This window comes from Pan troglodytes, chromosome 7, assembly GCF_028858775.2.
Source record: "Pan troglodytes isolate AG18354 chromosome 7, NHGRI_mPanTro3-v2.0_pri, whole genome shotgun sequence".
NCBI lineage: Eukaryota > Metazoa > Chordata > Mammalia > Primates > Hominidae > Pan > Pan troglodytes.
Window position 1 is genome coordinate 50,982,840 of NC_072405.2, and position 72,089 is coordinate 51,054,928.

The 72,089-nt window shown below is 45.4% G+C and overlaps 1 protein-coding gene, 1 long non-coding RNA gene and 1 pseudogene across 2 annotated transcripts; 1 reads left to right on the forward strand and 2 right to left on the reverse strand.

The window, feature by feature from the left end:
- Nucleotides 1-20,953: 20,953 nt before the first annotated feature.
- CHRNB3 (cholinergic receptor nicotinic beta 3 subunit) lies at nt 20,954-59,235 on the forward strand. Its single transcript, NM_001033933.1, is given in 6 exon segments — nt 20,954-21,005; nt 32,140-32,291; nt 33,816-33,860; nt 53,561-53,670; nt 54,290-55,172; nt 59,101-59,235. Coding segments are annotated over 6 exon segments (1,377 nt in total).
- Nucleotides 25,044-38,663, reverse strand: LOC134810856 (uncharacterized). Its single transcript, XR_010159504.1, has 3 exons — nt 38,313-38,663; nt 26,439-29,424; nt 25,044-25,695 (listed from the first exon to the last, which is right to left on the reverse strand). It is a non-coding gene; the product is annotated as an uncharacterized LOC134810856 (long non-coding RNA).
- On the reverse strand, nt 48,475-49,220 carry LOC107976191 (ribosomal protein uL30-like; annotated as a pseudogene).
- Nucleotides 59,236-72,089: the final 12,854 nt, after the last annotated feature.

Sequence of the window (72,089 nt, forward strand, 5' to 3'; positions counted from 1 at the left end):
TACAGGCATGCACCACCACGCCTGGCTAATTTTTGTATTTTTAATAGAGATGGGGTTTCACCATGTTAATTAGGATGGTCTCGAACTCTTGACCTCAGGTGATCTGCCCGCCTCAGCCTCCCAAAGTGCTGGGATTACAGGCGTGAGCCACCGACCCCTGCCTGGTATCATTTTTAACACCTATGTTAGTATTTAGTTTACAACTAATAAATGCATATATACATACATAATTGTGTCAATAGGTGGCATGTGGAATTGAAAACTCATTCCATGCTCCTCAAATTCCAGGTTTTGAATGTTCCTCACATCACTCATAAGGACCAAAAAGTGTGTGGGGGTGGAGAGGGGTCTCTATGGTGGCTTCCTCATCTGCTCAGGGCTCCTGAGGTGGCTGCCCTAGGCCGATCCTTCTCTCCACTGTCGAGATCTTTGCCTCTAGCCCTTTAGGGATAGAAAACTCGACATTCCCAGTCATTGATTGGGTCCTCTGAATAACTAAAATCCATAACTCAAAAAACCCTGTCTTACCAGTGAGGAAAAGGACAACCTGGATCCCCTTTCTTTGGGGCCACCACGTTTGTTTTTGTGATGTTCACAGCTCACCCTCTCCATGTTCAGTATCTGCATCCCACGTATCTGCTGGCCGCAGGTGATCTCCTGTGCTGCTGCATCAACCTATCAACCTGTCTCCCAGCAACAGAGGCCAGGACCCACAACTCCAAAGCTGTCTGCTGTTCAGGCATTTATCATACCTTGATCACTTACCCTACTATCCCAATCAATGAAATGGTGTGTTTAATCAATACCACTTATTTGTCATGGATCCGTGCTGAATCTCAGTGGTAACCTTCATTTGTCTAGTAAGACTGTCTAGATTTTGTTAGGGATTGATATCCATGTGTAAGTCTCTAGTTTCTAGACTGTGTCTGCCTTTCCTTATTCAAATATTTCAGTTCAGGCCAGGCACTGTGGTTCACGCCTGTAATCCCAGCACTTTGGGAGGCTGAGGCGGGCAGATCACCTGAGGTCAGGAGTTCAAGACCAGTCTGGCCAACATAGTAAAACCCTGTCTCTACTAAAAATACAAAAATTAGCCAGGCATGGTGGCAGGCGCCTCTAATCCCAGCCACTTGGGAGGCTGAGGCAGGAGAATCACTTGAACTCGGGAGGCCGAGGTTGCAATGAGCCGAGATTGTGCCATTGCATTCCAGCCTGGGCAACAAGGGCAAAACTCTGTCTCAAAAAAAAAAAAAAAAAAAAAAAAAAAAATCAGTTCAGAACTGTTGGCCAGGACCCATCACCCCCAGAAACTGGAGTAAGGTAACAAATTGGCTGAAAGATTCTTTCCTTGATTTTCAATGAAATTTCTGTGGTTCTAGTCATGGCCAAAGAGAAGTAGCAGGTGGGAACATACTTGGTTATTCCTACTTCATGTTTTCTAAGAAAAATCCCTTTACTCAACCACTACACGTGAAGTTTTATACTTGCCAACTTAGTATTGCTTCAGGTAAGAACTCACAAAAATGAACTCAAACTAAAGCTTAGCACAAGCTGAAACAACAGAGAAAGGAAGTGAGTTCCTTACTTTCTGATGTTTGACACTTTCCCCAGAGAATTGAAAATCATCTCTAATAGGTCTGATGAGCTGTTTCAAAGAACACACCTCCCTGCCACTTATAAAACCTGAAAGCTACTTTCCTTAATACAGAGAGTTAACTGAGAGCCAGAGGGAAGAGCAGGGCAAAAAGTCCTGCCGGGTCATCAGCAACCCTCTCAGAATTTGTCTGTTTCCTTCCAGGATCAAATCCAGCATGCAGGTGACTACAATCCCATCCCCCAGCGTTATCTCACAGTGGTACAGAAGGTCTGTGAGCTGCTGGAGACCCCATGAGCTGGGACAAAGGAGCTGAGGGGCAGCAAAGGCTGCTTCCCCAGCCCCACCCTCACTTCCACTCCAGTTCCCCTAGGCAGAAAAGTGAAGCCACCGGAGCCTGCTTTGTAATTCCCTACTCACTAAAGAAGCAAAAGGAAATGAAAAGTCCACAATTATCTTTCTGTCTCCCTCTATCAGCCCATAAACTTGGGTAAGGGGCACATTGTTCTTGGAATGGACTCAGAACAGAATAGTTATAATATCAGAATGACTTTCTTTTAGGTAACCCTTAGCAATAAAGAGATACCCACACACCTTAAAAAGGTGACTAAAATCCTAAGTAGATGTATAGCAGGCTTAGATTTGCCTCATTCTCATTCAACAAAAGTTTTAAGAGATTTTCAATCCAGGTGCAGTGGCTTATGCCTGTAATCCCAGCACTTTGGGAGGCTGAGGCAGGAGGATCACTTGAGCTCAGGAGTTTGAGACCAGCCTGGCCAACAGAGTGAGACCCCCATCTCTATAAAAAAATTTAAAAATTAGCAGGTGTTGTGGTGCACACTTGTAGTCTCACCTACTAAGGAGACTGAGGTGGGAGGACTGCTTGAACCTGGGATGTCAAGGCTGCGGTGTGCTAAGCCCTGTCTGAAATAAAATAATAAAATTCTATGATTTACAGAACTGTGCTAAGGGTAGGCTCATGCACCTCACTAACTAGAAGCTTAATTTGTGCAGCTTATAGGCCCCTGCCAGGTTAGGGGTGTAATGACCAAACAAAAGAGGGCTGAAGTTTATGCTAGCAGCAAATGAACACTTAAAACACAAAAACAAAGAAAAAACTTTTATGTCAGAAAAAAACTTTATGTCATAATTGCATCCAAACAACGTAATTGCACTCAAACAACAGCTATTTGGGGTTTTGTCTTTGTTTTTGTTTTTTGAGACAGAATCTCCCTCTGTCACTCTGGCTGGAGTGCCGTGGTGCAATCTTGGCTCACTGCAAACTCTGCCTCCTGGGTTCAAGCGATTTTCCTGCCTCAGCCTCCTGAGTAGCTGGGATTACAGGCATGCACCACCATGCCAGGCTAATTTTTTGTATTTTCAGTAGAGATGGGGTTTCACCATGTTGACTAGGCCGGTCTTGAACTCTTGACCTCAAGTGATCCACCTGCCTCGGCCTCCCAAAGTGCTGGGATTACAGGTGTGAACTACCGTGCCCAGCCTCAAACAACAGCTATTTGGATAAAACAAAGTATTCCAATAGTCCTCAGCAGTTGCAAAAACAAAAACAAAAACCCAACACTTTGGATTCCCATATTATTATGCCTTATTGCTCCTTGACATCATTTGGATATTTGTCCCCACCCAGTTTTCATGTTGTGGGGCCTGCTGGGAGGTAATTGGATTATGGGGGTGGATTTCTCATGAATGGTTTAGCACCATCCCCTTGGTGCTGTCCTTGCAATAGTGAGTGAGTTCCTGTGAGATCTGGTTGTTTAAAAGTGTGTGGCCCCTGGCTCATGCCTGTAATCCCAGCACTCTGGGAGGCTGAGGCAGGCAGATCACGAGGTCAGGAGTTCAAGACCAGCCTGGCTAACATTGTGAAACCCTGTCTCTACTAAAAATACAAAAATTAGCCGGGCATGGTGGCGCGAGCCTGTAATCCCAGTTACTTAGGAGGCTGAGGTAGACAACTGCTTGAATCCAAGAGGCAGAGGTTGCAGTGAGCCGAGATCATGCTGCTGCACTCCAGCCTGGGCAACAGAGTGAGACTCCATCTCAAAAAAAATAAAAAGTGCGTGGCCTCTCCCCACTCGCTCTCTTGCCCCCCTTCTGCCATGTGGGATACCAGCTCCTGCTTCACCTCCTTCTTGGAGTAAAAGCCCCCTGAGGCCTTATAGGAAGCTGAACAGATGCTGGAGCCATGCTTGTACAACCCGCAGAACCGTGAGCAAATTAAACCTCTTTTCTCTATAAATCACCCAGTCTCGGGTATTTCTTTATAGCATCTCAACAGTGGCTTTACACATTCCTTCAACCAAGGTACATTTACTCTGTCATTTTGGAAAATGATGGGTGAGATTTCAGAAGCACCCAAGAACTCACCTAGAGGTCTACCCTTAAAACCTGATTGAGAATTTAGTTCATTCTGGTTCTTGGCTCAAGAAAGATCCTGGTAGTTTTAAGAAGGAAACAGCTTGCCACATGGGTAAGATGATTGTTCTATATGATGGAGGATTGGATAAGAGCAAACGAGGAAGGCACAGATATGTGAGCTGAATAAAAGAAGAAAAAGTAAAAAAGGAGAATGCAGAAAAGCTGGAGGGTGAAAGAAATCTCCTCAAAGCATAGGTCAGGTTTCTGTTTACAAGTGCATTTTTCTCCTCTCCCCCACTCAGCTCCCATTAAAAGAGTTTTATTTATTTATTTATTATTTATTTATTTTTTTGAGATGGAGTTTCACTCTGTCGCCCAGGCTGCAGTGCAATGGGAATGGCATGATCTCGACTCACTGCAAGCTCTGCCTCCCAGGTTCAAGCGATTCTCCTGTCTCAGTCTCCTAAGTAGCTAGGATTACAGGCGCCTGCCACCACACCTGGCTAATTTTTGTATTTTTAGTAGAGACAGGGTTTCACCATGTTGGTCAGGCTGGTCTGGAACTCGACCTCAGGTGATCCGCCCGCCTCGGCCTCCCAAAGTGCTGGGATTACAGGCATGAGCCACCGCACCTGGCCAAGAGAGTTTTAAAAACTGCATTTGCACAAATTTCCTTAATCATACAGCTTAAAAGCCCCATGGCCTAGGAAGGCTACTGTCAAAATAATAATAATAATAATAATAATGTGTTGGTGAGGATGTGGAGAAACTGGAACTCTTGTGTGCCTCTGGTGGATATGTGAAATGGTGCGGCCACTGTGGAAAACATTATGGTGGTTCCTGAAAACATTAAGAATAGAATTACTATGGGATATGGTCCAGCCGTTCCCCTTCTGAATATAGAAAATAATCAAAAGAGGTTTTATGTGTCCATCGTCAGTCTGTTTTGTATTGCTATAAGGGAATGCTGAGACTGGGTAATTTATGAAAAAAAATGTATTTGGCTCACAGTTCTGTGGGCTGTACAGGAAGCACAGTGCCCCATCTGCTTCTGGGGCAGCTTCAGGAAGCTTCCAATCAGGGAGGAAAGGGAAGAAGGGGCAGCGTCTCTCATGGTGAGAGAGGGAGCTAGGGAGAAGGAGGAGGTGCCAGCGCTTTTAAATTACCAGATTTTGTCTGAATTCGTAGAGCGTGAACTCACTCATTACTGTGAGGACAGCACCAAGCCATTCACGAGGGACCTGCCTCCGTGTCCCAAATACCTCCCACCAAGCCCCACCTTCAACACTGGAGGTCACTTTTCAACATGAGATTTGGAGGGGACAGAACATCCAAACCAAGTCACCCATTGCAGCATTATTCAATAGCCAAAAGATGGAAGCAACCCACATGTCCATCTACAGATAAATGGATAAACAAAATGTGGCCTGCACATTCAACGGAATAGTATTCAGGTGGCTCACGCCTATAATCCAGCACTTTGGGAGGCCGAGGTGGGTAGATCATGAGGTCAGGAGTTCAAGACCAGCCTGGCCAAGATGGTGAAACCTCGTCTCTACTAAAAATACAAAAAATTAGCTGGACATGGTGGTGGGCACCTGTAATCCCAGCTACTCAGGAGGCTGAGGCAGAGAACTGCTTGAACCTGGGAGGTGGAGGTTGCAGTGAGCCGAGATCACACCCTGCACTCCAGCCTGGGTAACAGAGCAAGACTCCATCTAAAAAAAAAAAAAAAAAAAGGAAGGAGGTTCTGGCACAGGCTGGCAAGTGCCTGTAATCCCAGCTACTTGGGAGGCTGAGGCTGGGTGCGGTGGCCCATGCCTGTAATCCCAGCACTCTGGGAGGCCGAGGCGGGCAAATCACCTGAGGTTAGGAGTTCGAGACCAGTCTGGCCAATATGGTGAAACCCTGTCTCTACTAAAAATACAAAAATTAGCCAGACGTGGTGGCAGGTGCCTGTAGTCCCAGCTACTCAGAAGGCTGAGGCAGGAGAATCGCTTGAACCCAGGAAGCAGAGGTTGCAGTGAGCTGAGATCACGCCACTGCACTCCAGCCTAGGGTATGGAGCAGGACTGTATCTCCAAAAAAATAAAAAATGAAAAAAAAATTAAAAACCTGGATGAACCTTAAGGACATTTTGCTAAGTGAAATAAGCCAGTCACAAAAAGAAAAGCAATGTATGGTTCTACTTAGATGAGGTCCCTAGAGTACTCAAATTCACAGAAACAGAAAGTAGAAGGTCTTTGCCAGGGGAAGAGAGAAGGGGAAGGTGGGGAATTATTGATTCATGGGTATAGAGTTTCAGTTTTGCAAGATGAAGAGGTCTGGAGATGGATGGCAGTGAAGGTTGAATAACAATGTGAATATATTTAATACCACCGAACTATACGCTTATAAATGGTTAAGATGGGAAATTTCGTTCTGTTTATTTTACCACAATTGAAAAGGAAGCCCCACAGCCCACAAGACAGGTTCCTCTCCTGGAGTTCGATGTCCCAGCTGCCCTATCTCCATGCATTGCCCTGGAATGTGATGGGTAACACATGAACCTTGCTGGAAACACAGATTATCAGTCCCACCCAGACCTCCTGAATCAGAAACTCGACCCTTGGGCCAGGCGCGGTGGGTCTCACCTGTAATCCCAGCACTTTGAGAGGCCGAGGCGGGTGGATCACCTGAGGTCAGGAGTTTGAGACAAGCCTGGCCAACATGGTGAAACCCTGTCTCTCCTAAAAACACAAAAAATTAGCCAGGCATGGTGACGGGTGCCTGTGATCCCAGCTACTTAAGAGGCGGAGGCAGGAGAATAGCTTAAACCCAGGAAGCAGAGGTTGCAGTGAGCCGAGATGACACCATTGCACTCCAGCCTGGGCAATAAGAGCAACTCCATCAAAAAAAAAAAGAAGGAAGGAAGGAAGAAAGAAAGAAAGAAAAAGAAAGAAAGAAAGAGAAAGAAAGAAAGAGGGAGGGAGGGAGGGAAGGAAGGAAGGAAGAAAGAGAGAGAGAGAAAGAAATTCAGGCCCCAGAAATTAGGATGTTAACACACCCACCAGGCGATTCTGATGTCCCTCAAGACTGAGAAGCACAGCACTTGGGTGATAGAAGTGGAACAGTTAGAAGGGGTATGTTTTGAGAGCCGGGGTATGTTTTGAAGACGGAGAAAATGTGTCTTGGAAGTGGATTGGAAGTGGGGTAGACAATGAAAGAAATCAAGAGATGAGGTTGAACAGATACTTGCTGAATGAATGAATGAATGAATGTCTTTTAAAGCTGTTCTGCTCTTAATTTTTCTTTGTTTTCCTCTTGAGTCAGGAAAAAAAAAAAAAAAAAGCATGCCTTCTCAAGCATCAGGTTGGAGAATGGGAAACAGGCCAGGATGGTTGACATATAATCTTTAGAAATCTGGGAACAAAGATCAAAAGAGACAAAGAAGGCCATTACATAATGGTAAAGGGATCAATTCAACAAGAAGAGATAATTATCCTAAATATATATGCACCCAATACAGGAGCACCCAGATTCATAAAGCAAGTCCTTAAAAACCTACAAAGAGACTTAGACTCCCACACAATAATAATGTGAGATTTTAACACCACACTGTCAATATTAGACAGATCAATGAGACAGAAGGTTAACAAGGATATCCAGGACTTGAACTCAGCTCTGCACCAAGTGGACCTAATAGACATCTACAGAGCTCTCCACCCCAAATCAACAGAATATATATTCTTCTCAGCACCACATCGCACTTATTCCAGAATTGACCACATAGTTGGAAGTAAAGCACTCCCCAGCAAATGTAAAAGAACAAAAATTATAACAAACTGTCTATCAGACCACAGTGCAATCAAACTAGAACTCAGGATTAAGAAACTCACTCAAAACCACACAACTATATGGAAAGTGAACAACCTGCTCCTGAATGACTACTGGGTAAATAACGAAATGAAGGAAGAAACAAAGATGTTCTTTGAAACCAATGAGAACAAAGACACAATGTACCAGAATCTCTGGGACATATTTAAAGCAGTGTGTAGGGGGAAATTTATAGCACTAAATGCCCACAAGAAAAAGCAGGAAGGATCTAAAATCGACACCCTAACATCACAATTAAAAGAACTAGAGAAGTGGCTGGGCGCGGTGGCTCACGCCTGTAATCCCAGCACTTTAGGAGGCTGAGGTGGGCAGATCATGAGATCAAGAGTTCGAGACCAACCTGGCCAACATGGTGAAACCCCATCTCTACTAAAAATACAAAAATTAACCAGGCATGCTGGCAAGTGCCTGTAATCCCAGCTACTCGGGAGGCTGAGGCAGGAGAATCGCTTGAACCTGGGAGGTGGAGGTTGCAGTGAGCTGAGATCATGCCATTGCACTTCAGCCTGGGCAAAGAAGTGAGACTCTGTCTCAAAAAAAAAAAAAAAAAAAAAAAAGGACTAGAGAAGCAAGAGCAAACAAATTCAAAGTTAGCAGAAGGCAAAAAATAAGAAAGATCAGAGCAGCACTGAAGCAGATAGAGACAAAAAAAAACCCTTCAAAAAATCAAGGAATCCAGGAGCTGGTTTTTTGAAAAGATCAACAAAATTGATAGACCGCTAGCAAGACTAATAAAGAAGAAAAGAGAGAAGAATCAAATAGACACAATGAAAAATGATAAAGGGGATATCACCACCGATCCCACAGAGATACAAACTACCATCAGAGAATACTATAAACACCTCTATGCAAATAAACTAGAAAACCTAGAAGAAATGGATAAATTCCTGGACACATACACCCTCCCAAGACTAAACCAGGAAGAAGTTGAATCTCTGAATAGACCAATAACAGGCTCTGAAATTCAGGCAATAATCAATAGCCTATCAACCAAAAAAACTCTAGGACCAGACGGATTCACAGCCAAATGATACAAGAGGTACAAAGAGGAGCTGGTATCATTCCTTCTGAAAATATTCCAATTAATAGAAAAATAGAGAATCCTCCCTAACCCATTTTATGAGGCCAGTATCATCCTGATACCAAAGCCTGGCAGAGACACAACAAAAAAAGAGAATTTTAAACCAACATCCCTGATAAACATTGATGTGAAAATCCTCAATAAAATACTGGCAAACTGAATCCAGCAGGACATCAAAAAGCTTATCCACCACAATTAAGTAGCCTTCATCTCTGGGATGCAAGGCTGGTTCAACATATGCAAATCAATAAACGTAATCCATTATATAAACAGAACCAATGACAAAAACCACATGAATATCTCAATAGATAAAGAAAAGGCCTTCGACAAAATTCAACAGCCCTTCACGCTAAAAACTCTCAATAAACTAGGTATTGATGGAACGTATCTCAAAATAATAAGAGCTATTAGGCCGGGCATGGTGGCTCATGCCTGTAATCCCAGCACTTTGGGAGGCCGAGGCGGGCAGATCACAAGGTCAGGAGATCGAGACCATCCTGGCTAACACGGTGAAACTCCGTCTCTACTAAAAATGCAAAAATTAGCCAGGTGTGGTGGCGCATGCCTGTAATCCCAGCTACTCAGGAGGCTGAGGCAGGAGAATCACTTGAACTCGGGAGGCAGAGGTTGCAGTGAGCCAAGATTGCGTCATTGCACTCCAGCTTGGACAACAAGAGAGAAACTCTGTCTCAAATAATAATAGTAATAATAATAATAATAATGAGCTATTTATGACAAACCCACAGCCAATATCATACTGAATGGGCAAAAACTGGAAGCGTTCCCTTTAAAAACTGGCACAAGACAGGGATGCCATCTCTCACCACTCCTATTCAACATAGTGTTGGAAGTTCTGGCTAGGGCAATCAAGCAAGAGAAAGAAATAAAGGGTATGCAATTAGGAAAAGAGGAAGTCAAATTGTCCCTGTTTGCAGATGACATGATTGTATATTTAGAAAACCCCATCGTCTCAGCCCAAAATCTCCTTAAGCTGACAAGCAACTTCAGCAAAGTCTCAGGATACAAAATCAATGCGCAAAAATCACAAGCATTCCTATACACCAATAACAGACAAATAGCCAAATCATAAGTGAACTCCCATTCACAATTGCTACAAAGAGAATAAAATACGTAGGAATCCAAATTAAAAGGGATGTGAAGGACCTCTTCAAGGAGAACTACAAACCGCTGCCCAACGAAATAAAGGAGGACACAAACAAACATTCCATGCTCATGGATAGGAAGAATCAATATTGTGAAAATGGCCATACTGCCCAAGGTAATTTATAGATTCAATGCCATTCCCATCAAGCTGCCAATTTCTTCACAGAATTGGAAGAAACGACTTTAAAGTTCACATGGAACCAAAAAAGAGCCCGCATTGCCAAGTCAATCCTAAGCCAAAAGAACAAAGCTGGAGGCGACACGCTACCTGACTTCAAACTATACTACAAGGCTACAGTAACCAAAACAGCATGGTACTGGTACCAAAACAGAGAGATAGACCAATGGAACAGAACAGAGGCCTCAGAAATAACACCACACATCTACAACCATCTGATCTTTGATAAACCTGACAAAAACAAGAAATGGGGAAAGGATTCCCTATTTAATAAATGGTGCTGGGAAAACTGGCTAGCCATATGTAGAAAGCTGAAATTGGATCCCTTCCTTACACCTTATACAAAAATTAATTCAAGATGGATTAAAGACTTAAATGTTAGACCTAAAACCATAAAAACCCTAGAAGAAAACCTAGGCAATACCATTTGGGACATAGGCATGGGCAAGGACTTCATGACTAAAACACCAAAAGCAATGGCAACAAAAGCCAAAATTGACAAACGGGATCTAATTAAACTAAAGCTTCTGCACAGCAAAAGAAACTACCATCAGAGCGAAGAGGCAACCTACAGAATGGGAGAAAATTTTTGCAATCTACCCATCTGACAAAGGGCAAATATCCAGAATCTACAAAGAACTTAAACAAATTTACAAGAAAAAAACAAACAACCCCATCAAAAAATGGGCAAAAGATATGAACAGACACTTCTCGAAAGACATTTATGCAGCCAACATACACATTAAAAAATGCTCATCACCATTGGTCATCAGAGAAATGCAAATCAAAACCACAATGAGATGCCATCTCACACCAGTTAGAATGGTGATCATTAAAAAGTCAGGAAACAACAGATGCTGGAGAGGATGTTCAGAAATGGGAACGCTTGTACACTGTTGGTGGGAGTGTAAAGTAGTTCAACCATTGTGGAAAACAGTGTGGCGATTCCTCAAGGATCCAGAACTAGAAATACCATTTGATCCAGTGATCCCATTACTGGGTATATACCCAAAGGATTATAAATCATGCTGCTATAAAGACACATGCACATGTATGTTTATTGTGGCACTATTCACAATAGCAAAAGCTTGGAACCAACCCAAATGTCCATCAATGATAGACTGGATTAAGAAAATGCGGCACATATGCACCATGGAATACTATGAGTTCATGTCCTTTGCAGGGACGTGGATGAAGCTGGAAACCATCATTCTGAGCAAACTATCACAAGAACAGAAAACCAAACACCACATGTTCTCACTCATGGGTGGGAATTGAAAAATGAGAACACTTGGACACAGGGCAGAGAACATCACACATTGGGGCCTGTCGCGGGGTGGGGGGCAGGGGGAGGGATAGCATTAGGAGAAATACCTAACGTAAATGACGAGTTACTGGGTGCAGCAAACCAACATGGCACATGTATACCTATGTAACAAACCTGCACGTTGTGCACATGTACGGGTACCTAGAAGTTAAAGTATAATAAAAAAATAATAATAAAGAAAATAAATAAAAAATAATTAAAAAAAAAAGACATCTGGGCAAGGTAGGTTTCACACAAATGTGTACTTCCAAGACTAGCAGTGTTGAGCAGGTGGGCAGTGGAATCATACATTTGCTTCCTGGTGTCCTGATGGTCACCCACAAAGCCCACACACATGAACACACACCTCAAAGTGTTCTAAGGATGCCTCTTCTTTCTTACATACTGACGTCAGAGGGGGAATGATGTGGAATGTGGCCAGGGACTGAGGGGATTACTGGGACAATGGACTTTCTATTTCAAAACTGGGGAAGTCCTAGGCAAACCAGGAAGCTGGGCCGCCCTACCTGTAACACGGACTTGTGGAATTTTCAAACCTAAAGAGCTCATCTATTCTGTGGGTTCACCACTCTGGCTATGGATGAGAATTACCTGAGGAGCTTAAAAAAACAAAAAGGCCAGGCACAGTGGCTCACGCCTGTAATCCCAGCACTTTGGGATGCTGAGGCAGGCAGATCAGGAGATCAGGAGATCGAGACCATCCTGGCTAACATCGTGAAACCCCGTCTCTACTAAAAATACAAAAAAATTAGCCGGGCGTGGTGGCACCTGTAGTCCCAGCAACTCAGGAGGCTGAGGCAGGAGAATGGCGTGAACCTGGGAGGCAGAGGTTGCAGTGAGCCGAGATCACGCCACTGCACTCCAGCCTGGGCAACAGAGCGAGACTCCATCTCAAAAAAAAAAAAAAAAAAAAAAAAAGAAGTTCCTGGGCCTCTCATCATGAGAGGTGACAGCGTGCTGGCAGTCCTCACAGCCCTGGCTCACTCTGGGCGCCTCCTCTGCCTGGGCTCCCACTTTGGCGGCACTTGAGGAGCCCTTCAGCCTGCTGCTGCACTGTGGGAGCCCATTTCTGTGCTGGCCAAGGCCGGAGTCGGCTCCCTCAGCTTGCTGGGAGGTTTGGAGGGAGAAGCGCGGGCGGGAACCGGGGCTGCCTGCAGTGCTTGTGGGCCAGCGCGAGTTCCGGATGGGCGTGGGCTCGGAGGACACCGCACTCGGAGCGGCCAGCTGGCCCCACTGGCCCCGGGCAGTGAGGGGCTTAGCACCTGGGCCAGCAGCTGCTGTGCTCAATTTCTCGCCGGGCCTTAGCTGCCTTCCCGCTGGGCAGGGCTCGGGAGGTGCAGCCCACCATACCTGAGCCTCCCCCGCCTCCCCCCCGCCCCCCCGCGCCCCCCGCCTCCCCCCGCCTCCCCCCGCCTCCTCCCCGCCCCCCCGCCTCCTCCCCGCCCCCCCGCCTCCGCCTCCGCCTCCGCCCCCCCACCCCCTGCCCCCCGCCTCCCCCCCGCCCCCCCGCCTCCCCCACCACCCCCCCGCCTCCCCCACCGCCTCCCCCCCCCGCCTCCCCCCCACCGCCTCAGTGGGCTCCTGTGCAGCCTGAGCCTCCTCGACCAGCGCTGCCCCCTGCTCCACAGCACCCAGTCCCATAGACCACCCAAGGGCTGATGTGTGCAGGCGCCCGGTGCGGGATTGGCAGGCAGCTCCACCTGCAGCCCTGGTGTGGCATCCACCGGGTGAAGCCAGCTGGGCTCCTGAGTCTGGTGGGGATGTGGAGAACCTTTATGTCTAGCTCAGGGATTGCAAATACACCAATCGGCACTCTGTATCTAGCTCAAGGTTTGTAAACACAGCAGTCAGCTCCCTGTGTCTAGCTCAGGGTTTGTGAATGCACCAATAGACACTCTGTATCTAGCTACTCTGGTGGGGACCTGGAGAACCTTTGTGTCCACACTCTGTATCTAGCTACTCTGGTGGGGACCTGGAGAACCTTTGTGTCCACACTCTGTATCTAGCTACTCTGGTGGGGACCTGGAGAACCTTTGTGTCTAGCTCAGGGATTATAAACGCACCAATCAGCGCCCTGCCAAAACAGACCCCCTGGGCTCTACCAATCAGCAGGATGTGGGTGGGGCCAGATAAGAGAATAAAAGCAGGCTGCCCCAACCAGCAGCGGTAACCCGCTGAGGTCTCCTTCCACACTGTGGAAGCTTTGTTCTTTCCCTCTTTGCAATAAATCTTGCTGCTGCTCACTCTTTGGATCCACACTGCCTTTATGAGCTGTAACACTCACTGTGAAGGTCTGTAGCTTCACTCCTGAAGCCAGCGAGACCACGAACCCACCGGGAGGAATGAACAACTCCAGACGCCCCACCTTAAGAGTTGTAACACTCACCGTGAAGGTCCTCAGCTTCACTCCTGAGCCAGCGAGACCACGAACCCACCAGAAGGAAGAAACTCCAGACGCACCACTTTAAGAGCTGTAACACTCACCGCGAGGGTCCGCGGCTTCGGTCTTGAAGTCAGTGAGACCAAGAACCCACCAATTCCGGACACAATCAGACCAATGAAATCAGTATGTCCAGGTGCAAGGCCCAGACATCAGTACTTTCTAGAAGCTTCCCAAGAGCAGTGAGCAGCCAGGATGAAGAACAGCGGATCTAATCCAGCTTCTCTCCACGATAGGCGAGGAGTCTGATGCCACAAAAGGTTGTCTAAGGTCACACAATTAAGAGGCAAGCTCAGAGTTCCGGATTCTTAGGCCAGTGTCCTTTGCATAGGACACAGTCTTTTTATAGATGTTAATTACTGACTCATTACCTGCAGTCGACCCCAGTGCTGTTAATCAGGGCAAGGCGCCCACACACCACCAGTCTGGCCTTCAATAAAGCAGCGCTTTGAGCTTCCAGCAGGGTTTGTTGGGGGGTGGGGGGATCCCAGGCCTGTCCTTCTCTGCTCCCTCCTGATCTTCCTCCCCACACTGTTCTTAGTTCAGCAGTCCCGAGGCTGATCTTTCAAATTCAGCCCTTACTCCTTGCTCAGGGATCAGATTCAGCCCCTACTCCTTGCCCAGGGATTGCCTTTGCTCTGATTTACAGACGTGGCCCCAGCAGTTTGATGGCAGCCCTCTGTCCCCTCAGCTCTGGGCGTCCATCTGCTGTGGACACTGGGGTGGCTGACCGGGGCCGGAAGCCCAATACACCCGCAGCCTGTTTGGCCCATCCGCACCCAGAGGAGCTGGGACAAAGCTTCTTCAAACCCAAAGCCTATCGTGGTGGAAAAGCAGACTTCAGTGCCTGGCCAGTCTGAGCAGGACACTTCCTGGTCCTCCGACCAGGCTGCAGCCCTGAGGAACGGTGGCGGCGGCGAGGACAAAGTGTGGACGCTCCTGTCGGTCAGACAAGATGAGGGGAAGCCTCAAAAAAGAAACAACGACTGAAGGATGAAAGGAGAGGCGAGGCGCCCCTCTTCAACCAGGGGTCCCGTGCTGCACTCCGCGCCCCTCCCAGTGCCCCCCATATCTCCGGGATCTTCCTGGTCACGGGCACCCTCCTGGCACATGGTGCTTCAGTGCGATCGGGCCCTGCGGCCACTGAGCCTTTCCTCCTGGTCTTTGCGGAGGTTTCACTTGGAAGAGGCGGCCAGCGCGGTCAGGGTCTGGGACCCTGGCTGCTCTCAGAGAGCCCAGGCCCTTTTCCAGACCACCGGATCAGAACTGCAGTGGAAAACAACCAGGAATTCGTCTTTCTTTTTCTCTTTCTTTCTTTCTTTCCTTCTTTCCCTCCCTCCTTTCTTTCTTTCTTCTTTCTTGAGACGTACTCTCGCTCTGTCGCCAGTGGTGCGATCTCGGCTCACTGCAACCTCCGCCTCCCGGGTTCAAGCGATTCTCCTGCCTCGGCCTCCCGAGTAGCTGGGATTACAGGCGCCCACCACCATGCCCGGCTAATTTTCGTATTTTTAGTAGAGACGGGGTTTCGCCATGTCGGCCAGGCTGGTCTCGAACTCCTGACCTTAGGTAATCCGCCTGCCTCGGCCTCCCAAAGTGCTGCGATTACAGGTGTGAGCCACCGCGCCCAGCCGAATTCGTGTTTCTTGAAAGCTCGCCAGATGGTTGGGAAGCACGGGGAGGTTTGGGAAACGCTGCTCATGTGATCCATTTAGACGGTTTCTTTCTGTTGGAAGGCTTCTTCCCGCGCACACCTGGGTTCCCCCGGGCTGCGGCCCAGCGATTGATTCCAGCTGGGTCCCGGGCACCAACTCTCCCCTTTGAGGAACGCGCGGGCCTTCTAGGCTACAGCTCTTCTGGGTTTGCGCTGCCCTCCTGGCAAGCGGTACGTGGAAGGGCAGAGCTGTTAAACCAACAGCCCATTGCCTTCCAGTGCTTAGTTTGTGATTTACTCGGGCTGTTACTACCTTTTTATTTAAAATTTGAGGAGCAAATACCGTCTGAAGCACACACCCTTTAAAGGTTAAAGGCCTGCAGTGTGAGGAGTGAGCCACCAGAGGGCACCCGAGCCCCACAACTCACCCTGGTCTAAGGCCCCGCAAGGCCCAGCCCAGGGAGGCCGTGCAGCGCGTCCAGGAGCCTGCGGCTTCTGAGGTCTGATCCCAGGAAAGAATTGGACACTTATTTAAAAGCCGGGTACGGTAGCTCACGCCTGTAATCCCAGCACTTTGGGAGGGCGAGGTGGAAGGATCTCTTGAGCTCAGGAGTTCAAGACCAGCCTGGGCAACATGGCAAGGCCCTGTCTCTGCCTAAAAAATAAAAGCCATGGTTTTCCCATCTCTACCAATAGTGAGAGGTGTGGCTATTGAAAAAATGTCATTTGTGTGGATAGAGCCCAGGAAGAAAAAGGGTTGGCTGATTGGATTAAAGTGTTATCCTGCCCAGTGGTGGATGTAATAAGATTTAAACCAAAACAATTATCTCTAGAGTGAAATTTTAGGCATCAAGAGATGAGAGGTTATTTAGGAGGGCAGTGAGAATTTCAAATTCAGATACTTTGGATCCTGAATCCAGACCTTCTGAATCCTGTGAACGCTGACAGCATCCCTGCTCCCTCCCACAAAACCTCCCTACTGGTAGTGAGAAGAGGATCGGAGTATTTGAAATGCTGGCTGGCTTAGAGCCAGGCAGGCTACAGCAGGAATGACTGAGGTTAGACATAAGGAAGGCCCCGAGGAAGGGAGCACTGGTAAACCCTGATGGGTGACTGAGGAAGGGGGAGCTCATGGACCTCCAGAAGGCAGGGAGTGTGTTCTCTCCATGATAAACTGGCACACTCTGGTTAGTGGGATTGCTTATTAAGTATCATGGTACAGAGACGGTGAGAGCACCGGGCTGTGGGAGGTGTGGTCCCAGCCCCAATCCCGCCCCCACCTCACTGTGACTTCACCTCCCCAGGTGTTGGTGAGGAGCAGGTAACTCACAAGTAAGCTTTTTATAGAGGAAAGACAGTTCCCTTAGACTTGTTTTTTTTGTTTTTTGTTTTTGTTTTGTTTTGTTTTGAGACAGAGTTTCACTCTTGTCCCCCAGGCTGGAGTGCAAATGGCGCTATCTTGGCTCACTGCAACCTCCACCTCCCAGGTTCAAGCGATTCTCCTGCCTTAGCTTCCCGAGTAGCGTAGCTGGGAATACAGGCACGCGTTGCCACGCCCAGCTAAGTTTTGTATTTGTAATAGAGATAGAGTTTCACCATGTCGGCCAGGCTGGTCTCAAACTCCTGACCTCCTGTGATCTGCCTGCCTCGGCCTCCCAAAGTGCTGGGATTATAGGCGTGAGCCACCGTGCACAGCCAGGCTTCTTTTTTTCTCATCTAAACTCCTTGCTTTTTACTCTTTTCTCATAAGTCTTCCTTTCTAGATCCCAGGTCTCTCGATGTCCCCACAATAAACATATTTAACTTCCTAACTGTGTTGTTCTAAACAAAACAGTGCCCTAAGACAGCTCCAGACAGGCTGGGGTGCTGCTAGGAGTGCCATTCGTAGGGTGACCAAGTGACTGTCAGTATCATGTAGTTGTATTCTTTGCAGTTAAGGCAATTAATTAAATAAATACCTCAATGTGATTTTGTTTTTCTAACTGTAAAAAGATATAGAAATAAAATAATAAAGCAAAAAGACATTTTGTCCCAATTCACATAAATGTGGCCAAGAACTAAGCCAATCTATCTTACCAGCATGGGCCCAGCACCCCACACTTCTGAGGTCGCTGGGTATTGTGATTCTGTCCTGCATGGTAGATAAGCGGGTACGGTTTCACACTGGAAGGGACCTTGGCAATTGGGCTGGCTCTCTTATTTTTGTTATTTGCAAATCCACTAAGTGTATCTTCCATGCCTTCAAGATGTTAAATGTGTTAGATCCACGCAGCCCACCACTAAAGACCCTCTTCCAGGCTTGACATCCATTTGTTAATCCACACCCTTGTTTACAGTTGCTTAATTAGTTCTGAGTCCCCTTACATGTACTACAGAACCAACCACAATGCTCCTTTTTGTCCCCTTAGAGGTCATGAAATAATTTCTCAAAGTTTCTCCTTTTCTCATCATTAATACCAAAATATCCTTTTCTTTAAAAAATCTTTTGTCTTTCCTGCCTTAATAACCTTTTTAATGGTGTTGAGTTTTATACTCTAAAAAGTAAAAGTTATAAAAAGCTCAGTTGAAGGGTGTTAACTCATACATCAACTGGGTGACCACAATGCTATCGTGCATGTTAGTGTGTGTGCTTGTGTGTGTGCACTGGAAGGAAGTAAAGCATTGATGGTGATCGGATTAGAATCATGGACTGTAAGTGGTCTTGAAATGTAGTATTAGGATTACACTGCTTTCATGATTACTAAATGCCAATCAGAACTTACATCTTCAATTGAAAGCACACCTGGCCGGGCTCGCGCAGTGGCTCACACCTGTAATCCCAGCTCTTTGGGAGGATGAGGCAGTTGGATCACTGGAGGTTGGGAGTTCGAGACCAGCCTGGCCAATATGGTGAAACCCTGTTTCTACTAAAAATATAAAAATTACCTGCACGTGCTGGTGGACACCTGTAATCCCAGCTACTCAGGAGGCTGAGGCAGGAGAATTGCTTGAACCTGGGAGGTGAAGGTTGTAGTGAGGCGAGATTGCGCCACTGCACTCCAGCCTGGGCAACAGAGCAAGACAGCCTCTTTTCCTGTGTCTATTTGATGTCCGCTTTTCCCCCCAAAGTCTAAACTCAATGGAGAGATGATTTGAGGTTTCTACAGTGGGATGGTGAAGAGTTGAGTATCTTTGCAGGGAGAAAGGTGGCTGTAAAGGGAGACAGAAAAGAACTTCCCAAGGCATAGGAAGGGGCTGGCAGGTCCTTCTGGCAGCAGGACCGTGCCCTGCTCAGGGTTGCACTCAAGGGGTGCAGTCCTCAGCAGGCCAGGGTTGTGTGGGACCCAGGGAGGCAGGGTCCTGTTACCGAGGCCTCCAGTATTGGCAGAATCCTGGGTCTTGGCAGAATCCTTGGCATCGGAGAAGGCAAAGAGCAACCGAGCTGTTGGCTCCACGGGACCGTGTGGGTGGGGCATGGACCCCAGCTGTGGTCAAGGCAGCCTGGAGGATACAAGACTGTGCCATATTTTGGGGACCACAAAAGGCTTCCAGATTCAGTTGCTCCCCTAGGGAGAGGGCTGCAGGGCCTGCAATGACTGAGATTGGATTTCCAGCCAGTTCCATGGAAGGCTAGCTTCATTTTATTCGATTTCTTGAAAATAAAGGTGAAACTTCCTGCACACTTGGATTGGCGGTGGCTGATTTACTCCTGAGACCATTACAAATTCTCAGCAGGCTGGGAGCACAGTTGAGATGGATAGGAGGAAATCAGTGCGTGGCTCCTTCCTTCCTCCTTGCATTCCCGCAACGTTCTCAAGCATTTGCAGGTGTCAGGCCCTGGACACAGAGAGACACAGAGGAGACTCCAGAGGGCTGGAGACCAAGCCCTCCTGCAGGAGCTGGTGGTCTAGGAAGGGAGGCCAGGCAGGGCAGCGACATTGTGATGTGAGGGGCTCTGAGACAGGGGCCCTGACAGGGCTCAAGAGCTCAGGGTCCCGGGGTCCTGGGCTAGACCTCTTTTCCACACATGATGGCTTCTTACCCAGCACCCTCTGGGTGTCTCAAACTCACTAATGGCACACAGAGGAGGGTTAAATTAAGAAATTTAAAAATTGGACTAAATCACTGCCGCTAAGACGGAATTCCTCCATGCCCTGGAGTGGGTTCCTCCAGCACTCAGTTCCCAACCAGGTAGGTCTTGGCTCCCACCTGGCCCTCTTGTCTGTCTAGCCCTGACTTTGTACTTGCCATTCATTTGATGTATCATGTATTTATCAAGGGCCCTCTGGGTGTGCACAGCACTGAACTAGATGAAATCTGATCAACTGTGAAGAAGAAACGATGGTGTTATTAGTGTCCAAGTCTCATACATAAAACACCACTAACCTCCCACCCTACTGTCCCCTGCAGTGACCAGAAGGTGGGCCTGGTGGGGTCAAGGGAGCCACAGAGAATGTGCTGATATTAACACATGTGGGAACCAGCAGAATAGGGAGGCTCCAGGACATACTCATGACTTCAGGTCCAACTGGAAAAGACAATAGAGAGGCTGGGCGCAGTGGTTCATGCCTGTAATCCCAGCACTTTGGGAGGCCGAGGCGGGCGGATCTCCTGAGGTCAGGAGTTCAAGACCAACCTGGCCAACATGGTGAAACCCTGTCTCTACAAAAATACAAAAATTAGCTGGGCATGATGGCAGGTGCCTATAATCCCAGCTACTCAGGAGGCTGAGGTGGGAGAATGGCTTGAACCTGGGAGACGGAGGTTGCAGTGAGCCGAGATTGCACCATTGCACTCCAGCCTGGGTGACAGAGTGAGACTCCATATCAAAAAAAGAATAAAAAGAAAAAGAAAAGAGAATAGAGAAATAACGGGGATGAGAAACTTTTCACTATGGATGTGGTAAAGTGTGGTTCTTCTGTACGCAGATCTCCAACTGTAAGAAAAATAGCACAGAACATTCAGAAGTTGTCTAGTTTCATCCTTTCTCCAGTGCCCCGCATCTCTTGCAAGGGAGTAAATTAATAAGTCAGGAGTTAGGACCCAGAGATATGTTTTAGACTTACACGATCTGACAGCTGACTGCAAATCAATGAAGTGCACTTTGAGAAGCGGTGCACTCGGTGAGAGGGGTTGAGATTGTTTTATTCCACTCCAGGTGTTGCTGTCCTCTTGGGTTCCACTTCGGATTTTGAACCCCTGTATTTTCTTTTCAAAACCCCCTTTTCCAATGGAAATGCTCTGTTGTTAAAAAGGAAGAAACTGTCTTTCTGAAACTGACATCACGATGCTCCCAGATTTTATGCTGGTTCTCATCGTCCTTGGCATCCCTTCCTCAGGTAAGCACAAGTCACAGTAAATTAAAACTACAGTTGCAGAATTATTTCAGCAGAGGAGGCAAAACTATGGTGTTGATAATGTTAGAATTACAACATGTAATGCACAAGATACATTTAGGATAACCTTTAAAATGTGGCCCAAATGAGTAATTCTGTGAGATGTGGGGTTTTTTTGCTGAAGAAATCATATCTATGATTTTCATAATGTTTATGTTTTTGTCATTTGCTGCGTTTCTCCTTCTGAATCACTATGAGCTTGGTAAGAAAATACAAAAGCAGGAAAAACATTATTGAATGCACTGAGCATTACTCAGAGAATTGTTCAAATATTTGGCACAGAAATTTACTATATCAACATTTTTCTATCATATTTAACAGTAATTTCTATATCTGTGTGTAGATATTTAATTTTGTCCAATATGCCCTGTAGGCCTATATATTTTAATAAATCTGTGTATGTAGATAGATTTAGCATGTTTATATATCACAATTAAACACCAATGTATCAAAACTCTATGAATATGTGTTTTATGTGACTATTATCAACTGAAAATAGAGGAATTTTTGATAAGGATAAAGGACAAATAAAAGGAAAAAGTGAAAGATAGAGACAGAGATGCAGAGAAAGAACAAAAAGAGAAAAAGAAAGGGGAATAAAGTACTGAAAGGCTTTGGGGATTGGTCATTTGCACCTGCCAATTTCCTGGGTTTGGGAATCTTTTCACTTTTTGTGTAACTTGAGAACAGAAAGTTTTCCCCCATTGAATCAGAAACCATCTGAAACCGCAGCCAGATGGTGAGAAAAGTGTCAGTTCACTAGCAATTTGTATTAATTTCTCAGTAGTATTTTTGCCACGTTTGATTATTGTAATTTTCAAATGGAGAACTGGAGACACTAAGGGAGATTTGCCCAAATCCAGAAATAAATTCTACATTTCAAGTTCCCAAGGCTGCGAGCCACCTGAACATTATCCTGTTGTCAAAAACGCCTTTTCTCAGACCAAGGACTCAAAGTCAAACAGGAATTTCTAAATGCAGAAAGCCTCAAACTCACTTTCAAATATCATGAAATTTGGACTTTTCAAAGTCTTGAATGCAGTTTGCTAATCACAAAAATGATAAGAAAATTCTGTGTGTTTGAGCTTACCATTAATGTACGTGTGTCTGATGTTTTTCTGTCTTTATTATTCTATTTATTATAAAACAATTGATTCTTACCACTCTTTTCCCAAGGAATGATTTCTCTCAATGGTTAGCGAGGGTGTTTAGCATAAACTCTCTTGGTTCAGCTAAGTCTCGTCCTCTGTGTACAATCATGATTACATAAGAAAACTGGAATTGCTTGGCCTCTGGCATTGGTCTCCATTGTGTGGGCTGGAAGAGTCTGGGAAGATTGTGTAATCTTTCACAGATCTATAATAAATCTAATAACCTGTGATAAATCTTACATCTGTATTTCTAGATCCATCAGCATCTGCTCATATTTTTAAATCTGTCCCATATTTCCTTAGATTTTTTAACTTTACTATTCATTGTAAACAAAATAGTTTCTTTTTGTTATGCAAAACTACTTTTTTCAAATTACAAGAGGCAACCCCTTCATTTTTATATTTCTGGCTTTGGTAAAAAGGAGCCTTGGGTGTGGCCATGGGTTGTCTCTCATATTGCTATTTCATATTTTGTGTGTGCTATCTGCTCTCAAAAAGCAGGAGGTGTATCTTATTTATCTTCCCATCTCTCTTACAACATGATGATATGATAAGACATAATGTGTTTATTCATTCAATAAATACTTATTGAGCATCTACTGTATCCTAGGAATGGTTCCAGTGTCTAGGAATGCAAGAGGAAATAAAAACAAAGCCATTTTCTAATAAGCTCTCAGCTGGGCATCATGGCTCACACCTGTAATCCCAACACTTTGGGAGGCCAAGGTAGGCAGATCACCTGAGGTCAGGAGTTTGAGGCCAGCCTGACCAACATGGTGAAACTCCGTTTCTACTAAACATACAAAAAATTAGCCAGGCGTGGTGGCACACGCCTGTAATCCCAGCTGCTCGGGAGACTGAGGCAGAAGAATCGAATCGCTTGAACCTGGGAGGCAGAGGTTGCAGAAAGCCGAGATCACACCACTGCACTCCAGCTTGGGCAACAAGAGCGAAACTCGGTCTCAAAAAAAGAAAAAAAAGGTCTCATGCTATCAAGAATCCATTAAATATGCATTCTTTGATTTCACCATGAGGGCTAGCTCCATGGGTGACGGAAGAGGCTGCCATATTTGTGGTATGCTTTTTTTTTTTTTTTTTGACGAGGCGGCAATAGTGGAAGGAAGAAACAAAATATACCAAAAGGCATCAAAGCAAAAAAATCCACATTTCCCAATCGTCTTTGCTGAGATTTGGAATTCTTCAATAATTTCTTTTCTTTTCTTTTCTTTTTTTTGAGATGGAGTCTCGCTCTGTCTCCCAGGCTGGAGTACAGTGGCGCGATCTCTGCTCACTGCAAGCTCCGCCTCCCGGGTTCACGCCATTCTCCTACCTCAGCCTCCAGAGGAGCTGAGACTACAGGTGCCCACCACCACGCCCAGCTAATTTTTTTTGTATTTTTAGTAGAGATGCGGTTTCACCGTGTTAGCCAGGATGGTCTCAATCTCCTGACCTCGTGATCCACCCACCTCGGCCTCCCAAAGTGCTGGGATTACAGGTGTGAGCCACCGCGCCCGGCCTTGTTTTTTGTTTTTTGTGGTTTTTTTGAGATGGAATCTCGCTCTGTCACCCAGGCTGGAGTGCAGTGGCAATCTTGGCTCACTGCAACCTTTGCCTCCTGGATTGAAGGGATTCTCCTGCCTCAGCCTCCCGAGTAGCTGAGATTACAGGTGCCCACCATCACACCTAATTCTTTTTTATTTTTAGTAGAGATGAGGTTTCACCATGTTGGCCAGGCTGGTCTCAAACTCCTGACCTTAGGTGATCCACCCGCTCCGGCCTCCCAAAGTCCTGGGATTACAGGCATGAGCCACCATGCCCGGCCCAATTATTTCTTTTCTGTCCTGGCTGAGGATAAAAAAATGGCATTATCAGTAAAACCATAAATAATCCTGAAGATTTTTATGAAATCCTGTTCATAAAATTATGGACAGATGTTGATGGATCTAGAAATACTCACAGATCTGAGATTTATAACAGGTTATTGGATTTAGTATAGATCTGTGAGAGAGAAAAGTTTTATCTGTTAAGTCTTATCAGTTGTTTGTACCTCAGTGTGAGTTTGTCAAATTTTGCTAAAAGTGGATGTTGATATGGAGGTGGGAAGAGAGCAGGGGCGTCTGAGAGACTGAGGAAAGGAAACAGAATCAAGAATAAAGAGACTTGTCGGGTGTGGGGCTTACGTCTGTAATCCCAGCACTTTGGGAGGCTGAGGCGTGCAGATCATGAAGTCAGGAGGTGGAGACCATCCTGGCCAACATGGTGAAACCCCGTCTCTACTAAAAACACAAAAATTAGCTGGGCGTGGTGGCACATGCCTGTAATCCCAGCTACTTGGGAGGCTGAGGCAGGAGAATTGCTTGAACCAGGGAGTCGGAGGTTGCAGTGAGCCGAGATCACGCCACTGCACTCCAGCCTGGCGACAGAGCAAGACTCAGTCTCAAAAAAAAAAAAAAAAAAAAAAGAATAAAGAGACCAAGGATGCTGCAATGGTTCACGTCTGTAATCCAACATTTTGGGAGGCCAAAGCAGGAGGATTACTTGAGCCCAGGAGCTCAAGACCAGCCTGGACAACATAGTGAGAGGCATCCGTCTCTACAAAAAATTTAAAAATTAGCCAGGCATGGTGGCATGCTCCTGTAGTCGCAGCTACTCGGGAGGCTGAGGCAGGACGATCACATGAGCCCAGGAGGTTGAGGCTGCAGTGACCCATGATCATGCCACTGCACTCCAGCTGGCAACAGAGCAAGGCCCTGTCTCTATTAAAAAATAAAAAGAATAAAGAGACCAGAAGGTCAGGTCTTCAATTCCAAAGGAAAATTTCTTTGTCTTAAAGTGTTACTAGGGACCTTATCAATATCTTTCATGATTTCATTCAGTGAGGCTGAGAGAGCCCCAACCCCCTCACAGAGGTGTCTCTCCAATCCCCTGGTAGCTGTGTTACTTTTACCTGACTGCTCTGTTGAGATAAACTGCAGCTTGAGTGAAGGGCTGCTCCCCAGTCATATGCACATCTTAAACTCTGACAGTCTTTTGTATCTTGAAAACAGCAAATATCTGGGGTTAATAGGCCACATTTTGTGGATGTTTCATAGACACAAAGACCCTAAAAGCCTGGAAGGTGTGAGCTGCTGGAGGCCTCAGCCATCACCCATTTCCTTTTCTTATTGGGAGATGTTAACTGCTTGGAATCAAGACCAGAACCCATGGTCTCTAAATCAGAGTCCAATGCCTCTCATTATTAAATAAATATTTGTTGGATTCTCCTCCTAATGAGTGATGACTTCGGAAAGGGAATCAGCCTTCTGAGCCAGCGGCAGCACACTCTCCCAGAGCCTGTCCCAGCCTGAGCTCAGTGCACAGGAGATGACCAGCATCAGGCCAAGTGCGCTCCATCCCTGTCTCTGCCTCCGAACTGAAGCCTTCACATTCGCTCTCTGCCTCTCCATCTTCCTTCCTCTGCCCATGGAGTTGTCTGTCTGGCCCTAAAGGAAATATATATATATTTATTTAAAATAGAAATAAACATTTATTTATTTATTTATCAGAGCTTCTCTGCACCACCCAGGCTGGTCTCAAACTCCTGGCCTCAAGCAATCCTCCTGCCTCAGGCTCCCAAGTAACTGGGATTTACAGGTGTGAACCACCACACCCAGCCCCACAGGAAATATTTTGACAAAGAAAAATGAGACAAAGATTAAGCAAGGAGGCCAGGCACGATGGCTCTCGCCTGTAATCCCAGCACTTTGGGAGGCCGAGGTGGGATCACCAGGTCCAGAGATCGAGACCATCCTGGCCAACATATTGAAACCCTGTCTCTACTAAAAATACAAAAATTAGCTGGGCATGGTGGCACGTGCCTGTAATCCCAGCTACTTGGGAGGCTGAGGAAGGAGAATTGCTTGAACCTGGGAAGCAGAGGTTGCAGTGAACCAAGATTGCGCCACTGCACTCCAGCCTGGCAACAGAGTGAGATTCTGTCTCAAAAAAAATAAAAAGAATATAATTCTTCCAGGTAGTAGATTGCTCTAAATAACAGTAAAGCATTCTGGAAAACACAATGCTAACAGAAAAACATCAAAAATAGCAATAACAGCAAATATATGTATATCGAATTGAATTTTTGCAATAAGGGAAGATGGCTGGCCTGGCCGCCAGAAGACCACGCAGGCCACCATCAGCTGGATGGCCCTGGGCAAGGCTCCTCTCGATGCCCCAGTATCTTCACCTGTAAAACGAGGGGCTGGGATGGTCCTGGAGGTACTTCTTGGCTTTGTTGTCTTAGCTTCATTATCAGTTCACTTTTCCTTCCTCTTTCATTGAGGCTGAAATTGGGTCCAAGCTTCTGTAAGAGATGCATCCATGTCCGGGAGTGGTGGCTCATGCCTGTAATCCCAGCACTTTGGGAGGCCAAGGCGGGCAGATCACTTGAGGTCGGGAGTTCAAGACCAGCCTGACCAATGTAGCGAAACCCTGTCTCGCTACAAAATACAAAAATTAGCCAGGCATGTTGGTGCACGCCTGTAATCCCAGCTACTCAGGAAGCTGAGGCATGAGAATTGCTTGAACCCAGGAGGCAGAGGTTGCCGTGAGCCAAGATCATGCCACTGCCCTTCAGCCGGGGTGACAGAGCAAGACTTCGTCTAAAAAATATATATATATATATATATATGTATCCACAATGGGGGACACTCATCTTCTGAGAAAAAATTCTTGGTTTTTCAATGGATTACTGAGATGGATCTTAGAATATAGTGATTAATTTAAAATATAAGTTATTTTGCAAATTTTGGTCTATGCACAACTTTCCAGGAATCCTTTTATTCCATAATACAAAGACCACTTGTCCTGGAAACCTTGAGCGCATCTGTGATTTTACATCTTCGGGAGCAGTGAGCCACGCTGGCTCTACCTCATTCTCCTGGGTCACAGAAAGCCCCGTTATGGCCTTTTGTTCATGTGTTCATTTGTTCATTCATCAAACATCATCAAATATTTATGGAGGCCCTGGTCTCAAAGGATCAACTGTGAGAAGCACTTGGCCTTTCTCATAATGTTCTATTTCACAAGAAGGACAAACCAGAAACATTTCCAGCCTTGTCCTCTAAGTCTGCTCCAATAATGCCAATGACTTCAGCTTCTATTTTGGAAAGGTTCTGGAAATTTGAAGATATTAGGCAGAAATCATTTAATCTTTGGCTTTTTTTATTAGGGGGGTAAAGTCTGTTTTGGTCAGAACAGATTTGCATTAGTCAGGCTGCCATCACAAAATACCATAGACTGATTAAAAACAGACATTTATTTTCTCACAGTTCTGGAGGCTGGAAGTCTGTGATCACGTGCTAGAAAGTCAGTTTCTGGTGAGGGCTCTGTTCCTGGCTTACAAACAGCTGCCTTCTTGCTGTGTCCTCACATGGTGTGTCCTCTGCACTTCCTCCTTATAGGCTCTGTCTTTAAATATAGTCACGTTGGGGGTTAGGGCTTAAACATTTGATTTTTGAGGGATATAAACATTCAGTCCCTAACAGCCAGTATGGTTCATGCTTTATGTTAATTCAGACGGAAAGTGCACCTTCTGACAGTGGTAACACAGGTGGAGATGTATGCTGTGCGTGAAAGAGCAGAGCTGCTTGCTGCCCCTGGATCTTGGTGAAGAGCAGGATTCCTGTACCTTCACAGGGAGCACAGCTGCGTAAGTGCAAACGCTAAGCATATCAGGTCAGAATTCTAGATTTCCCCTCCCAACGTGCAACTCCACCTCCTTTCAGAATGACTGGACAGTTTTTCTTTTGGGAAAGGAAGTTCATGGTTACAGTCCCTGCTCATCTTCAAGAACACTCTCTCTTATGTGTCCAAAATTCTCCCGGCTCACAGTTGTCTGAGCTAATAGGTGTGTGTGTGTGTGTGTGTGTGTGTGTGTGCTTGCATGTGTTGGTTCAGGCATCATTCAGTTGTTCTCGGCCTCCCTGGAGTGCCTCCATCCATTGTGAGATGGTGTCTTCAGTAATTTGTGCTAATTTGGCTGACCTGGGACTCAGGGACTCTGTAAGAACTTCAGCATCTCAGCAGCTAGTCAGGTGGTGCAAGCAGCCATCAGGGCTGTGTTCAGATGCCTGTCAGTGGCTACAGTGGCTTAACCAAATAGGAGATTGCTTTTCTCACATACCAAGAAATTTGGAGACCAATAGTACAGGGCTATCAGAAACCCAGGTTCTGTGTGTCTTTCCATTCTGCCCTCCTATGTGTGTAGCTTTCATCAGGTTTTCAAGACAGATAAGTGGCCAAATCTCCAGTTTCAGACAAAAAGAAGGAGGCAGACATGTCAGATCAAGTCCATCCTTTTTAACAACCTTTCCTCTAACCACCCCAATCCCAACAGCTTCTGTTTGTATCTAACTGGCTACATGTGCCATAGGCCATTCCCAGATGCAAGGGAGCCCAGAGCTGAGCTTTTTAAGCTGGCACCATGCAACCCTGAATAAATTTAGCATCTGTTGCCAAGGAAAAGGGGGAATGCCTGTTGGGCAGGGAACTGGCAGTGTCTGCCACAGTGCTGCTGTGGTTTGAATGTGTTCCCCAAAGTTCAAGTGCTGGAAATTTGACCCCCAACGCAGTAGTGTTGGGAGGTGGGGCCTAATGGTAGGTGTTTGGGTCATGGGGGCACCGCCCTCATGAATGGATTTATGCCATTATCATGGGAGGGGTTGGCACCCTCTTGTCTCTCTCACCCCCTCTTTGCCCTTCCATCATGTTTGATGCAGCAAGAAGGCCCTGACCAGATGTCAGTGATCTCACCAGATGCTCATGATCTTGGACTTCCCAGTCTCTAGAACCATAAGCCAATAAATTTCTGTTCATTATAAATTCCTCAGGTTGTGGTATCCTGTTGTAGCAGCACAAAATAAGTGAAGACAAGTGCCTTTCAAACAATATTCTCTGCCTTAGAGGAGGTGGCTGCCTGACCTGGGGATAGATGGAGGAGGACAGCTGTGTCCTCACTGCTTCCCTCTTCTCTTGAGCAATTCACCTCTGGTCCCAACTCTCCAGATGCCCCTCAGTAAAACAAAGTCCATGAAGCTGACTGCATTGTTGCTCGAATGGTTGTCCACTCAATAGCCATTAGCTCAACAGCTGCTGGGTGACAGTCACTGTTCTAGGAGCCGGGAATACAGGAGTGAGGAAGACAATCCCCAACTTCCTGGAGCTGGCATCATCTAGGGACGGGAGACAACAATAAACAGATAAATGTGATATGATTAGGTTCTCTACTGGAAGATGAAGTACCCTAAGAGGATAGAGAGGAGAGGGACTTTAAATAGTGTAACCTGAAATGACTTACTCAAGGAAATGACATTTGAACAAAGACTGGACAAGTGAAGGGATGGCTGTGGGCTCTCCGGGTAAGGGTAAGAACTTTCCCCAAGCAGATGCATTCTGGCTTGTTCTGGGAATCGCAGACTGGCCCGAGGGCTGGGGAGGAGGATGTGGGCAGTATGGTGGGGGTGGTGCACAGTTAGGGCCATATGGGGTCAGGGAGACTGTGGAGGGACTTAGGATGATTCTTTCTGAGTGTGATGGGAAACCATCTGGAGCGCTTAGCAGGGAACTGACATAATCCTCTAGCTGCTGTGTGGGGAATGGACTGCAGAAAGGTCAAGAGTGAAAACAATTAGGAAGCAGTGCAGGAGCCCAAGAGAGAGAGCATCTGTGCCCTCAGCGTGGCCCCGGTGGAGACAATGGGGAACAATCAGGGCTGGGATGTATTCTCAAGGACATTAAGACCCGACGTAGGGTGGGAGAAAAAGAGAGGAGTCAAGGATGACTTCAAGAATGTCCCTCTGAGCAAATGCCCCCTAGAGCCTGTGGGGTTCCAGGAAGGTTTCCTGGCTCTTTACAGACTGACACCCTGGTGGCTGCCCAGCTGGCTGCTCCCAGTGCTGCTCTTGGTACTAATAGTAATCAACAGATCAGTTTTTGTTTATTAAAAAAAATTTTTTTTGAGACAGGGTCTTGCTCTGTCACCTAGGCTGGAGTGCAGTGGTGCTACCACCACTCACTGCAGCCTTGACTTCCGGGACTCAAGCCATCCTCCTGCCCCAGCCTCCCAAGTAGCTGGGACTATAGGGGTGTGCCACCATGCCCGGCTAATTTTTTTATTTTTGTAATACAGGGTCTTCCTATGTTGCCTAGGCTGGTCTCCAACTCCTGGGCTCAAAAGATCCTCCCACCTTAGCCTCCCAAAGTGCTAGGATTACAGGTGTGAGCCACCATGCCTGGCCCACAGTTTTTAAGTAAATAAGCACAAATGTAAGGCTGCGTCTCTCCCTATCACTCATCTGCATTTTATGTGGAGGAAAATGGGGCTGGGAACCGTCAGAGGACACAGCCCACTTCACCCACGCCTCTGAGGTGCTGGGACAGAGGCACCTGGAATTGCTCCTCTCTTAGGAAAGTGCCTACAGAAGCCTCCTGCACACAGGGGGATGGTGCACTGTTGTGCTTTTCTTCCTAAAAGAATCCCTGGATTTTGAGTGGGCAAACCTGGAGGGTATGTCTCTCATGAGATCATTACCCAGCATGTGGGTATCTCAGTGGGAAGAAAAAGGTTTTCTATGGTCAGGACATGGTGCAGAATGAGTTGCTATAGGATATTAATCGGGTGCTGAACAGACAAGGAGGGGCAGGTTAAAACTCCCATGCTGATCAGTAATGGGACTGCACCTGTGAATGGCCACTGCACTCTAGCCTGGGCAACATAGTGAGACCCTGTCTTCTTTTTTTAAAAGTAGGGGCTTCCTTGTTTTAAATGTGATAGCACGGCATTGTAAGGAAATAGAACTCTACTTTGGGACTGCATTCCTAAGCCATTTCCCCAACTGGAGGGTTAAAGCTTAACACTGGGTGTTTCTGAGGTTCTCACATAGTGAGGCGCTGGGCAGAGTGTGACATCCTGGCTGCTGACCAAGGAAGGACTTTGTAAGGAAAGACTCTTCCTTGGGAAAAGACAAGAGGACCATGAGGGGCACACGGCTGGTGTTCAGTGACCATGTGCCGACTCTGACATCTACTAACACACATAAAACAAACACCCACTATGGGCCAGGCACTGTTCTAGGTGCTGGGTAAACATGATCAAATATAACGCCCATTGCTCCCATCGTCAGGGAGCTCCAGAGGAAGACAGGTGTGACAAATGACAAGAGACTTCCAAAGGGAGATGCTGGAGGCTCAGGGACGGAGAACAGCTTGGGGGCAGGGCCCATCTCTGTGAAGAGGGAGCGTTGCAGATGGGACCAGAGGTGGGGGTCGGGGTGGCTGCAGATGGAGCTTTTGGGACCTGGGTGTTGACCCCATGATGGGAAAATCTCATGAGAGAGTGCAGCTCTGGGTAAAATGTGGATTCTGGGCCGGGCGTGGTGGCTCACGCCTGTAATCCCAGCACTTTGGGAGGCTGAGGCGGGCAGACCACGAGGTCAGGAGATCGAGACCATCCTGGCTAACATGAGGAAACCCCTTCTCTACTAAAAATACAAAAAATTAGCCGGGTGTGGTGGCAGGCACATGTAGTCCCAGGTACTCGAGAGGCTGAGGCAGGAGAATGGCATGAACCCTGGAGGCGGAGCTTGCAGTGAGCCGAGATCGCGCCACTGCACTCCAGCCTGAGCAACAGAGTGAGACTCTGTCTCAAAAAAAATACACACACACACACACACAAAATGTGGATTCTGTTTTCAGCTGTGTGTGTTTGGAGGGAGGTAGGAGTGGACGTGGAGACTCTTGCATGCTCCAAGTTGCCTTTCAAGAACTGGGCTGTTTAGAAACAGACACAGCCTATGGTGCAGGAGGCCAAGGCCACAGGAGCCACGGGACACTCATCCAGGCATCGTGCCCCTCCCATTAACCCAGGTCCGCCCATGATTCTTTTACAGCCACCACAGGTTTCAACTCAATCGCCGAAAATGAAGATGCCCTCCTCAGACATTTGTTCCAAGGTTATCAGAAATGGGTCCGCCCTGTATTACATTCTAATGACACCATAAAAGTATATTTTGGATTGAAAATATCCCAGCTTGTAGATGTGGTGAGTAATCCTTGGCACTTGGCTAAAAAGAACATGCATTCCTTAACCTGTTTATGAGTCTAAAATATATTTTTTCCCTATGTCTGCCATTTCAATTTTAAAAATAATTTACTGTTAGAGAAAATCTGCCCCCAAGAAGCCACTAAAATGACCCAAGGAAAGAACGAGAAGTTGTCACAGGGTAAATTTTCATTGCAGCACTGTTAGTGTGGGACGATTTGCTGCGGGGAGGATGTGGTTGCTAAGATAAGTCATTGCTCCTGGCCCCGGTTTGCTGAACACCCAGGGAGGAGGGCTGGGAACTGCAGAGAAGAGGAGCTGAGCCTGGGGCTGATGTGCTGTGATCTTCGATCCTCCCTGGCTGTGCCCTGGGCTGGTAGGGGGCTCTGCAGGGAGACAGGGTGGTAACAACAGTGCCCAGAGCAAGGCCCATTCCTGCTGTCCCTAGGCAGCCCCGTCACCTCTTCTGAACTCACCCATGCCTTCACATTCTAATTTTCCTTTTGAGCTTGCCTTTCTGTCATGATTGTGTTCTTAGAAGAAACCAGTGAACTTTAACTCCCTAAATGCAACAAAATTGTCCTTCTATGATCCCCAAAGCCCCAGAAGAATCCTCCTATGTTGTCCATATTCTCCACCCCACTACACACATGTGCGCACACTCACCTGCCCTGGCTGGCTCAATACCCCAGGATTCCTTCTAGGAAGTCATGCAAAGCCCGTCTCCAGTTTAGCTATTATTTCCCTCTACTTTGTACCTTCATTATTATTATTATTATTATTATTGAGACAGAGACTCTGTTTCACACAGGCTGGAATGCAGAAGCGCGATCTTGGCTCACTTGCAACCTCCGTTTCCCAGGTTCAAGTGATTCTCCTGCCTCAGCTTCCTGAGTAGCTGGGATTACAGGCATGTGCCATGATGCCCAGCTAATTTTTGTATTTTTAGTAGAGACGGGGTTTCGCCATGTTGGACAGGCTGGTCTCGAACTCCTGACCTCAGGTGATCCACCTGCCTCGGCCTCCCAAAGTACTGGGATTATAGGTGTGAGCCACTGCACCCAGCCTACTTTGTACCTTTAAAGTGCCTTCTGGGTTATCCAATTTTATGTAAATATAGCCACAATGAACTGCTACTTGTTTCAGTTGTTTTTCATTTTAAGCAAAATCCGCATGCCATTTGACTATTTATATGCCATTTGACTGTTTACATGCCATTTGACTATTGTAAATTGAGAATCTTTTGCACTTTTAACACCTCAAAGTAAGATTCAGATAGATTTTTCTGATCGAAACCAAACAAAAAACAACTGGGTGTGGTGGCGTGCACTTATAGTCAGCTCCTTGGGGGCTGGGGTGTGAGAATGGCTTGAGCCCCGGAGGTTGAGGGTGCAGTGAGCTATGGTGGCACCACTGCACTCCAGCCTGGGCAACATCTTGAGATCCCATTTCTAAAACAACAACAAAAATCACAACTTATTTTCACTTCAACTTACAGTATTTTTTAAATTTTCATTTTCTTAGGATGAAAAGAATCAGCTGATGACAACCAATGTGTGGCTCAAACAGGTAAATTTCAATCCAAGGATTGTGTCTGCTAACCCAGTCACTTATTTTCTATTTATAAAGGCTCCCATCTGAAAAACAATTATTTAAGAGGGCATATTGTGTTCCTCAGGGAGATTTGTGGGAAGGGTCTATGGCTTTTATTTTCCGTTGTGAGTGTTGGGGAGCTGATCCTGGCAAGCCCCTGGGTACACACTGTTGTGCGTGGTTGCTCTCAGCAGTAGAGCTGCTCGTGGAGCAGGCAGAGGTGACTCTACTGCCATAAGGCCTGGGGATGGGCCCTGGGACCACTTAGAGAAAACAACAAAGAGCCTCCAAGATGCACCACTTTCCCCCAGGTAGGGAACTGCAGCTAGGTAGGAAAATCAGGGCTACATCCTCCCTAGCCTTCTCTGGTCCTCTGTGGGTAGAATCTACCTCTAATACCTCTTGTTGCTTCCAAGGAAGAACTGAGCCCTGAATGGGGGAATAACGGGGCTGCCCATTATTAATTTCAGAACAGAGTGAAGCCCAAAACAAAATGATGAATACGTGTTTTCCTGACATCACTGAAAATGCATTTTGAATCGTTTTCAGCTTTCTTCTTAGATAATTGCTTTTAGCTTGGCTAGAGCTTATTTCCTAAAGTCAGGGGAGTGTGCCCAAAGGAGTTTGTTCTAGGATTGTCAGTAAATAATTACCATTCAAATCCCAGTTTCGCATATGTTATCTACAAAGAGAAAATATTGACATTTGATAGCAGGTAAGAAGTTTGGTTTATCCCAGCTATTCGGGAGGCTGAGGCAGGAGAATTGCTTGAACCCAGGCGGCAGAGGCTGCAGTGAGCCAAGATCATGCCACTGCATTCCAGCCTGGGTGACAGAGCAAGAGCCTGTGTCAAATAAATAAATAAACAAACTTGGTTTAATTGCTTGTGTTTTTATTTTGCCAGTGGTTTTTTGTTTAATTTAGTTTTCTCATATTCATTTACATATTTATCTGAGACACAGTCTCATTCTGCCGCCCAGGCTGGAGTGCAGTGGCATGATCTCTGCTCACTGCAACCTCTGCCTCCCAGGTTCAAGTGATTCTTGTGCCTCAGCCTCCTAAGTAGCTGGGATTACAGGTGCCCGCCACCACGCCCAGCTGATTTTTGTACTTTTAGTAGAAACAGGGTTTCACCATGTTGGCCAGGCTGGCCTCAAACTCCTGGCCTCAAGTGATCCGCCCACCCCAGCCTCCCAAAGTGCTGGGATTACAGACTTGAGCCACTGTATGTATTTATTTATTTTTTAGATTCAGGAGTTACATGTGCAGGTTTGTTTCATGGATATATTGCGTGATGCTGGGGTTTGGGCTTCTAGTGAACCCATCACCCAAATAGTGAACATCATACCCAATAGGTAGTTTTTCAACTTATTCCCCTCCCTCCCTCCTTCCCTCCCTTCCCCTTCATCTCTTTTGGAGACCCCAGTGTGTTTTGTTCCCATCTTTGTGTCCATGGGTACCAGTTGTTTAGCTCCCACTTCTAAGCGAGAACATGTAATATTTGATTTTCTAAAGTTTTTTGTTTGTTTGTTTTTCTTTTTCTTTTTTTTTTTTTTTGAGACCGAATCTCACTCTGTCACCCAGGCTGGAGTGCAATGGCGCAATCTTGGCTCACTGCAACCTCCGCCTCCCGGGTTCAAGCTATCCTCTTGCCTCAGCCTCCCGAGTAGCAGGGACTACAGGCACATGCCACCACGCCCGGCTAATTTTTGTATTTTTAGTAGAAACGGGGTTTCACCATGTTGGCCAAATTGGTCTTGAACTCCTGGCCTCAGGTGATCTGCTCACCTCGGCCTCCAAAAGTGCTGGGATTATAGGTGTGAGCCACCGCACCCACCCTAAGTATTTTGTCCAGATATTGCCTAATTTGCCCCATTGTTTTAAAATATTCCTGGTGAGATATCTTTCTGCTAATGCTTTATAAGGAGCAATGGATACAAGAAACAGCAAGGAGCTTCCCCCAGCTTCATTTCATGTCATCAAATTTCTCCCACCCAACAACTTTAGTGAGATTTAGAGAACTATCATGATTTTCAGTGCTTTCTACTTATCTGATTCTCTAATCAGTAGAAACGGTCTGAATATTGTTTTACTTGCAAATAAAAATACCCAAAAGAAAATAATAAGCTTGGAATGTATATATAAAAATACCATTTAAATAAACATATCTTGCTATACACCCATCTCATTCCCCAGTGACTTACCCACTTTTGCAATTCAGAGGCCTTAGAATTGGGAAGTATTTTGAGTTGATAAAGGCCAAGAAGAAATCCTATATTCAAGCTTGCAGGGGAGAAAAGAACCCACACTTTCCTCTTAAGGTGAAAACAGGCTTAGAAGTTAACAAAAAATCAAACAAACACACAAACCTTTACTTCCTGCACACCTCCTTCCCCTACTGCTCTCTTTTTTTTTTTTTTTTTTGAGTCTGTGTCTCACTCTGTCGCCTAGGCTAGTACAGTGGCTTGATCTCAGCTCACTGCAGCCTCTGCCTCCTGGGTTCAAGAGATTCTTCTGCCTCAGCCTCCTGAGTAGCTGGGACTACAGGCACGTGCCACCATACCTGGCTAATTTTTGTATTTTTAGTAGAGACGGGGTTTCAGCATGTTGGCCAGGCTGGTCTCGAACTCCTGATGTCAGCCCAAAGTGCTGGGATTACAGGCATGAGCCACTTTGCCTGGCCAAGATTAAGCTCTAATCTCTCACATAAAGCAGGGGTCCAGGGACTCTGGGCCTTCACATGGGTATAGTAGGTCTTTTCACTTTTCTTGTGCTTTTGAAAATTAGGAGTCGTTTTGGCCAAAGAGAACAGCATTAGACACCAAAGAGTGGGCACCGAGGACCCTGAGGGCCTCAGCTACAGCTATGGAAAGGACTTCCCACAAAGTGTGCCACCAGAATCCCAGAAGCCTGGTGGGTGTCTTCAAACCAAGGTGGAATTAAATCCTAAAAGTCAATTCAATACCCAAAACCAAGCAGGAGAAATCCACAGGCATGGAGCACACTGACACTTGGAAAAGTCAGCCCACTGACTGAAGTTCCCATTTAATAGAAGCAATGAGAATAATCGACTTTTTTGAGTATAAATATGTAAGGTACAAGTGCAGTTTTGTTACACAGATACATTTGTAGTGGTGAAGTCTAGGCTTCTAGAGTATCTAAATACTAATGTACATTGTAACCATTAGGTAATTTCTCATCCCTCATCCACCTCCCACCCTCCCACTCTTCCGAGTCTCCAATATCTATTGAGATTAATATACTTTAATTGTGTTTAATTCACAAATGCATAAATGAGGTTTATCTCATTTAAACCTCTCTACCACCTGACTTAGGAAAAGAGACATCATTACCCCTGTTTTATAGAGATAGAAGAGTCCAGTCCTCATCCGGCAGGAATCTGGGTTTCCTAACCCCTGGCCAGGATCTTTCTGGCCATATGCAGCCTCCTCCCTGAACACTAAGCCCTGCTTCTAGATCACAGGAGGAGCCAAAGCAGGAGAAACGAAGCTTCACATTCCAGAAAACTACAGAGGATATAGTCATTGCGACGTCCATTTGCACAGATTGAGTTTGGAGTGGGAAATGTTACAGTGGATATTAGTTAATACGCGCTGTTATGGCACAGACAATGTTGGGGCAGAAAAGAAAGGTCATTTTTATAACAGTGGGTGGCAAGAAGGGAAGGCTGCCTGCAACAGGAGGCATTGAGCTCTGCCATGATGTTATTTTTATGCTTTTTAAAAAGAGCTTTTTGGCCGGGCGTGGTGGCTCACGCCTGTAATCCCAGCACTTTGGGAGGCTGAGGCAGGTGGATCACAAGGTCAGGAGATTGAGACCATCCTGGCTAACACGGTGAAACCCCATCTCTACTAAAAATAAAAAATAAAAAAAATTAGCCAGGCGTGGTGGTGGGCACCTGCAGTCCCAGCTACTTGGGAGGCTGAGGCAGGAGAATCGGTTGTACCTGGGAGGCGGAGCTTGCAGTGAGCCGAGATCGTGTTACTGCACTCCAGCCTGGACGACAGAGCAAGACTCTGTCTCAAAACAAAACAAAACAAAACAAAACTTTTTAAAGCTATATGGATTAAAGAAAGCTGAATGATTTAAAAAAAACCATGAAAAAAAGAAAACCAAGATAAAACAGATATTTATAAGAAGCTATCATTGGTGTTTTACACAGATCTTAGTTCCAGAGCAGCTAATAATAATATTTAAGATTTACTGAGTACTTATTAAGTGCCCAGGCACTATGCTAACTGTGTAACGGGAATAATCCCATTGAATTTTCACAGCCATCCTATAAGGGAGGTTCTATTATAATCCTAACTTTGCAGATGAGGAAACAGAACTGGAGAGTGGAAGTGACTTGCCCAGGGTTAAGCACTGTTAGGGAAGTCGACTTATGTAGAGAAATCTTTCACTTGCCTTAGACTGGAGGGAGAGTTTGGAGAGTGTCCTGTTCTCCTGTTAGTCCTGTTCCTGTATAATTTCCTAACCCTGGTCTTCTAAGGCTTTGATTCCTCAGTCTCCGGAACATCTGATGGAGTTGGTCTAGAAAGAATTCAGGAGAGAATGAAGTTAGGATCCACTCCATCTTCCATCCATTCACCAGGATTTATTGACATCCTATGTGCCAGGCGCCCTGCTAGATCCTGGATGTATAAAGAGCAACACACAGCACCGCCTGAAAGAAGAGGACATAGCGTTAGTTACCAAAAAATAATTACCATGATAAATAGCACAAAGAAAAGTACATATAAACCACTGTGGAGCTTAAAAAATGATGAGACAGGAAGAAAGTCAGGGAAAGCTCCCAGGAGGAGGGGATATTTAATTTGAGTCTTACAGGACTAACAGAAGTTCTACAAGCCAAAAAGGTGGAGAAGTTGTGAACCACCTGAATAGTGAATAGTAGTCCAATAACACCACTATCCAAAAGCTCTCACATTTGAGCAAACCCATTGGTAACTCTTTGCAATCATCTGTGTCCCTCAGTCAAAATGAAAACAAAAATGCCCAATTCCCCCTCTTTCCTCATTTGCCTCCCAGACACTGAAAAATGTTCTCTAATTCATATCCACATGGAGAAGAAAATTCTACATACTTGGAACAAAAGCATGTTCCATGGTAGCGCATGCAAATGAGATACTTGTGGGGTTTTTTAAGTCAATTCTCCTGTCTTATCCTCTGTTTCCATAGCTCTCCTCTGGTATATTTAGACACTCTTCTTCTATCCTCTCAACCAAAGAAAGAACTTTATAAAGCACAAATCTAGTGACATCCAGAGGAAGTCTTCTACATGGTGCTATTTTTATTTTATTGATTTTATTTTGCAAACTAGTTTGTCTTCCTCCTTTGTACTTCCAGACAGTAATCAAAACCCTATAAACTATAAATATATTGTTAACATTGACTCACTGGAACTATGTGAGAAAGTACTTACTGCCCCAGTCCCTCAGATCCTGCTCCATCATATCAAGGTTAGGAAAACGTGGAAAGCACCTTAGAGACAATGAAAATTAAACTGACCTTTTTTTTTTTTTTTTTTTTTTGAGATGGAGTCTTGCTCTGTCACCCAGGCTGGAGCGCACTGGCATGATCTCGGCTCAGTGCAACCTCCGCTTCCTGGGTTCAAGTAATTCTGCTTCAGCCTCCCGAGTAGCTGGGATTAAAGGCGCCGGCCACCACGCCCAGCTAATTTTTGTATTTTTAGTAGAGACGAGGGTTTCATCATGTTGGCCAGACTGGCCTCGAACTCCTGACTTCAGATTATCCACCCGCCTTGGCCTCCCAAAGTGCTGGGATTACAGGCGTGAGCCACTGTGCTGGGCGAAACTGACCTTTTTTGAAATGACACAAGGGTTGGCCGTTTTGCCTAGATGTTACAATAGAAATAATCACTATGACAACAAATGCCAAATTTACTCAATCCGTATTTCCTGAGAGCCTGCTCTGCACTGTGTAAGTGATGCAGGGCAGATGAACCCCAAAATTGGGGCTTAGTCTGGCTTCACCGAGGAAAGAACTCAAGGACAGCGGCCGCAGAGATACTGCTCCCTACAGACCACGGCTACCCACCAGCAGTGCGCCCAGGCGAGGGCTGCAGGCATATTTATACCCACCTTTAATTATATGCAAATTAAGAGGCAGTTTATGCAGAAATGTCTAGGTGGGTGGTAACTTCCAGGTCATTGCCATGGAAAGGGGTGGTAACTTCCGGGTATTGCCATGGCGATGGTAAACTGACATGGTGCCCTGGTGGCCCTGTCTTATGGAAAGCCGCTTCTGCCCGGCCCTGTTTAGCTAGTTCTCAATCTGGTCCGGTACCCGAGTCCCCGCCTCCAGAGTCAGTTTCACCTTCTGCCTCATAAGGCCCTGAGCTGGGCGCTGTTGTATATAAAAATAAGGCAATGAGAGGACTAAATGACCCGGCTTCACTGTAGCTGAGACAGTTTGTTCTCCTCTCCCCATGACAATCCTGAGGAAAATAAAACTGCTGGAATGTCTGCCAAGGCCAACATCTTAAAGTAACAGTGTCTTTCCAACAGCTGATGTCTGTTTTAGATCAACAAAAAGTTCAGCAAACATGAAGGTCTTATTGGATAGACCCCTGGAGCTGATTTCCCAGGAAAAATAAGAAGCAGACCTGTTGTGGAAAGGTCAGGCTAGTACTAGAGGTCTGGGTGATCTCCCCAAAAGTCTACCATCCGCAACCTGGAATGGCACTTACAAGTTCATGAATTCATCTCAGATCTTTACTCATGATCTGATTTTCCTTCCTTTTCTGCAACCTTACTCTGACCTTAGCAAAGGAGGCCAAGTTTGGACTTCTTACTCAAGTGGACCCTGGTAAGAATTGAGTAGGGGTCAAAAGGCCTACTGTATAAACTTGGGCAAGTCACTTCACCTCTCTGACCCTCAGTCTCTTCATCTATTAAATAGAGATGATGCCTAGCTCACAGTGTTGTCTGGGGGGTTACATGAGATAATGTATGTGAATGTGACTAGCTCAATAAATGTCACTTTCTGTTGCCATCTTTGAGCTTTCTCATCCTTTTTTTTTTTTTTTTTTTTTTTTTTTGAGGCAGAGTCTCACTCTGTCACCCAGGCTGGAGTGTGGAGTACAGTGGCGCGATCTCGGCTCACCGCAACCTCCGCCTCCCGGATTCAAGTGATTCTCCCACCTCATCCTCCTGAGTAGCTGTGATTACAGGCATGTGCCACCACGCCTGGCTAATTTTTGTATTTTTAGTAAAGACAGAGTTTCACCATGTTGGCTAGGCTGGTCTGGAACTCCTGACCTCATGTGATCGCCTACCTGGGCCTCCAAAAGTGCTAGGATTACAGGGATGAGCCACCACGCCTGGCCTTCATCCTTAATAACAAATCACATTTCTTGGCCTTAACAACTCATGAATTTAACAGGAATATGAAACATATAATATGTCATGTTGGTGCCTTTAAGATTAAAATGAATCAACAAGAATTTGGCTTTAAGAATTTCACATCTAAGATGACTAGAGATCCCAGAGATGTCCCAGAGACTGCAAATCAAGACAACAGCAAAGGATATTTGTTCCTTATTATCTTTTGGTCCTATTAGCATTGAAGTAAGAATAATTTGGGGACTTGGCCGAGCGTGGTGGCTCACACCTGTAATCCCAGCACTTTGGGAGACTGAGGCAGGCAGATCACAAGGTCAGGAGATTGAGACCATCCTGGCTAACACAGTGAAACCCCGTTTCTACTAAAAATACAAAAAATTAGCCGGGCATGGTGGCGGGTGCCTGTAGTCCCAGCTACTCGGGAGGCTGAGGCAGGAGAATGGCGTGAACCTGGGAGGCGGAGCTTGCAGTGAGCTGAGATGGCGCCACTGCGCTCCAGCCTGGGTGACAGAGCGAGACTCTGTCTCAAAAACAAAAAAAAAAAAAAAAAAAAAAAAGAATAATTCGGGGACTTTGTTTATAGTTTTTTTAAAGAGCCTTACGATTTAGGTTTAAATAAAATTTGGCTCTGGGTTGTGGTTTAGCTAGACATTTATGAGTGATCGTTCAGGTAATACATGTAAGAAAAGACAATTTTAAGGGATTATATATATTTGATATGGATTTGAAATTGCAATTTTCTGAATGAGGAAGCCTAGAGTTGGAGTGTTTTTCCATTTTTTTCTTAGTCATAGATTAACTTTGATATTTGGCTCTGACATATCCTGTGCGATCCTGTTTCCTGCAAAAACACAGCTCTCAAGCTGGGAACTGCTGTGATGTGGAGCTGGTGTTTGACGACGGCTTTGAGCATCTCAGCTAGAACACACTATGCAAACACGGAATATTATTTCTCATCTCTTACCCTAAGAAGGGAGAGACAGGAGCTTAATCCCCAGATGCCACCAGGGTTTCAGAGAGAACAAAGAAGTGACCAGAAAACCTCGCAGCCCCTTAGAGAACGAGATAGAGGTTTGGGCTCTGGCTGCTCAGCTGGGCACTGCTGACTCTGCCACTTGCAAATGTCCTGTGGCTTGTGCCATTCTAAACCCACAGAGGTCCTGGTCTACAGGGCACAGCCAGCTCTGTGGTGAACACACATCCTGGCAGGAATTGGGTGGGCTGGGCATGGTGGCTCCTGCCTATAATCCCAACACTTTGGGAGGCCAAGGCAGGAGGATCATTTGAGGCTAGGAGTTTGAAACCAGCCTGGTCAACATAGGGAGTCCCCTGTCCGTACAAAAAATAAGAAAAATTAGCCAGGCGTGGTGGTGCATACCTGTAGTCATAGCTACTAGGGAGGCTGAGGTTGGAAGATGGTTTGAGCCCAGGAGGTTGAAACTGCAATGAGCTATGACCACACCACGGCACTCCAGCCTGGGCGACAGAGTGAGACCCTGTCTAAAAACAACAGAAAAGAAACTGGATGAGCCCTCTGATAGGAATCTCAGGGAGAACGCTCTGTGATTCCCTGTCTGATAGCAGAAGGACACTAAGGTTGTGAAGAATGCTCTCTCACCCTTGCAAAGCAATGCAGCAGCTGGAGATCAGTGACTCGTCCAAGTTGTACAGCTAGTAAAGCACAGTCCTAGTGTGGAGCTCAGGGCTTGTGAGTGGAGTCCAGTGTGCTTTCTCTTTTGAGGCCACCAGTGTTAGCAGTATTGACCACAAGTCCCACCTAGCCTCTTTTTCTTTGCTGGTTAGGAGCAACTGAGTCTGCTCTAGATCCCTTTAAAATCCTCCTCAAGGATCTGAAGGCAGCCCGCATTCATGATCTCCTTCCTTCCTGCCCCAGCACCTTCCCATAGGCAGTTCCATCTTTGGCCAGCCTTCCTTCCCCACGCAACCCTGCCCCACTCAGAAGCCTTCTTTTTTTTTTTTTTTTTTTTGAGATGGAGTCTTGCTCTGTCACCAGGCTGGAGTGCAGCGGCACGATCTCGGCTCCGCCTCCCGGGTTCAAGCGATTCTCCTGCCTCAGCCTCCCGAGCAGCTGGGACTAAAGACGCGTACCACCACGCCCAGCTAATTTTTGTATTTTTAGTAGAGACAGGGTTTCACCATGTTGGCCAGGATGGTCTCGATCTCTTGACCTCGTGATCTGCCCGCCTTGGCCTCCCAAAGTGCTGGAATTACAGGCATGAGCCACCGCGCCCAGCCCTCAGACTCCTTCTTACCCTGCATGTTTAGTCTAAATGTCGTCTCCATGGAAATGCCTTCCCTGTCTACTCCACTGTTCTGTATCCCATACCCAAACTGTCTCCTTTATAGCAACTGTCAGGAGGTGTGGGTATTTGTTAGTTGACTGGTTTATCATCTGAGTCAGCCCCAGGATAAGAGGTCGAGGCAGCCGTGCTCAGTGCTAGTACATGCCTTGCATATTTGATGAATGAATGAACTCTTTGAAAACAGTGAGCCCCATAAACCACTATCTCTGTTTTATCTCTGGTCACAGCTGTTAATCCTGCTGTTGAAGGTCAGGTAAGCAACACAAATCTTTCTGACTTAAAAATACCTCCCCTTGAGGCTTGCCCTAGTTCTCTTAGAACAATTTATAAAGCTAGTATTTGTTTGCTGCAGTTTTGCAATTTGCAACAAGACAGAAGTGCTAGAATTTTAGTCATCCCCCATCCTCCTTTGCAGGATAGAACTGGGTGTAGGTAAAGACCTTCGGTGCCTGTAGAAGGAAGGAAACTGGATCCAAGAAGCAGGTGATTTCATTTCCATCAATCTTTAGGTTCCAGATGGAGGAGCTGTGCATTTGGGCTCATTAGCTGTGCTCACTAAAGATGGACCTGGAGCATGACAGCACAGCCCTAGCTGGTCTGCCCAAGTCTGTGCCTGTCCCCAGTGCTCTTAGCTATGTGCTTGCAGCGTGCTGCAGCTGCATAGCCACCCAGGTTCTTCCCAGGATCAGCTGAGAACATTTTAGTTGCAAGTGACAGAAAACCTCACATAAACTAACACTAGCAAAAAGAGAACTTATTAGCTTTCACAATCGGAAAAGTCCAGGGATGGCTTTACCTGCAGCTTCATGCTGGGCCCCTGCTATATTCCCAGGACCTGGTTCCTCTCTGGGAGTCTCTGGGCTCCCTGTCCTCTGTGTTGATTCCATTCTCATCCATACCCTCCCCCGGAAGCAGGATGTCTACATCAACTCCAGACTCAAAATGCTTCCTATAAGCCAGGTGCAGTGGCTCACACCTGTAATCTCAGCACTTTGGGAGACTAAGGCAGGTGGATCACTTGAGCTCAGGAGCTGCAGACCAGCCTGGGCAATGTGGCAAAACTCTGTCTCTACAAAAAATACAATAATTAGCTGGGCATGGTGGTGCACTCCTGTAGTCCCAGATACTTGGGAGGCTGAGGTGGGAGGATCACTTGAGCCTGGGAGGCAGAGATGCAGTGAGCCGAGATCACACTACTGCACCCCAGCCTGGACAAAAGAGCGAGACTCTGTCTCAAACAAAACAAAACAAAACAAAAAACAAAACATTTCCTGTGTGCAAGTTTATCAGGGTAAGAGTGTCCCACCTCTTTTCCAGTGGTCTCAGAAGCCCTGTGGTGTCTTGCCAACTCTGATTTGGTTGCCTGTTGTCCCTGAAAATCACAGTGGGCAGGTCTGAGAGGCAGGCCTGGAGCAGAAGGATGCAGCAGCTCCCCCAAAAGCTGATGGATTGAGAGTGGAGTGAGGAGATGGATTGAGAGTGAGAGTGGAGTGGAGGAAACTGGGGTTCTGTTACCAAGAGAAAGGCAGGTGAATTCAAGGCAGCAGACATAGCACGTGTCCTTTTTATCTCCTAATCTGATTTCCTCCTCTTTGTATAAAGATCTCTTGGTGGCCAGGCGTGGTGGCTCACGCCTGTAATCCTAGCACTTTGGGAAGCCAAGGCGGGTGGATCACTTGAGGTCAGGAATTCGAGACCAGCCTGACCAACATGGCAAAACCCCATCTGTACTAAAAATACAAAAATTAGCCAGGTTTGGTGGCACATCCCATCTACTGGAGAGGCTGAGGCAGAAGAATGGCTTGAACCCAGGAAGTGGAGGTTGCAGTGAGCAGAGATCGCGCCACTGCACTCCAGCCTGGGCGACAGAGTGAGACGCCATTAAAAAGAAAAAAAAAAAAAGAAAAAAAAAAGATCTCTTGGTGTGCCCCTCCTTCCCGTGGCCTTGCCGAAGCAGAGGATGACCAAAGGCCTGTGTCCCTGTGGCGCATTCCTCATCTCATAATTCTCCCATTGTTCATCACGGCACTTGGAGACAGTACAGTATGATTTTTTGTATAATTCCCCCGACTTTTATTCATGTATTTACTTATTTATTTTGAAACAGGGCCTTGCTCTGTCTCCAAGGCTGGAATGCAGTGGTGCAATCACAGGTGCCTGCAGCCTTGAACACCCAGGCTCAAGTGATCCTCCCACTTCAGCCTCCAAAGTAGTTGGGACCACAAACACACAACTACAACCAGCTAATTTTTGTTGTTGTTTATTTTTTGAAGAGATGGGGTTTCCCTGTGTTGCCCAGGCTGGTCTCAAACTCTTGGGCTGAAGCGACCCACCTGCCTCAGCCTTCCAGAGTGCAGGGGGTTACAGACGTGAGCCACCTTGCCCAGCTCCCCCTTGGGGGAGGGATGGCTTTAACAGATATTTTACTGTTACTTATATATTTTACTATTTAGATATTTACTCGTATATTTTACTGTTTAGATATTTACTAACATATTGTAAGTAATAGGATATCCTATTACTTAGATATTTACTAAAATATCGTAATAGGATATCCTATTACTTATTTACTAAAATATCACAACAGGATATCGTATTACTTATTTTACTATTGCTTATATTTTATTATTACTTTTAACAGACATTTCACTGTATTTTACTGTTTGCCTTTTAACAGGTGTTTTGCTATTAAGGCCAAACAGTTTTTCTGTTCTATCATTGTCTTTTTTTGTTTTCTCTCTTTGATGGAGAGGAGATGAAATGAGCTGCTGTTTAGCCTGAGTACACCGTTGTGCTTTATATCTATCAGCACCAGAAATACCCCTGAGAGCTGAGCCGTAGAAAGCTGTCTAGAAACAAATGAACTTATGAAGCATTTTAAGCTACAGGTTTTCCCACTGCAGTGCATCATGGGGAGAGGTAAAAGCGTGGAGGATCTGGCTTCAGGCAGACCTTAGCTTAAAGCCCATTAAGGCCACCAGGCTGCACATCTCCTGGGGGCCCCCTTCACAGCAGACTCAGTGTGCAGGGCACCTCTGGAGTTGTGGCTGCACGGATGACCCAGCCATGTGCAGCAGCCTTGAATCCCGTTTCCCTCACTGACTAGCTGTGTGGCCTTGGACAGGTATTTGAACTCTCTAAGTGCTGGTTGCCTCATCTAATACAGCATTAATAAATATTTATTATATTTTAGTCTGGTTGTGGTGGCTCACGCCTGTAATCCCAACACTTTGGGAGGCTAAGGCAGGTGGATTACCTGAAGTCAGGAGTTCGAGACCAGCCTGGCCAAAAGGGTGAAACCCCGTCTCTATTAAAAATACAAAAATTAGCTGGGCGTGATGGTGGATGCCTGTAATACCAGCTACTAAGGAGGCTGAGGCAGGAGAATCGCTTGAACCCTGGAGGCAGAGGTTGCAGTGAGCCAAGATTGCGCCACTGTACTCCAGCCTGGGCAACAAGAGCGAAACTCCATCTCAAAAAAAAAGAAAAAGAAAAGAAACCTAGGCTGGGCGCAGTGGCTCACGCCTGTAATCCCAGCACATTGGGAGGCTGAGGCGGGCAGATCACCTGGTCAGGAGTTCGAGACCAGCCTGACCAACATGACAAAACCCCAAACAAACCTCAGGAAACTAGTAATAGAAGGAATCCTCCTTAATCTAATAAAGGATATTTACAAAAACCCCTAACACCTAACATAAACACTTAATGGTGAACAACTAAATGCTTTCCCCCAAAGTTCAAGAACAAGGCAAGGATATCCTACTTAACATAATACTACTCAGTAATTTTTTTTTTTTGGAACATAGACTCACAGCAGAGACAAGTGAACATTTATTTTTGTGCCTTTCTTCCTATGTGTATTTCAAGTTTTTTTCAAACAAAGGCCCCAGGAATCTCCAGATTCAATTATGTCCCTAGGGTTGGTCGACTGCTACAGGAGTCTTAGGGAGCCTTGGACAAATGCTAGAGTTACTCATTTACCAACATTAAACTCTAGGATAGAAGATGAAGCAAAGCAGGACTCCTTCCTCCATGGAATGTGCTGATTTCAGATGAGGCGGCAGCCAATGTAGAAAACGCTGGAATTGGCCGGGCGTGGTGGCTCACGCCTGTAATCCCAGTACTTTGGGAGGCCGAGGCGGGCGGATCACCTGAGGTCAGGAGGTCGAGACCATCCTGGCCAACACGGTGAAACCCCATCTCTACTAAAAATACAAAAAAAATTAGCTGGGCATGGTGGCAGGCGCCTGTAGTCCCAGCTACTTGGGAGACTGAGGTGGGAGAACTGGCTTGAACCCGGGAGGCGGAGGTTGCAGTGAGCCGAGACTGTGCCACTGCACTTCCAGCCTGGGCAACAGAGTGAGACTCCGTCTCAAAAAACAAAAAGAGAAAACACTGGAATTTTTTCCTTGGAACTGGACTGTGATGAGAGGTGCTTGCCATGAACATAAGCTACTGTCTTTTCTTTTTTCTTTCTTTCTTTTTTTTTTTTTGAGACAGAGTTTTGCTCTTATTGCCCAGGCTGGAGTGCAATGGCGCAATCTTGGCTCACTGCAACCTCCACCTCCAGGGTTCTAGCAATTCTCCTGCCTCAGCCTCCCTAGTAGCTGGGATTACAGGTATGTGCCACCATGCCCGGCTAATTTTTGTATTTTTAGTAGAGATGGGGTTTCTCCATGTTGGTCAGGCTGGTCTCCAACTCCCGACCTCAGGTGATCTGCCCACCTCGGCCTCCCAAAGTGCTGGGATTACAGGCGTGAGCCACCACACCCGGCCAGCTACTGTCTTTTCTTTGACCCTTCCTTTCCAGTTTTTGAAGATAAAGCAGGAAATAATCTTCTCTGAAGATACTTGATAAAAATTCCCCAAAATACAAAAACACATGCTTCCACTTCATTGATAAAAATTTACTGCAGTTTGGCACCTGGGTCTAGTTCAGCTGGCAGATGAGCTGATTGATGCATTCACCCCGATAGCCAGGTATGCCCATCTCCTTGAGGAAGCCTACTCTATTTTTGGTAGCATGACGGGCCACTGAGAGGTGGAAAGGGCACAAGAACCATGAGATCTCCTGGAAATGCTTCTCCAGGTGCTCCTCAATCACTGTGTTGTCTGTCAGAGGGATGGTCTTATTCTTGACCTTGACTTGTCCACGTTTCAAAATGAGTTCCCAGACAGACTTCAGATTTGGAAATCCCTAGGTCACATAAGTTTCCACTATATGCAGCATTTTTAGGTTCTGGGGGGTGACTTTTACAAAGACACCACTAAAAATTTTCTTTGGGCAAAGTCTCGCAATGGTTCTCTGCACCAGTAAACTCACGCCATCAATCCTTTCGATGCGTACAACAAAGGCATGTTTATCTGGCAATTCCAAGGTGTGGTTTCACTTCTAGTCGTCTGAGACGTACCTTGTCACGTTTCTGTCACCAGGAATCTTGTAGGAATGATTCCAGTTGTTTAAACCTGAGCCCTTTTCCTTTTCTCTGCTCCTTCTTTGCCAAAAGTGCCTGCTTTGCCTGGGTGGCTTTGAGGGCTTGATAAGCTGTCCTCATTTTCAGGAGATTTTCTGGAACCAAAGGGATTTTTCTTTGCTCTTGCTCTGCCATCTTTCTAGTGTTGCAGCTACTACTACTCAGTAATTAAGGCAAGGAAAAGCAGTCAAAGTTATTCAGATTGGAAAGGAAGAAATAAAATGCTCCACTTGCAAATGACATAATTGTCTATGTAGAAAATCTACAGAAAAGATCCCAAAATTAAGTGAGGTAAGCCAGGTCACAGGACATATGGTCAATATGCAAAAGTCGATTGTATATTTAGATACTAACAATGAACGACTGGAATTTTAAAAATTAAATGACTTTTTTTTTTTTTTTTGAGATACAGTCTAGCTCTGTCATCCAGAGCCAAGCTCTGTCATCCAGGCTGGAGTGCAGTGGCGCGATCTCAGCTCACTGCAACCTCCGCCCCCAAGTTCAAGCGATTCTCCTACCTCAGCCTCCTGAGTAGCTGGGATTACAGGCACCCACCATCATGCCCGGCTAATTTTTGTAGAGACAGGGTTTCACCATGTTGGCCAGGCTGATCATGAACTCCTGACTTCAGGTGATCCACCCGCCTTGGCCTGCCAAAGTGCTGGGATTACAGGCGTGAGCCACTGCCCCTGGCCTATTTAGGTATAAATCTAACTAAATATGTGCAATGCCTGTAAGCCTAAAACTGCAAAACACTAACAAAACAACAACAACAAAAAATCAAGACCTAAGTAAATGGAGACATAAATAATATTCCTGGGCCAGGAGAATCTATATTATGATGCCAGTTCTCACCAAACTAATCTGTATATTCAAATCAATCACAATTAAAATCTTGGCAGGATATCTTATAGATAGCCACAAGCAGATTCAAAAATTTGCCTAAAGCTATAATAACCAAGACAGTGTGATATTGTCAAAAAGACAGATACACAGGGCCGGGCACCGTGGCTCACACCTGTAGTCCCAGCATTTTGGGAGGCCAAGGTGGCTGGATCACTTGAGGTCAGGAGTTCGAGACCAGCCTGGCCAACATAGTGAAATCCTGTCTCTACTAAAAACACAAAAATTAGCCGGGCGTGGTGGCACATGCCTATAATCCCAGCTACTTGGGAGGCTGAAGCATGAGAATTACTTGAACCTGGGAGGTGGAAGTTGCAGTGAGACGAGATCCCACCACTGCACTCCAGCCTGGGCGATAGAGTGAGACTCTGTCTCGAAAAAAAAAAAAAAAAAGAAAGAAAAAAGAAAGACAGATACACAGATCAGTGAAACAGAACAGTCCAGGATGGACCCATGCACATACACAGTTAACTACATTTTGACAAATGTACAAAGGAAGTTCCGTGGATAATGTTTAGTCTTCTCCACAAAAGGTGCTGACAATTGGACATTCATATGCAAAAGAAAATGAACCTCAACCCATTCCTGCACCTTTATAAAAGATTAATGGAAAATGGATCTTAGACTTAAGTCGAAGCTGGTGGGTTACAAGGTCAAGAGATCGAGACCATCCTGGCCAACATGGTGAAACCCCATCTCTACTAAAAATACAAAAATCAGCTGGGCATGGTGGTGTGCACCTGTAGTCTCAGCTACTCGGGGGCCTGAGCCAGGGGAATTGCTTGAACCCAGGAGGCAGAGGTTGCAGTGAGCCGAGATTCTGCGACTGCACTCCAGCCTGGCGACAGAGCAAGACTCTGTCTCAAAAAACAAACAAACAAAAAACTACAAAATTTCTAGGAGAAGGCATACGAGAAAATCTTCGTGACCCTGTGTTAAGCAAAGATTTCTTAGATATGACACAATCCATAAACAATAAAACTGATAAAATGAACTTTTAGAATTTCTGACTTGTGAAAGACATTAGTAAGAGGAAAAAAAGACTGAGAGAAGATGTTTGTAAATCAAATATTTGACAAACCACTTTTATTCAGAATGTATAAAGAACTCTAAAAACTCAGTAAGAAAACAAACAACTTGATTAAACATTATGCACTTCACCAAATAAGATACATGGATGACAGATAAACACATGAAGATATTCATGATTAGTCATTAGGAAAATGCATATTAAAAAGCACAATGAATCTGGGCTCAATGGCTCATGCCTGTAATCCCTACACTTTGGGAGGTGAGGCAGGAGAATTGCTTGAGCCTAGGGGTTCAAGACCAGCCTGGGCAACATAGGCAGACTTCATTTCTACAAAGCAAAACAATTAGCCGGTTGTGGTGGTATACACCTGTGGTCCCAGCTACTTGGGAGCCTGAGGCGGGAGCAGAAGGATCACTTGAGCCCAGGAGGTTGAGGCTGTAGTGAATCATGATGTCACCATAGCACTCCAGCCTGGGAAAAAGAACAAGATCCTGTCTCAAATTAAAAAAACAAAACAAAACAAAAAACAAACATGAAGAATCTAAATGCATTGCTAAGTAAAGAAGTCAGAATTGAAATGTTATGTTGATTCCATTTACATGACATGCTAGAAAAGCTGAAATTATAGAAACAGAGAACAAATCAGGGATTTCCGAGGGCTGGAAATGCGGGAGGGGTTGATTACAAAAGGGCAGCACCTGGGAAATATTTTGGGCAAAAAAACTGTTTTGTCGTCTTAATGCCTGCAGTTATTATACAGCTATTTGCATTAATAACTGTAAACCAAAGAGTGAATTTTATTGTAAGTGCATAAAGTGGAATTGAAACAAACCACAAATGCTACTGTAAGTGAGTTCCCTCCAAGAGCTCTGAGACTCAGACCTACCAATGATAGTAAGAGTCTCCTTAGCAGGAGACAAATTATTCCTAGGAAGGAGATTATATTTGCTCTTCAAAATAGGAAGAGGAGGAAGAAAAAAAGAGAAGCCCATGAGCACCAAGTAAACATGGTGAATACTTTATTATTGGGCTCTTAAATTGTCAGTTTCATATGCATGATTTCCCATAAATATCATGCCATTGGCCGGGCACGGTGGCTCACACCTGTAATCCCAGCACTTTGGGAGGCCGAGGCGGGCAGATCATGAGGTCAGGAGATTGAGACCATCCTGGCTAACACGGTGAAACCCCGTCTCCACTAAAAAATACAAAAAAAATTAGCCGGGCGTGGTGGCGGGCACCTGTAGTCCCAGCTACTCAGGAGGCTGAGGCAGGAGAATGGCGTGAACCTGGGAGGCAGAGCTTGCAGTGAGCCGAGATCACGCCACTACACTCCAGCCTGGGCAACAGAGCGAGACTCCATCTCAAAAACATAAATAAATAAATAAATAAATATCATGCCATTTTGTTATACTTCAGATTCTAGCTTTTTAAAGGCCCATACCTCCTAAACTTTGTTTTTTGGGGATCAAGTCTCAAAAATGTTGTCTAAGGTAGACAATGTTTCCTCTGGGGTGTGGAGTTCCATCATTTGTCAGGCATCATGCATATTTCAGTATTTTACCATCTAGTGACATCATCCATCTGCTGACTCCTGATGTTTTAATGACAAAGTTGGCATCACTGGGCTCCGGGAAGCGTCATGCTGGGCATGCCCTTCTAACTCTCTGAACTCCTGCATCCTTACTCACCTATCCACATGAGGGGCTGTAGAATAGAAAATTTTAATTTTCAGGTCAGATTTCCTATGATTCTGGACCCTAAAATCTTTTTAATAGAGTCCACTCTGCTGTGATTGGGTCATCCATACATCATCCTCTTGACCTTCACAGTCTGATCAATTCGTGGTCAGGTTTATTTATCTGGATTCATCAGCCCCTGTAAAACATGCCATGTGATTTCATCCTTATGAAGAAAAATGTGTAAGTGCCTGGAGGCTAACGATATTAGGAATGCAATTTAAAATTATAATTGGGAGCTCCAAAAATAAATTCAGATTAAAACTTAAAAGAAAATGCTGGGAAAACATTTTTTTATTGGATATAAGTTCTAATGTGATCAAGAAGAATTCATGGAAAATGGATGTCTCATATTAACATAGCAGGTGGATGTTCGTCCAAGCCTCTTGAGTGGTGTTTAAAATCACTTGTACAAGTTAGCATGTGATTTAAGTATCACTGGACCCACCCTCCTAGAATAAACTGAATTAGACACATCATTGCTTTTCTTTTGTTTGTTTGTTAAGAGAAAATAGGATGAAAAGATAGATCATGAATTAGTGGCGTTTGTTGTAGAGCCTCTTCATGGTGAGGCAGATACAGTAATTTTGGAAATATGTAACATGCAAAGTGTGTGGGCCTGGGTGAGATCAGAGGCCAGGCTGGCTCAAGGTGAATCCTGTACTGAGTCCCCAGTAGGGTCACGCAGTCCAATCGGGACAATTTCCTTTTCTTAATAAAACAGTGGCTTGATAAAGCTAACAGAAACTTGAAGATTTCAAGATCTAATACACTGAACTTTCGGAATAAAATCACAGTGTACTAATTTCATGCAGGAATGGACAGACCACAAGTTACGCTGGAATCCTGATGATTATGGTGGGATCCATTCCATTAAAGTTCCATCAGAATCTCTGTGGCTTCCTGACATAGTTCTCTTTGAAAAGTAAGTATCACATTGTTTCTTACTTATGGGGAAAAAAATAAATTTTTTAAAAAGTGAAAAAAAGAAAAGTAAGTATCACAGAAGAAAACGATTTTGGTCAGATTAACACTAGGAATAGAAAATTCTGATTCAGGCAAAATACTTAAAAGAAATATTCAATTTTAAATAAAAAAAATTGTTTATTAAAACAGTTACCTGGCGTTGTGGTAGAAAAGTCCTAAAATAGGGCAGGGTGCGGTGGCTCATGCCTGTAATCCCAGCACTTTGGGAGGCCGAGGCGGGCAATTCATGAGGTCAGGAGTTCGGGACCAGCCTGGCCAACATGGCGAAACCCTGTCTCTACTAAAAATACAAAAACTTAGCTGGGCATGGTGGCCGGTGCCTGTAATCTCAGCTACTTAGGAGGCTGAAGCAGGCAAATTGCTTGAACCCGGGAGGCGGAGGTTGCAGTGAGCCGAGATGGCGCCATCGCACTCCAGCCCGGGCGATAGAGTGAGACTCCATCTCAAAAAAGAAAAGAAAAGAAAAGTCATAAAATAGAAATAGTCAATGCTGGGAAAAAGAACAAAAACTAGCAGGTGCTCCACCGACTGCTAAGGTGAAACTGCTTTGATTGCAGCGCTGACGGCCGCTTCGAAGGCTCCCTGATGACCAAGGTCATCGTGAAATCAAATGGAACTGTTGTCTGGACCCCTCCCGCCAGCTACAAAAGCTCCTGCACCATGGACGTCACGTTTTTCCCGTTCGACCGACAGAACTGCTCCATGAAGTTTGGATCCTGGACTTATGATGGCACCATGGTTGACCTCATTTTGATCAATGAAAATGTCGACAGAAAAGACTTCTTCGATAACGGAGAATGGGAAATACTGAACGCAAAGGGGATGAAGGGAAACAGAAGGGACGGCGTGTACTCCTATCCCTTTATCACGTATTCCTTCGTCCTGAGACGCCTGCCTTTATTCTATACCCTCTTTCTCATCATCCCCTGCCTGGGGCTGTCTTTCCTAACAGTTCTTGTGTTCTATTTACCTTCGGATGAAGGAGAAAAACTTTCATTATCCACATCGGTCTTGGTTTCTCTGACAGTTTTCCTTTTAGTGATTGAAGAAATCATCCCATCGTCTTCCAAAGTCATTCCTCTCATTGGAGAATACCTGCTGTTCATCATGATTTTTGTGACCCTGTCCATCATTGTTACCGTGTTTGTCATTAACGTTCACCACAGATCTTCTTCCACGTACCACCCCATGGCCCCCTGGGTTAAGAGGCTCTTTCTGCAGAAACTTCCAAAATTACTTTGCATGAAAGATCATGTGGATCGCTACTCATCCCCAGAGAAAGAGGAGAGTCAACCAGTAGTAAAAGGCAAAGTCCTCGAAAAAAAGAAACAGAAACAGCTTAGTGATGGAGAAAAAGTTCTAGTTGCTTTTTTGGAAAAAGCTGCTGATTCCATTAGATACATTTCAAGACATGTGAAGAAAGAACATTTTATCAGCCAGGTGAGTAAACTGGTATTCCTGATAATGCTGCCGTAAAGGTAGGCCAAAGACAAATATTTTGACATCTGTTTACAATAAAATATTGTCATGGTTTAAATGTGACATTATATAAGACATGCTTTTTATACATATAACATTTAAAGCAAGCCCTGACATAACATAGCGACATTAGTATGAATTTTTAGGAAGTAGTTCACAAAAACATAAGGAGCAAAAGTGAAGCAACTGTTGATTAAGCAACTGTTGATTAAGCATTGTTTCTTATAATTCTATATTAAATAATTCAATTACACATTTTAAGTTGGTTAGCCTGGTTTCTGGTAATTTATCTTTCATTTTTCATTGGATGATAAATATGTTCAACCACAGTATTTAGAAATAAAAGATCAGAAAGAATGAGATTTTTAAATTAATATAAAATGTAGTGTTACAACAGATATTTTGGTGAGGAAAGAGGATGTAGTTATTTAGTTTACAGATTTTTTTTTTTTAAGTGTGAGCCAGGCACAGTGGCTCATACCTGTAATCCCAGCACTTTGGGAGGCCAAAGCGGGTGTATCACTTGAGCGCAGGAGATCGAGACCAGCCTGGACAACATAGTGAGACCCTGTCTCTACAAAAAATTTAAAAATTAACTGGGTGTGGGTGGGCGTGCTTGTCCTAGCACTTTGGGAGGCTGAGGCAGGAGGATGACTTGAGGCCAGAATTGAGACCAGCCTGGGCAATAAAGCAAGACCCTCATCTCAGAAAAAAGAAAAAGAAGAAGATAAAAGAGAAGGAGAAAGAAAAGAAGTAGTGTGGGAAGAGTGTGAATTTCAGACTGAAAACAGTCCTGGGTTCAGATCATAATCTGAATGACTTAAGACAAGTTACTTAACCTGAGCCTCAGTTTTCTGAACCCTACCTTGAAAAGTTTGTGTGAGGATTAAATGACATAAAATACAAACATGCACAGTGTACCCAGCACACAGGGGCTCAGCTCCGTTGTATAAGCAGTCAACAAGTGTGAATTCTCACCTTTCTAATTATCATCCTCATCCTTCTTCTTTTTTTTTTTTTTTTTTTTGAGATGGAGTCTTGCTCTGTCACCCAGGTTGGAGTGCGGTGGCGTGATCTCAGCTTACTGCAACCTCCGCCTGCTGGGTTCAAGCGATTCTCCTGTCTCAGCCTCCCGAGTAGCTGGGACTACAGGTACACACCACCACACCTGGCTAATTTTTCTTGAATTTTCATTAGAGATGGGGTTTTGCCATGTTGGCCAGAATGGTCTCGAACTCCTGACCTCGGGTGATCCACTGCCTCAGCCTCCCAAAGTGCTGGGATTACAGGCATGAGCCACCGTGACCAGCCCATTCTTCTAAACGGTCCTTCCCCAGTGGAATGAAAATATTATTTGACGTGCAGATATTAAGCTTAAAAAGTGATCTGTTGGGCCGGGCACGGTGGCTCATGCCTGTAATCCCAGCACTTTGGGAGGCCAAGGTGAGTGGATCACGAGGTCAACAGATCAAGACCATCCTGGCCAACGTGGTGAAACCTGATCTCTACTAAAAATACAAAAATTAGCCAGGCGTGGTGGCGGGCGCCTGTAGTCCCAGCTACTTGGGAGATTGAGGCAGGAGAATCACTTAAACCTGGGAGGCAGACGTTGCAGTGAGCTGAGAGTGCACCACTGCACTCCACTCCAGCCTGGTGACAGAGCGAGACTCCATCTCAAAAAAAAAAAAAAGTGATCTGTTGCCTAAAGCAAGTTACATATTTTCAATTTATATAATAACTTCAATTTATAGGGTTCAAGTATTTTACTCTAAAATTAATGAAAATTAGTGCCAAGAGCCTGATCCCGTAAACAAACTGATGAAAGAATTTTTTTTTTTTTTTTTTGAGATGGAGTCTTGCTCTGTCGCCCAGGCTGTAGTGCAGTAGTTCGATCTCAGCTCACTGCAAGCTCCGCCTTCCGGGTTCGTGCCATTCTCTAGCCTCAGCCTCCCGAGTAGCTGGGACTACAGGCGCCCACCACCACGCCTGGCTAATTTTTTGTGTTTTTAGTAGAGACAGGGTTTCACTGTGTTAACCAGGATGGTCTCGATTTCCTGACCTCGTGATCCGCCCACCTCGGCCTCCCAAAGTGCTGGGATTACAGGCCTGAGCCACCGCACCTGGCCAAGAATTTTTTTTAGAAATATCCTTCTACATTTTCTCTTGCGTTCACAGACACTGCCTCATATATCCTCTCTCTTAACAATCTGTCATGTTTTTCATCCACTTAAAATTGTTTTTAAAAGCACTAGAAAAGTGACTGCTGCTAGACAAGAAACATTCAGCTGTCAAGTTGGGAGAATTTTTTTGTTTGTTTCTTACCATCTTTTAAAAGCACTAATACAGGGCCGGGCGCGGTAGCTCACGCCTGTAATCCCAGCACTTTGGGAGGCCGAGGCGGGCGGATCACGAGGTCAGGAGACAGAGACCATCCTGGCTAACAGGGTGAAACCCTGTCTCTACAAAAAATACAAAAAATTAGCCGGGCGTGGTGGCCGGCGCCTGTAGTCCCAGCTACTCGGGAGGCTGAGGCAGGAGAATGGTGTGAACCCGGGAGGCGGAGCTTGCAGTGAGCCAAGATCACGCCACTGCACTCCAGCCTGGGCGACAGAGCAAGACTCCGTCTCAAAAAACAAACAAACAAACAAACAAACACTAATACAGGCCAGGTGTGGTGGCTCACGCCTGTAATCCTAGAACTTTGGGAGGCCGAGGCGGGTGGATCACCTGAGGTCAGCAGCTCGAGACCAGCCTGGCTAACATGGTGAAACCCCGTCTCTACTAAAAATACAAAAATTAGCTGGGCATGGTGACGAGTGCCTGTAATCCCAGTTACTCGGGAGGCTGAGGCAGGAGAATCACTTAAACCCAGGAGGTGGAGGTTGCAGTGAGCCAAGATTGCACCACTGCCGCCTGGGTGGCAGAGCGAGACTGTGTCTCAAAAAAGCAAAACAAAACAAAACAAAACAAAAACCTAATACAAAGATTTCTTTTTTTTCCCCAAGACGGAGGACATTTATTTACTCTAGAGGGATGAGGACTCCCCTTCCTTTCAGACTTCCCCAGCCAGTCGTGCCTTGACTTTGTGTTTATGGACCTGTTGCCCACTCTCTGCACCTCCCCTTCCTAATAAAGGAGACTCAGTCTCTTGTCTCCTTCATGAATTCCTGTCTTGTCCTGGTCGGTTCTCCTTGGCAGCACCCTTCCTTCTGGAGCTGCAGCACAGGTGGAGTGGAAGAAAAGAAAGCCTGTGACATTTGGCCACAAAAACTCTTAAATTATAAATTTGTGATTCTTTTCATACATGTATCAGGAAGCACCCTAGTAAGATATACTGGCTTACTAAGATATGCTCCGTCTCCTGGGTTCGAGCAATTCTCCTGCCTCAGCCTCCCAAGTAGCTGAGATTACAGGTGCCCGCCACCATGCCCAGCTAATTTTTGTATTTTTAGTAGAGAGGGAGTTTCACCATGTTGGCCAGGCTGGTCTCGAACTCCTGACCTCAGGTGATCCCCCCACCCCCAGGCCTCCCAAAGTGCTGGGATTACAGGCGTGAGCCACCGCACCTGGCCTATACTGACTCTTTATTCATGTAAAAATCAGACTTTTCCTATTCTGATCAGGAATGTTGACATATGCATACAGAATTCTATTGTTTCTATTTTCCTTCTTCAGTGCTGATGAGAGTGTTCCAAGCTGCTTCTTTTGGGCACAATTAGCGAAGTCCCTGAAAGAACCTGAGCCTGTAGTGTGGTTGGGACATTAGATGCATTTTGAAAACTTAAGTAAATGCTATAAATCTGAATGTTACTCTTTTTAAATCCCTTGAGATGAATACAGAACAGTTGCTCAGTGTCTTGAGTGAAAGGCATCTTTTTCTCTTTTGCAGGTAGTACAAGACTGGAAATTTGTAGCTCAAGTTCTTGACCGAATCTTCCTGTGGCTCTTTCTGATAGTGTCAGTAACAGGCTCGGTTCTGATTTTTACCCCTGCTTTGAAGATGTGGCTACATAGTTACCATTAGGAATTTAAAAGACATAAGACTAAATTACACCTTAGACCTGACATCTGGCTATCGCACAGACAGAATCCAAATGCATGTGCTTGTTCTACGAACCCCGAATGCGTTGTCTTTGTGGAAATGGAACATCTCCTCATGGGAGAAACTCTGGTAAATGTGCTCATTTGTGGTTGCCATGAGAGTGAGCTGCTTTTAAAGAAAGTGGAGCCTCCTCAGACCCCTGCCTTGGCTTTCCCAGACATTCAGGGAGGGATCATAGGTCCAGGCTTGAGCTCACATGTGGCCAGAGTGCACAAAAAGCTGTTGCTACTTGGTGGAGGAACACCTCCTAGAAGCAGCAGGCCTCGGCGGCGGGTGAGGGGGGGTCCACCTGGAATTAAGGAGGTCTCGGTGTCGAGCTATCTGTGTGGGCAGAGCCTGGATCTCCCACCCTGCACTGGCCTCCTTCGTGGTTTTGTCTGAGCTGCAAACTGGGGCCGTGTTATGCTTCTTAGCAATGGGCCAGGCAAATCTCAACAAGGGTTTGGGGATTACACTGGCAGGACAGCTGGCACTGCACACTTAACAATAACACAGATTCCAAGTTGTCTGGCCTACCGAAGCAGGTGTTATTCATGGTTTATTCCCAGCATGATAAGGCTTTCAGATGGTGAAACTGGAGCCCACTGTGAGCTGTGACTTGCTTTAAGGTCATGCATACCAAAATAACTCACAATAGAAACAAAGCCCTTTGCTACCAGAAGTGGATTCATTAATACCCATTATCTTTTCCTAGTAAACTAGTGTACAGAACATTCTCTGATTAATGGTTTTTGATGTCACCTCGTCTAATCGGATCCATACCAACACTATCCCCTAGGCTCCACCTGCTGTTTCCCTGTCTCCTGGCACCTGGGTGGGCTTCACCCCCACCCACCATCATTCCTTCTCTAAGACTCCGAGGGGAGTCTGCTCAGGTTCTTCTTGCCCTCCAAAATTGCTGCCTCTGCCCAATCCTTCCTGAATTTTAGCTTAAAGCAATTTTTCTCTCTGCCCAGTTATAAATCCAAATCCCTTTCTGGAGTACTTTTAGGCATGGCTCTTGCAAGCAGTTTGCAATCTAGGCTGGGTGGAGTGGCTCACACCTGTAATCCTAGCACTTTGGGAGGTCAAATCAGGAGGATTGCTTGAGGCCAGGAGTTTGAGACCAGCCTGCTCTCTACAGCAAGACCCTGTCTCTACAAAAAATTTAAAAAATTAAAATTTTAACAATTTTAAATAGTGATGTGTGCCTACAGTCTCAGTTACTCAGGAGGCTGAAATGGGAGGATCACTTGAAGCCAGTAGTTGGAGGCTGCAGTGAGCCATGATTGCTCCACTGCACTCCAGCCTGGGCGACAGAGCAAGACGCAGTCTCTTAAAAAAAAATCTAAGTGGCTGGGCGTAGTGGCTCACGCCTGTAATCCCAGCACTTTGGGAGGCCAAGGTGGATGGATCGCAAGGTCAGGAGATCGAGACCATCCTGGCTAACACAGTGAAACCCCATCTCTACTAAAAATACAAAAAATTAGCCAGGTCCATGCCTATACTCCCAGCTACTCAGGAAGCTGAGGCAGGAGAATCACTTGAACCCGGGAGGCAGAGCTTGCAATGAGCCGAGATCGCGTCACTGCACTCCAGCCTAGGCAACAGAACAAGATTCCATTTAAAAAAAAAAATTCTAAGCATGAAACACCTTCACATATTGTTACCACTGATGTATTTTGTCTTATTAATGCCATTTAGTTTGTGCTTTCTGTATAACATTCTCTTGTTCCTTCACCTTTTTCCCTTCACCTTTTCCCCCACTTTTTCAGCCTTGGCCGAGTTTGTAGTTTGTCCATTCCTTCTTTGCCTTTAATGGCTTGAAAGTTACATGTCCACTTCTATTAATTTATTAATAAACATTCAACTTTTTAAATCAATGTTGAGAATTAGTGTTTGTGGCTGCCACTTTCTACACAAAATAATTTCTTTAGGACCCTCACTTCCCCTCACCTTCATTTCACTTTTATCACCTTCCACATTTTCTTTAAATCATCCAGAATTTTAGTTCTACATGATTAATTTTTATATTATGTGTTCCTTTCCCTAAGAACCATGTATTGATCACACATTTTGTCCACAACCACATGGCAAACAATTTCATTGATTTGTTCATCACTGTTTTCTATCTTAAGCATTCCTCTTTTCCTGCTTCATTTCTTCCATTATTTCAGAAGAACATGTCTTCAAGTAATTCTTTCAGGAAATATTTGAGTGTGGTAACCTTCTTGAACCCTTGCTTTTCTGAAATTGTAATTTATTTTGCCTTCACATTTAAATAATGGATTGGCTGGGTATGGAATTCTGGTTCAAAATCATTTTCCCTCGGAGCTTTGAAAACATTATTGTATAATATCCCATGCTCTAGATGGGAAGCATGCTGGGGTTGATTATTATTCCTCACTCGATAGGTCCCTCTAGGGTTTCAGTTTCCCAGTCAGTAATAAGAAGTATCGACGAAAAGAGTCAAACTCTGCAAAATATTTGAAGAGATGTATTCTGAGCCAAATATGAGTGATCATGACCTGTGACACAGCCCTCAGGAGATCCTGAGGACATGTGCCTAAGGTGATCAGGGCACAGCCTAATTTTATACATTAGGGAGACAGGAGACATCAATCAAATACATGTAAGGTTTACAATGGTTCTTTTTTTTTTTTTTTTTTTTTTTGAGATGAAGTCTCACTCTGTCACCCAGGCTGGAGTGCAGTGGCTCCATCTCGGCTCACTGCAAGCTCCGCCTCCCGGGTTCACGCCATTCTCCTGCCTCAGCCTCCGTAGTAGCTGGGACTACAGGTGCCTGCCACCATGCCCAGCTAATTTTTTGTATTTTTAGTAGAGACGGGGTTTCACCGTGTTAGCCAGGATGGTCTCGATCTCCTGACCTCGTGATCTGCCCACCTTCACCTCCCAAAGTGCTGGAATTACAGTCGTGAGCCACCACGCCCGGTCTACAATGGTTCTATCTGGAAGGGCAGGACAACTCAAAGCAGGGGGGTTGGAGGGGGTTTCCAAGTCATAGGTAGATTTTAAAATTTTCTGATTAGCAATTGGTTGAAATAGTTATTATCAATAGAAAGGAGTGTCTGGTTGACAATGAGGGGTTGTGGAGATCAAGGTTTTATCATGCAGATGAAGCCTCCAAGTAGCAGGCTTCAGAGAGAAGAGATTGCAAATGTTCCTTATCAGACTTCTGATCAGTGTTGATGTTAATTCTGGTTGGCTTTTCCTGAATTCCAAAAAGGAGGAGGGTATAGTGAGGCATGTCTGAGCCCCACTTCCATCATGGCCTGAATAGGTTTTTCAGATTAATTTTGGGCTGCCCTGGCCAAAAGGAGGGGACCATTCAGATGGTTGGGAGGCCTTAGAATTTTAGTTTTGGTTTATAGGAGTTATGATTCATGCATGACCTTTGAAGCTCTCCCCTGCTTCTATTTCTATATTTTGGATAATTTTACTGGAGCTTTCACAGTTTTTAAACCACACAACTCACTGTAACTTTGTTCCTTTGGGAAAATTGAACCTGCTTTATCAGTACTTCAGGATGGGATTTGCAGGAATACATTGTGATGAAAATCAAGGATTCTTTGCCTTAAATTATTGATGGGATTGTGGATTCAAAGGGCAAGCCACTATTCCTCTCCTTTTTATTGAGAATACTATTGACTTCAACACACCACTTAACTTTAACTCTTAGTTTGCTAGGTAAATGATGTCAATCTAAAATAATCAAAAGGGTCAGAATCTAGTTTAAGCAGTTTATTCAAGTTGCAAAGTTTGAGGACAACCCTCCCAGGAACCACAGATTCCAAAGAATGGAAGTCAGCGTTCCAAAGTTAGAAATTTGGGATCACTTTTATAGACAAAGCTTAGGGAAGTTTAACAGAATTTCAACCTCTTTCTATATAAGGCTTAATGCATAGTCACAATGTTTTCATTAGTCAAGGTGGTTCTTTTCTTTTGGAAAAGGTATATTTAACATTCTACACTGAAGATGGAACTGTCATGGGGTCCCCGTTTGGGACACCATCTGGCCTGAGTTAGGTACAGGATAACAAAGGAGGCAGTTAATCTATCACAATGATCAGTGTTTGGAAGAGGGAGGTCTGGTCTTTCCTAGTCAATGACAGAACAAGGACAATGAGAAAGAGAGTTAAGCTATAATCTAAGAAACAGACGTGACAACAACATGCCATATAACTCAGATCACAGCCACATCTCTCTCAAAGCTTAAAGCGTTTGGGGGTTTCCAACAGCTTTTAAGTTTTATTTATTTTCACAATGATTATACTAATTTCAGAAAAATGTGTTTAGATCTGAATTCAGTTTCAAATTTTGAAAAAATGCCAGTATGAGCCAGGTGGGGTGGCTCATGCCTGTAATTCCAGCCACATGGGAGGCTGAAACAGGAGGGTCACTTGAGCCCAGGAGTTGAAAGTTTCAGTGAGCTATGATTGTGCTGCTGCACTCCAGCCAGGAGCGGCAGAGTGAGCCCTCATGTCTAAAGCAAAAACAAAACAAAGTTAAAAAAAAAAAAAAAAAAAGGAAATACCAGCATGAAACATCTTCTACAGGAAGCTTCTTACTGATCAGACACAGATTCAGAAAAGATTAAGCCTTCACATGTGTACATGTAGCCAAGGTGGGAGATAATAACAGCTTCAAACACAGAAAAGAACAAGTATTTATATAACATAATAATCCTAAGGAAGTAACCACAAACGATCACTCTAAGGCAAAGAAATTTTAATTCCAAATGTATAGCAAAAAAATCTGTGTGCAAAATCTGCCAATTAATCCAAGAAGTGGAAGTTGCAAGAACGATTTCTCTCTGTATCACACTGCAGCAGGATGAGCCGCAGACAAAACCTCTCAGACACCGAGATGTAGAAGCAAGGGCTTTATTCAGCTGAGAGCATCGGCAAGCTACTGCCTTAAAATCCGAGCTCCCCGAGTGCACAATTTCTGTCCCTTTTAAAGGCTCACAACACTAAAGATTTCACGTGAAAGGGTTGTGTTTGATTTGAGCAAGCAAGGGGTACGTGACAGGGGCTGCATGCACTGGTGGTCAGAGAGAAACAGAACAGGGCAGGGAGTTTCACAGCGTTCTTCTATACAATGTCTGGAATCTATGAATAACATCGGTTTCTAAATTATGAGTTGATTTTTAACTACTGGGTTTAGGCCAGGCAGGCCCAGGCCTAGTTTCAGGCCTGGCGCAAGGCTGTCTGTCTTTGGTTTTACTTCCTTGTTGTTTTTTTTTTTTAAACAGGTACTGAGTATAAAACAATGTGGGAGGATCTCTCTCTTCCCTCAACACGTGTGAGTGTGGGACACACGTGTGCAGGCACACACATGGGGGGGCCACAGAGAGCTGTCCACATTATGTGCAGCCTTCAGATTTCTGCTCACACACCCCCGCCACTGCTCCTCCTGAAGCCTTCAGAGAACACATGGCCCCCACTGGGCTCCCTGTGTTGGAAAGCCAGTGGCATTTCCAGCGTATGCTGTATGGTTTAGAATATCATTTCTATTATTAAGTGAACCTCATTTTCTTAGCTATACCAGCATATTCTCCATCATACCCCCAACAATATCTAATAGAGCGTAGTCCACAGTCAAGGCTTACTTGATATTTGTTGATTAATTAAACCAGATACCAGGAATTTTGGATGAAGTTGTCTAAAATGGGGACAAATGTGTACTCTTGCTCAGCCCCTCCAAATATTTCTAGCTCTGTGTGTGTAATTTTCAGTATTCTCCTTAGAAAAACATTTTCTTACATTAAAACAATCTCCAAAATACTATTATCATACTTAGCAAAATTAGTAATTCTACATTCAAGTTCCCTGCCTCAAAAATATCCTAATTTGATATTTAGCTTGTCTCAAATAGGATTTGACCCAAGACCATTTGTTATGCCTCTTAAATCTCTTTTTTTTTTTTTTTTTTTTTTTGAGACGGAGTCTTGCTCTGTTGCCCAGGCTGGCATGATCTCAGCTCACTGCAAGCTTTGCCTCCCGGGTTCATGCTATTCTCCCGCCTCAGCCTCCCGAGTAGCTGGGACTACAGGCACCTACCACCACGCCCGGCTAATTTTGTTTTTGTATTTTTAGTAGAGATGGGGTTTCACTGTGTTAGCCAGGATGGTCTCGATCTCCTGACCTTGTGATCCGCCCACCTCAGCCTCCCAAAGTGCTGGGATTACAGGCGTGATCTTAAATCTATTTTAATCTCTTTCTTGGCACTGATTTGTTGAAAGGACCAGATCCATTTTCCCCAAGTATATCTCCCTATTTGGAGTTTGTCTGGTTGCTTGCTTCTGGTGGCATTTACCTTATTCCTTTGTCTCCTGTATTTTCCTGTAAACTGAAAGTTACATCTGTATCCCTAAACGTAATTCTGGTTCAATCTTTTTTTTTTTTTCCCCCTGGGACAGAGTCTCACTCTGTCACCAGGCTGCAGTGCAGTGGCACGATCTCGGCTCACTGAAACCTCCACCTCCCAGGTTCAAGCAATTCTCCTGCCTCAGTCTCTTGAGTAGCTGGGATTATAGGCTTGTGCCACCATGCCAGGCTAATTTTTGTATTTTTAGTAGATATGGGGTTTCACCATATTGGCCAGCTGATCTTGAACTCCTGGCCTGAAGCAGTCCTCCCCCCTCAGCCTCTCAAAGAGCTGGGATTACAGGTGTGAGCCACCGCACCTGGCTCAATCTTTTTGTTAGGGATGTGCTATAGATGATAACATGGTGTTCATATTGTACCATAGTGAGGAGGGAGGCTACTTGGCTATCTGATCATTAGAGTTAAGATTAATCCCTAGATTAAGGTAATGCAAGTCTGATCTCTCCACTGTATCCAGTGGTAAATCTTGTGGTCTAGCCTGAGGCCACAACACACAGCAAGGTTACAAAAACTCTTAGCTATGATCTTGGTCCCTTTGGAGATGGTGTATAGCCAGCCAACATTGGAACATAGTAATTTCCAGAGAGTAACATTCTTATGTTGGAATGGACCTTTCAGTTGTGTCAAAATTCTTTCTCTGAAGCACCTACTGTTATCTACTTAAATTAATTCATTTAATTAACACAGTGATTACCATATATGTTTAACCTGACATGTATTTCTTCTTTGTATTAAAACTTTCTGTTCAGTATGTCAATCAAGTACCAGTGACCTTAAAAGTAACACTATGTCACTGGCTCATGGACATAATCTTGGGTTTGGGAAAACTAGGTGAGAGCAGCAATCCGTGCCCAGATGTGGACTGTCACCCCTCCAGGCAGTGTTGATGGCCATGGGACAGGGCAGCCCGACCTGCTGTGGAATTAGACATGCTCGTCTAAATGCTCAAGGACAGTCTCAGCTCTGGGCATCAAGAGGAGAGTCAGCCAGGCCAGAAGATCACAGTGTTCAAAAGGAAACAATAGAAGGATGAAAACTGTGACATTAACTCAGGCAACCTTAAAGAAACAGCCCTGTGAGGAAAGCGCTATTATCGCTCTTGTTTTACAGATGAAGGTTCTCCTCATCTGCAAAATTCCATGAGGTGGGAGTGGGGAAGGATTCACCCTACTTTACTCGGGCACCCCCAGTCATTGTGGCAGCCAAAACACCCCTTTATACATTTCCAAACACCAATGGGAAATTGTATGAGAGTGTGTGTGCATGTGTGTGTGTGTGTGTGTGTGTGTGTAGAATGGGTGCAATGGCATCTCCAGTTGAGAATAACTGGTATCTAAATTTATTCAGGATGCTATATAAAAATACCATAGATTGGGTGGCTTCTAAACTGCAGAAATTTATTGCTGACAGTTCTGGAGACTGGGAAGCCCAAGGAAAGGTGCTGGCAGGTCTGGTGTGTGGTAAGGGCTGCTTCCTGGTTTATAGACAGCCCTCCTCTCCCTGAGTCCTCACATGGTGGACGGGGTGAAGGAACTCTCTGGGGTCTCTTTTATAACGGCACTAATCCCATTCACGGAGTCTCCACTCTCATGACCTAATCACCTTCCAAAGGCCCCACCTCCTAACATCATCACACTGGAGTTTAGGATTTAAACTTCTGTGTTTGAGCCAGGCACTGTGGCTCACGCTTGTAATCCCAGCACTTTGGGACACCGAGGTAGGCGGATCACTCGAGGTCAGGAGTTCAAGGCCAGCCTGGCCTACATGGTGAAACCCCACCTCTACTAAAAAATTTTTAAAAATTAGCCAGGCATCGTGGCAGGTGCCTGTAGTCCTAGCTACTCAGGAGGCTGAGGCAGGAGAATCGCTTGAACCTGGGAGGCGGAGGTTGCAGTGAGCCGAGATCGCACCACTGCACTCCAGCCTGGGCAACAGAGTGAGACTCTGTCTCCAAAAATAAAATAAAATACACGTATGGGTTTAGGGAGGGCACACATTCAGTCTACAGCAGCTGGATATGCTGAAGTACTGAGACGATCGCTCCAAAGTCTAAAGGGGATGGAAGAGGGGAGGTGTGCACATGTGTGCCCCCGTTCTTATTGCCTTGTTCCTGAAACCGCCTTTGTAAAAATTATAACAGTGAGAAAAGAGATCTGACCTAACCCACTCCATCTTGCCTTTAACCTCCAAGCTGCCATTGTTCATCCCTGGACGTAGGCCAAACTAACTGGGAGAAATTTAGTTTATAGTTTTAACTTTGTTGTTGTAGTTGTTGTTGTTGATCTTTTTTTATTTTTCTTTGAGACAGGGTCTTACTCTGTCACCCAGGCTGGAGTGCAGTGACGGGATCACAACTCACTGCAGCCTTGACTTCCCAAGCTCAGGTGATCCTCCCGTTTCAGCCTCTCCAAGTGGCTGGGACCACAGGGAGGCACTATCACGCCCGGCTAATTTTTGTATTTTTTTATGGAGATGGGGGTCTCCCTGTGTTGCCCAGGCTGGTCTCGAACTCCTGGGCTCAAGCACCCACCTGCCTCGGCTTCCCAAAGTGCTGGGATTACAAGTGTAAGCCACCATGCCCAGCTTGATTCTTTCCCTTTTTCCTCTCCAGATGTTCACCTTCTCTTATGTAAAATGCACTATTCGCAGCCGGCCTGTCCCTCTCCCTACTCGCCCCACCCCCACCTCTAAGGACGTATATAAATGTTAAACCTCCTGAAATCCTCTTATGAAAAACAGCCACAGGTGTGTCCCACAGGTGCGGTGTTTTTCCCAGACCCGCCCTCAAGTGGCTTAATAAACCTTGATGATCAAGACACGCCTCAGTCCTTCATTTTGGTCATCATTCTTTCTCTGAAAAATCAGATGATCAAGCACCTGAGGCCACATCCCGCACGCGGCTTTGAGGGCTCCCGAGTGGAGCTGGGTGAGGGCAAAGAGGTGTCTGCGTGTCTTTCCCAGCCAACTCCAATCTGGCTCATGAGCCCCCAGGATGACCTACCCTGGGCATCGCCCCTCTGCACTCAGCATCTGCTGATGTCAGTGGTTTTTCCTCTGCCCACTTTCTGCTGCCTCTGCCATGGGAAGTGTGACAGGGTGGGTGGGGCAGGGCAGTGGGAAGAGGAAACCTGGGATGCTTCCATCTGGCCTGTGACTTGTCTTTCTCCAAATGTCGACCACGCAACTCAGCTTGCCACCTCCATGATTGGTCTCATTGTGAAAACTTGTATACATTAGATATTTTTATCCTTTATGCTCATTAAAATAAACTTTCTCAGGTTTTGTTTTGTTTTGTTTTGTTTTGTTTTTTGCCAACTGATAGTCCTGATCTTCCTTTTTTCTTTTTACTTATTTATTTATTTTTTGAGACGGAGTCTTGCTCTGTCGCCTAGGCTGGAGTGCAGTGGTGCCATCTCAGCTCACTGCAAGCTCCGCCGCCTGGGTTCACACCATTCTCCTGCCTCAGCCTCCCAAGTAGCTGGGACTACAGGTGCCCACCACCACGCCTTAGACATGAAATGAAACTCATAGATTATTTAACTCAAGTCTTATTTTATCTCAAAAGATAGAGTAGTTTGCCCACAATCATACAGCTAATTAATAACAAATCCAGCACTAGAAAACAAATCTCCTGACTCTTTAACCATGTCTCTACCTCCTGTACAATTCATCCTCTTCCATGAGATGAGAGTAGAAAAAGAAGTAAATCAATTGAGATGGTTCATCCTGTCCCCGCCCCAACTCCAGGCTCACCACCACAGGACAGGGGTGGCAGGGGGATGCCCGAATTAGGGAGAGTGGCTTGGGGGGCAACTTTCAGTGTCAGTAGTCAGTAGGGAGAAGAAGGCTTTGAAATGTAAACCGTGTCAGGAAGAAGAAGAAGAAAACTGCCCACTTATTTTAGGAAGATCAGGGGCCAGGCGCTGTGACTCACGCCTGTAATCCAGCACTTTGGGAGGCCGAAGCGGGCGGATCTGAGGTCAGGTGATCGAGACCATCCTGGCTAACACGGTGAAACCCTGTCTCTACTATCATTGGTTCTATAGTTCAGATACACAGACAACCCCGAATGCATGTGCACACATGTGAACACACACACACAGAGACATTAATGATGAAATCATAATCAAGAGTATTTCAAGTCAATTCTAAAAGTTAAAAATCTCGGGCCAGGCGCGGTAACTCATGTCTGTAATCCCAGCACTTTGGGAGGCCAAGGCCGGTGGATCACCTGAGATCAGGAGTTCGAGACCAGCCTGGCCAACCTGATGAAACCCCATCTCTACTAAAAATGCAAAAATTAGCCGGGCATGGTGGCATGCGTCTGTAATGCCAGCTACTCGGGAGGCTGAGGCAGGAGAATCGCTTGAACCCAGGAGGCGGAGGTTACGGTGAGCTGAGATCGCACCACTGCACTCCAGCCTGCGTGACAAGAACAAAACTCCAGCTCAAAAAAAAATTAAAAAAAAAAAAGTTAAAAATCTCAATTAACAAAGAGATCTTTAATGTTTTATTACTCCCTTCATGCCCCTTTATACATTTTCAATCCATGCTTTCCTTTGGTTCTTCTGAACAAATGCTGTGATTCCCTTTCCCCCCCCCCCCCCAATGCTTAGTTCATTTCTTCTTAAAAGTATGTTGCTAGTTTGTTTACTTGTAAGTACAAGATCCTCTCTCCCCTAAGGCTCACTGAGCAACTTCTGGAAAGCTGAACTGGGCAGTCTAAGGCATGCTCAAGTAGAAAGGTATGTGTTAGGAAGTCAGAATGGGGTTTCCTTGACCCTGGCTGGGAGCACTCTCCTCCCATCTTCTTGGGATGCAGTTCCTTTTTCTATTTTATTTGGTTTATTTTGTGACAAGGTCTCATTCTGTTGCCCAGGCTGGAATGCAATAGCATGATCATAGCTCACTGCAACCTTGATCTCCTGGCCTCAAGTAATCCTCCCACTTCAGCCTCACAAGCAGCTGGGACTGCAGGTGCCAGCACACCCAGCTAATTTTTGTATTTTTTGTAGAGACAGGGTTTCACGATATTGCCCATGCTGGTCTCAAACTCCTGGACTCAAGCCATGCCTCCGCTTCAGCCTCCCATAGTGCTGGGATTACAGGCATCAGACACTGCACCTGGCTGCAGTGCAATTCTTCTTTTTTTTTTTTTTTTTGAGACGGAGTCTCGCTCTGTCGCCCAGGCTGGAGTGCAGTGGCGTGATCTTGGCTCACTGCAAGCTCCACCTCCCAGGTTCACGCTGTTCTCCTGCCTCAGCTTCCCTAGTAGCTGGGACTACAGGCGTCCACCACCACACCTGGCTAATTTTTTGTATTTTTAGTGAAGACGGGGTTTCATCGTGTTAGCCAGGATGGTCTCAATCTCCTGACCTCGTGATCTGCCCACCTTGGCCTCCCAAAGTGCTGGAATTACAGGCGTGAGCCACTGTACCCGGCCAATGCAATTCTTAAAAGTCTCGTTTTTATATCTGATGGGCGATTAATATACAGAACATATCAAGAACTCCTACAACTCAACAATTCAAAAACAAATAACCTGGTTTTTTTTTTTCTTTAGATGGAGTCTCACTCTGTCGCCAGGCTGGAGTGCAGTGGCACAATCTCTGCTCACTGCAACCTCCACCTCCCGGGTTCAAGTGATTCTCCTGCCTCAGCCTCCCAAGTAGCTGGGACTACGGGTGCACACCACCACGCCCAGCTAATTTTTGTATTTTTCGTAGAGACGGGGTTTCACCATGTTGGCCAGGAAGGTCGCGATCTCTTGACGTCGTGATCTGCCTGCCTCGGCCTCCCAAAGTGCTGGGATTACAGGCGTGTGCCACCACACCAGGCCACAAATAACCTGATTTTTAAAATGGGTGAAGGACTTAAATAGACATTTCTCCAAAGAAGATATACAAATGGCCGGTAAGCACATGAAAAGATGCTCAACATTGCTAATCATTAGGGAAACACAAACCAAAACCACCACAAGACACCACCTCTCACCCATTAGGATGGCAACTGCCAAAAACCCCAGAAAATAACAAGTGTTGGTGAGGATGCCGAGAAATCAAAACCTTTGTGCACTGCTGGTGGGAATACATAAAATGGTATAGCACTGTGGAAAACAGTATAATGATTCCTCAGAAAATTAAAAATAGAATAACCACGGGTACAAAAAAATAGAAAGAATGAATAAGATCTAGTATTTGCTAACACAACAGGGTGACTAGTAAAAAATAATTTAATTGTACATTTAAAAATAACTAAAAATATAATTAGATTGTAACACAAAGGACAAATACTTGAGGTAACAGACACCCCATTTATAATAATCACCAATATGATTATTACACATTGCATGCCTATATCAAAATATCTCACATAACCCATCAATAT